The 70,526-nt window shown below is 39.7% G+C and overlaps 5 protein-coding genes across 8 annotated transcripts; all 5 read left to right on the top strand.

The window, feature by feature from the left end:
* The first annotated feature begins 1,196 nt into the window (after positions 1 to 1,196).
* LOC113164496 (ADP-ribosyl cyclase/cyclic ADP-ribose hydrolase 1-like) lies at positions 1,197 to 5,115 on the top strand. The gene is made up of 8 exons (XM_026363819.1): positions 1,197 to 1,425; positions 1,530 to 1,656; positions 1,739 to 1,874; positions 3,153 to 3,235; positions 4,275 to 4,348; positions 4,559 to 4,645; positions 4,831 to 4,914; positions 5,008 to 5,115. The coding sequence occupies exons 1-8, from the start codon at positions 1,208 to 1,210 to the stop codon at positions 5,063 to 5,065; spliced, it is 867 nt and encodes a 288-aa protein (XP_026219604.1). The 5' UTR covers positions 1,197 to 1,207; the 3' UTR covers positions 5,066 to 5,115.
* A 27,686-nt stretch (positions 5,116 to 32,801) lies between these two features.
* On the top strand, positions 32,802 to 35,642 carry LOC113164542 (ADP-ribosyl cyclase/cyclic ADP-ribose hydrolase 1-like). Its single transcript, XM_026363883.1, has 8 exons — positions 32,802 to 32,870; positions 33,020 to 33,107; positions 33,906 to 34,032; positions 34,152 to 34,284; positions 34,498 to 34,571; positions 34,664 to 34,756; positions 35,346 to 35,432; positions 35,549 to 35,642. The coding sequence occupies exons 4-8, from the start codon at positions 34,192 to 34,194 to the stop codon at positions 35,640 to 35,642; spliced, it is 441 nt and encodes a 146-aa protein (XP_026219668.1). The 5' UTR covers positions 32,802 to 32,870; positions 33,020 to 33,107; positions 33,906 to 34,032; positions 34,152 to 34,191.
* A 1,804-nt stretch (positions 35,643 to 37,446) lies between these two features.
* LOC113164495 (ADP-ribosyl cyclase/cyclic ADP-ribose hydrolase 1-like) lies at positions 37,447 to 62,516 on the top strand. Of its 2 annotated transcripts, none has more exons than XM_026363817.1 (8): positions 37,447 to 37,664; positions 37,768 to 37,894; positions 37,976 to 38,108; positions 39,309 to 39,391; positions 39,706 to 39,779; positions 39,952 to 40,038; positions 40,224 to 40,304; positions 62,080 to 62,516. In XM_026363817.1, the coding sequence occupies exons 1-8, from the start codon at positions 37,447 to 37,449 to the stop codon at positions 62,135 to 62,137; spliced, it is 861 nt and encodes a 286-aa protein (XP_026219602.1). In that variant the 3' UTR covers positions 62,138 to 62,516. The 2 variants fall into 2 exon arrangements, with proteins under 2 accessions (XP_026219602.1, XP_026219603.1); XM_026363818.1 differs by lacking the exons at positions 37,447 to 37,664; positions 37,768 to 37,894; positions 37,976 to 38,108; ... (2 more) ...; positions 39,952 to 40,038; positions 40,224 to 40,304 and adding exons at positions 58,759 to 59,030; positions 59,135 to 59,261; positions 59,344 to 59,479; ... (2 more) ...; positions 61,653 to 61,739; positions 61,925 to 62,005.
* LOC113164493 (ADP-ribosyl cyclase/cyclic ADP-ribose hydrolase 1) lies at positions 52,851 to 58,384 on the top strand. 3 transcript variants are annotated; one of them, XM_026363816.1, is made up of 12 exons: positions 52,851 to 52,995; positions 53,094 to 53,323; positions 53,475 to 53,559; positions 53,646 to 53,772; positions 53,866 to 53,989; positions 54,490 to 54,616; positions 54,736 to 54,868; positions 54,967 to 55,049; positions 55,151 to 55,224; positions 55,319 to 55,411; positions 56,548 to 56,634; positions 56,751 to 58,384. In XM_026363816.1, exons 4-12 carry the CDS (start codon positions 53,664 to 53,666, stop codon positions 56,842 to 56,844), a joined length of 924 nt encoding a protein of 307 aa, XP_026219601.1. In that variant the 5' UTR covers positions 52,851 to 52,995; positions 53,094 to 53,323; positions 53,475 to 53,559; positions 53,646 to 53,663; the 3' UTR covers positions 56,845 to 58,384. The 3 variants fall into 3 exon arrangements, with proteins under 3 accessions (XP_026219601.1, XP_026219600.1, XP_026219599.1); XM_026363815.1 differs by having other exon boundaries at positions 53,472 to 53,559; XM_026363814.1 differs by having other exon boundaries at positions 53,445 to 53,559.
* A 3,615-nt stretch (positions 62,517 to 66,131) lies between the features above and the next one.
* On the top strand, positions 66,132 to 70,182 carry LOC113162799 (TNFAIP3-interacting protein 1-like). Its single transcript, XM_026361005.1, has 10 exons — positions 66,132 to 66,286; positions 67,195 to 67,292; positions 67,374 to 67,464; positions 67,739 to 67,813; positions 67,909 to 67,974; positions 68,091 to 68,219; positions 68,325 to 68,453; positions 68,550 to 68,624; positions 69,064 to 69,189; positions 69,293 to 70,182. Exons 1-10 carry the CDS (start codon positions 66,257 to 66,259, stop codon positions 69,413 to 69,415), a joined length of 942 nt encoding a protein of 313 aa, XP_026216790.1. The 5' UTR covers positions 66,132 to 66,256; the 3' UTR covers positions 69,416 to 70,182.
* Positions 70,183 to 70,526: the final 344 nt, after the last annotated feature.

The raw sequence follows: 70,526 nt of genomic DNA, 5'->3' as shown, positions 1-70,526 counted from the left end.
AAAACTGAGCTGGATGAACAGGTTTAATCATGAGTTTACCTGGTCCAGACGTGGTCACAAAAAGAAATACTGCAGGTCTTTAACATCTTCCAAGAGTTGCTGTTAACTGAATATTGTGTCATACAGAAACTTAAATAAAGTTCAGTTTTGGTTTTATTTCATTTCTTGTATTATTTTTGCTTTGCTTCATAGCAGACGTCGTCCTTACCCCTCCAGATGTGCAACATGCAATTTCCTGGTTAAATCAAAACCACAGTTAGGTTTTTGATTTGATTTTCGGCTCATGACAGGTTCATACTGGCACGTGTAATTTATTTCTGACACAGCAAGAAACATCCACCAGATTTCATGCCCGCATTAAAATGGTTACATATCCTGCAACGACCTGTTGTTCCTCATGCTCCGATTGTCTTGCATGACTTCAACGTTCTGTGTCTTGGCAGAACATGTTCATTATTGATGGCTGCTCCGTGACTTTAGAAAAATAGATCACAACAATCAGTTAAATAAGCAATTAACAGCTTGTAAGAATTTATGGAATAATAATAATGATAATAATAATAATAATAATAATAATATGTAGTTTGATATCAGAAATTGAAAGTGAGTAAAAATGTCAAATGCATTAAACACACTCTTTAACAGCGGCCTTTGTCAGTGTTATTAATGCTAAATATTGTACTTCAAGTTCCTGATATGATTTGTCCAGATTTATTTAATCTGTATTGATGACTGACTCACTCTTTAATAAATAACAGCTTCACTCCTTTATTGTCATTGTCTACTTGTGAGTTTCATTTTATTTATACTTCTGTACTTCAACCTTTTACTGCATGTACAAACCTAATTAGGCTACTATAATACTTTAAAGAAGTATTTCAACCAGTGCACCTCCACAGCATGGTGGGGACACAGTGTGTTACAGTCCAGCTCAGTAGTTCACTAATGTGAATGAATCATTTACTGATACTGTACCGATCAGTGATCAGAGCTGAAATAAAGTCAGCACAGTATTAACCGTTGTGATAATACGACTTTTATTCCCTCTCCATTATTCGGGGCTCTCTCTAAAACCAAAACAAAGTTTGTGATTGGCTCAGTGTGGCCACGAATGAGCGCACGTACGCACGATGACTGAGCAACTCTATAAATAAGCAGCTCGTAGAGACTCTGTCCTGTTTGATTTAGGACTTTTTCTTTTTTTCTAATGGAGCATGAAGCGAGTGGCCCAGTGGAGAAGACACGGAAGAGACGCGGCGTCCCTATTTGTGTCGCCGTTTGTCTTGTAGTCGTGGTCGTCGTCTTGGCGGTTGCGCTGGCGCTGGTGCGCCGTAAGGCATCGTCGCCCCGTCAAGCACCGTTGGCCCGTAAGCCATCAGACAACCTAAAGGCAACTTTTATTGCGAGGTGTAAGACATTCAAAGGGTAGGATGTTTTCTGTTTGTTATAAAATGTTTATCTGGTTTGCAGAGCGACATCATAAAAGTAAGTGTGGGGTCTCTAAGTGCAGTTATCATTTGTTTTTACAGTTATGACTGTGAAAAAATCTGGAATGCATTTACACTGGCCTATGTTGGACGGGACCCTTGTAAAGTGCCATTGGAAGCCTACGACCCCCTCATTGCTGCAGCCCCCTTCAAACCTGCATGCAACAGAGTAAACGTCAATCATCGCATCATGTCTGCATATGTCTGCAATCACGAAGAATGATTATCAGTGAGTTTTGTTTTTGTGTTAGATGATTTTCTGGAGCAAAACAGAGGACGTGGTCCATGACTTCACAAGCAAGAGAGATTGTTTTATCACCCTGGAGGACACACTGTTGGGATCTGTACTGAAAGGCTGGACCTGGTGTGGAAAGAAGGGCAGCAAAGGTGAGTTTAGTTCACATCAGTTGTTGTTGTTTTGTTTCAAAATAGATCAAAGTGAAATAACACAGGACACAGGGAGAAAAGCATCCGCAGTTACTGAACCATAAATCTAAATGTGTAATCTGTTAAATGGAAATGCAACACCTGCCAGACGGCAAGGCCCAAGAAGGTTGCTGTGCATCATTCAATAGTCTAGACCAGCTGTCGGTAACCTGCGGCTCTTTCATCCTTATAAAAATAAATTCTTAGTATTTAATTGAAACACAATCACAAATAGAGTGATAATGAGAACTGAAGAAAAATGAAGAAATACGCATTTAGAGTCCTGTCGATCTTCGGATCTACGTATGTGAGCAGCTATTCTCCATCATGAACTACGTTAGAAACAAACACAGACGACAGCTTACAGTCCTGCGTAAAGATGACAGGAACTTCGTACATCCACAATTTGCAGACGCTGTGCGCAGAGGTTCAGGAGCAGGTAAAATACATGTGTATATTTATTTTTCAGTGTTTGGTTATGTAGTGCTTTCTAACTTATTTTTAAATTCACGTTAAAGCTCCGCTACACGCTCCGACAGCCCAAAGACGATATAAGGATGTCTCAGGGCATTTTTTGTTTGCTATGTGGATAATTCGTTTGTTTGTTTGTTTGTTTGTTTTTTCTTGTTTATTACATAAATTAAAGAGATTTTTTTCTGTATCACTAAAATAAATGTCATAAGAAACATACTAACGTTCTGTGCACAGAGGTTCAGTATTTTGCAAATATTTATTTTTCATTATTTAGTGACAGTGCATTATAAGGATGAAAGCTCAGGGCATTTTCTGTTTGCTACGTGGATAAGTTAAGTTCTGCCTTTTAATTAATTTGAGAAAGATCTATTATTAATATGTATTGTCATTATGTTTTTGTTCAAAGTTCAAAATGTTCATAATGTGTTCGTTACATAAATGAAATTTAATTTTCTCTGTAGCACTTCATAAATGTCATAAGTAACACACTTTAGTTGTTTATACAAAGCGTAAAGGTAAAACAAAAACAATATTATCTTAATTTTAGATGTTAAAAAGTATTTGTGGCTCCCAGTGTTTCCTTTTCTGTAGAAATCCAAATGGCTCTTTAGGTGTTAAAGGTTGCTGACACCTGGTCTAGCCCAAGATATAGTTATATGCTTTACTTATATTTTACTTGTTACTCTTCTTTTTTTGTACTACATATTTTATAGGAATGTTGTGTCCATCAAAACAAGCTCCCATTTAATCTGTGTGTTATTGTAGAAACATTCACTACCAACTGCCCGGGATGGACAGGGTGTGAAAACAACCCTTTTCGCTCATTTTGGAAACGAGCCTGGGCAGCTGTAAGTTGTCAACAAGAATTCATTCATTCATTTTAGCCACAGAACATAAGGGTCCCTGGGTGAGATGGTGGTAACACATGTGGAACTTAAGGTGCAGCAAATCCTTCCTGTGTCTAAGTGAGTACAATGAAGTGGAGAAAAGTAAAAAAGGTCGCTCTGCCTGGTTCTTCCTCAATGAGGCTTTGTGCTGGTCTCCATGGAGCCACATTGTGCAGCCCTCTCCTGAGTGAGCAGCAGCAACCCCCACATTCACACATTCAGAGGAGCCCTCAGAGGGCACATGCAGGCAAATCTGACCTCACGTCACTGTAGAAAATTGAAAACACAGGTAGTGAGGACAGTGTGTGTGTTTCTTCTCAGAGGAATCCTGCAGGTTCTTAATGAGTTAATGTAAGAACAAACAGGATGTAAAATAAATCCATATAGTTTCCTCCAAAGAGACAAAGAATTCTTAAAATAATTTCCTATGGTTAAATAAAACCTAATGTTCTGTTCAAAGATATATTCACAAAGTTTGTCTGAAGTCCATATGAACTTTCATCGGCACTAGTTAGACAAATTAGTTACGTGCAACCACACAAGTTTCACATAAGCATCATAGCAAACAACAAGGACTTTGGAGTTCATCACTTATAGTGGAAGTAAACGGAACCTCTTTCAGTGTTTATAGGCAATTGTTTTTAAAACATATATGAAAAAATGTGGAATAGTTCTTTAAAAGTATGTGTCTTATCACGATTATCACTCTGGTTGGCTAAAATGATATTTCCCAAAATGACTTCATGCTGTGGTGACTTGTACTTTAACTTGCAGTCTACTCCACAATCCAGGGAAGTATGTAGGCAGTGGGCCTCTGTTATGTTTGGAATGTGTTGTTGTTAACCTACATCTGTCTCTGTGACATATGACCCATGTGAGAACTTCCTACAAACACCTGTTTGCGCTACTTCAATTATTTCTAAAACTTTAGTTGCTGCAGTGCCAAAAATAAATAAATAAAAACTAAGCTTTTCTTTAATGTTGTACTTCATGTCTGTAGTTTTCAGATGTTGCCTGTGGTGATGTCACAGTAATGCTGAACGGCTCCATCAGCACACCTTTCAGCTCTGCGAGGTATGTTGATCTGCACTTCTGGTGCTGACAGTTTTATAATCTCAGTGAGAAAAAGAAGCAGAACAGAAATATTTTTACCTTTCAGAAATGGAAAGGCTTAATCCACTTTAACTATGGAGCTTTTTGTTTTTCATTTACAGCTCAGTCATCTGTTAAGTGGATTTCATATAATTCCTCTAAACTGTGATTTTGTCTCAATTTTGCCGTCAGTATTTTGGCAAGGATCCAGGTGAAGAGGTTCAATCCCCAAACAATGAGGAGCCTGAATGTTATTCTGGTCACACAGAAGAACCCTGTGTAAGGTTTCCTCCTTTCACATGAGAGTCTTGCAACACACTGAGACTTTAATGAAGCATATTCTTCCACGGTGGTTTAGTTTTGGGGTGCAACACACAAATCTGCACAAAATCGCATCACTAGATGAGTAAAACCTGAACTGACGACGTGTTGTATGTAAACTCTCCTCTTTCTCTCCTCTTCAGAGCAAACTGTGAGAATGCATCTTTAAAAAAATTAAAGAAAGAGCTGGGTAATAGAATTAAATACACCTGCAAGGAAGTGGCTGAGTGAGTACAACGTGTTTGTGTGTAAGAAAGAGGAGATTCTCACGTGTATTCATCTTTTTTAGCTTAATCTTTTTATTCTGCTGCTCACTGCAGATCTCAGATCAAGAAGTGCAGCTCCAATCCAGAGAAATCATGCAGAGCCTGTTGGTGAAGATATCAGATTATACTCCAGTCCAGACAAGACACAACATTAACCAGCTGCAAAAAAATAAAAAATACATACATTTGCTAGGTTTAAAAAAAAAAAAACTGTTATACATGGGTACATAGTTTTAATTCATGTTATAATCGTAGACCAGTTTGATTTGAAGTAAAATAAGACTTTTTACAGAAATATCATCACTACTGTTTCATTTTCTTTTGTATTTTTAAGGAGTTATTTGTGTTTTTTTATTACATTCAACTGACAACTTTACCTTTTTGATATAAATAAAACTTAAAAAATATGTGTTTATGAAAGAGGTTTGGATTCTAATGTGTGATATTTTGTCGCTTTTGATAATTATTTTACACAAATAATTCTACATTTCAAAAAATGCATGAAGCCTAAAGAAAAAGAAACATTATAGGCTATTATCTGTAGCTATAACAGCATGTTTTCATATGAGAACATAACACCTAGGTCATCAGCGTTCCCATAATGGCTTTGCAGTGCATGTGTACACTTCAGAATACCTGTTCGGTTGATTATCTTATACAGTGAGGAACAGAAGTATTGCAATTTTGCAAGTTCTACAACTTAGAAATCATGGAGGGGTCTGAAATTCACATTGCAGGTGCCGAGAGAAAGATTGAAAAGAAAAATTCCAGGAAATCACATTGTATGATTTTTAAAGAATTTATTTGTCTCGCACTGCTGAACATAATTATTTCAACACCTGAGAAAATCAGTGTTAATATTTAGTACAGAAACCTTTGTTTGCAATTACAGAGGTCAAACGTTTCCTGTAGTTCTTGACCAGGTTTTCACACACTGCATGCACTCCCATGCCTCATTGTGGTCTTTGGCAAACTTGAGACAGTCCTGGACATGTGTGATGATTCTACCAACAGTGACCTTTGAAACTGTCGTCCCAGCTTTCTTCGTGTCATTGACCAGCTCCTGGTCCTAGTTCTGGGCTGATTCCTCACCTTTCATCACCTTATTCAAGGCACAGTAACAGGTCTTTGAGAGACAGAATTCTTGCTGTTTCTCAGGTGTTGAAATACTTATGTTCAGCAGTGCAAGACCCCTCCATGATTCCTAAGTGGGAGAACATGCAGGGTGTTCAAATACTTCTGTTCCTCCTGTATATACTTATGCAAAACACTTAATTTTCAGTTTCTTTTTTGCTTCAGGTGAAACTGGGCCCTATTGCCTGTGTTTATAGAAAGGTGTAAGCAAATATGTAAAACCACTAAACCACTGAACAAAATAGAAAGTGCATGTAAAAAATCTAACCTGCTTCTGGTTTTATGTTTGTGGGTGTAGACCACAAAATGTCTTACCAGTTATATGCGAACCAAAGGCGTGTAAATGGTGACACAGGCCGGAAGCTAAAGAGCTGAACTACATGTGAGTGTAAATCTTTTAGAGTGAGATTATTGTGGCAGGAAAAAGGAGACTCATCGAGCACAGTTCAACCTTCTTTTTCCCTTCTAGCGATTTGCTGCTGCTGTGTCACACGTACCGTAAACAGGCTGAGTGCTGTAGGTGCTGGGAAGAAGTGTCCGGGGTTCTCACTGCACAGGTGTTACATGAAGAAGGCCCCTTCTGTCAAAACCACAGCACGGGGCTCTGTGAGAAGTACTGTAATGTCGGTAAACACCATCACAGTATGAGTCACAGTCGCTGGCACTAAATCTACACTGCTAATGATCATCTAAAGAATTTCAAGACCAGAAAGAGCAGATCAGAGGAGCTGTAGAAAAATATAGCTGTGGATTGATTATCATTATTGTTTCCCTAGCTTGAGATTTGCAGATTCTGAACACCACTTCTGGCGTGTCTGGAGACAAGGTAAGTAGAATCAGATGAAGCCCCTTCAGAAATAACTGCCAATACTTGGCTGTGACGCCACCGTCGTCTGTTGAGGATCTCCGACTCTGGATATAGCACCTGAGGTAATGATGCATTCTGCCGCCCCACAAGCAGGATGTTGGGTGTACTCTGAAGCATCACAGAAGATGTGTATTTCTCTGTGGTTAGCGTCAGAGTCCATTTTCTCACTGGTAGCATCTTGGCAAGAAAATGTTCTTCTGGGAGGAAAGCTTGCTCTCCCGCTCTTGCCACATGTGAAGAAGATCTTCTGGGAGTGAGGGGTCATCCCAGTCCTCTGGAAGCAGTCTAACTTGGTGAAACATACTGCGAATGTCACTGCTGACAGTGCCCCCGGAATCTCAGCAGTACAGCAAGGAGCTTGTTAAGATTCCCACCTCGAAACTCAAATTAACAATTTAAGACCAGTCTGTTCTTTCCATTCAGTGCCTCATATGATGAGGAATACACCAACTGGTGGGCGTGTCTTCGTCACCGGGTTCCAACTTCTGGACATAGCCAGCGGTGACCAGCTTATGTATTTCAACTCTGTATGCTGCTGCTTTATCTGGGTCCTTGAACAACCTCTTCTCTGTAGCTCTCAGCTGGGGAAGAACTGCATCCTTTGGGGCTTAGGGTGAGGGCATATGCTAAACTCGTAAGAGTGGTGTAGTATATTCATCGTTGCTATGGCAGTCTCAGCAGCTCTGTCCTTTTGTGTTCTTTTCTTTGCGTTTTTTAATGTTTTCTTCCACCTTATTTGTGTTTTTTGTTTTTTATAAAAATCCATATGGAGTCCTGCGACAAAAAGCACAAACTTTTTTCAACTTTTCGAGCCGGCTTCGGGGTACCTTTAGGATGTGGTTCCATTGTTTACAATCGAGATCCGGAGAAAACGACGATCCTACAGAGCTGGAGTTAAACGCCGGGAGAGAAGACGGAGGTACAAGCAATATGTACCATCTGTTATTATGGGAAACGTTCGCTCTCTCTCTAACAAGCGGGACGAGCTAATGCCTCTGCGTGTGTACCGGGAGAGCAGCCTATGGCAAGCCTTAAGTGCCATAAAACGCCCCTTTATAGGACGCCTTCCCTCCTAGAACGCCGTTGGCAGTATACGTTTATTGTGGCGTATACTGCCGTCAAAGCGGCGAAAAATCAATTATAAAAAGGAAATGCCGTCCAAAACGCTGCTTTAATGAGGCTGGAGCAGCGCATTCGACATCACTTCCGGTCACGTCTGACGCCGTCGCAAACGCCGCTCTACTATGGTATAATGATCTCCGCCCTCTGGTTTTCACAGCCTATAATTTCAAAGTTGAGTGGCCCAATCACGGCTGAACCAGAACAGTCTCGACCAAGTGAACACTGATATGCAAAGACTGAAAATGATGCCAAGGCTGTGTCTCATCCTGTAAGCTGTCCATTACATATTATTAGATCTGTGTGAAGTCTGTTAGCAATTCACTCGCATGGTATTTGTCTTTCAGAAAGACAAACTATATTTTTGCAATGAATTAAATGGCTAACAATATACATCAAAAAAATAAACAACCATTATTCACCCGGGGCATCTGCGTATGCCTGTGCTGGACTCTACATGATAAAAGCTTAAAATTCCCTGATCCCGATTCCTCCTGCCTCTACAGCTCACCGGGAAGGGCTTTTCGTCGTTCCTTTTCAAATATTGTTAATCACCATTTTGCTTTTTTTGTATAGGAATTGTGACGAAACATTTAAATACTTGTTTTTATCTAGCCATTTATACCTAGACTTTAACAAGTCGTTCATACGGATCATTACGGATTCGTTCATTTGTCACTTGACAGCTGTAGCTCCGCTACGGAGCTGTGGATTGAGAAACAAGGAAATGAATGATGTCTGATATCTGACGGTCATTTATTTGTCAACTGACGCCCGACAGACATTATTTATTCATGGAATCATAATTAATTAGTGGTCTTTGATTCTTATAGATGTGTGTAGTGGTTTTGTGTAAATAATGTAAATAATTATGTTTGTACATAAATACTTTCAAAAATTATAAACATGATAATTGTGCTATTCTCTTCCATAAAATACTAAAATGTAACATTATTAATAACAATGACAAAAAAATCAATAATAATAATAATAATAATAATAATGTCGCGTTTTAGACACAATAAATGCACCATGTAAATATTTTTCGGGAACTTGTTACTTGTTGCTTTAAAAGTCTCACTCATTATCCAAATAAGTTTAACTTTCACTCGTCCTCTACCAGCTGTCACAGTTCAGGCTGCAGCAGCAGTACACTCGCTCTCGTTCACCGTTCCTCGTTCTTCGTTCATCGTTCATTGTTCTCGTTCATCGCTCTCGTTCTTCATTCATCGTTCTCGTTCATCGTTCACCATTCATCGTTCACAGCTTAGGCTGCAGCAGCAGTACACTCGTTCGCGGATCGGTCTCTCGTTCATTTGTCACGTGACAGCTACAAAGTCACTGCTGCGCTGTTAACAACATATCGGGGGGATGCAGGAACACAAGTAATTTTATTGTGGTGTGTATTTGCTTTCCTAGGTTTTGACATGGTTTGAATTGCTTGTGGCATTTTGTGTATTATAAGTTGTCAGCTGAAGCAAACCATGTTGTCTTCAGTATATAGTGTCTGAGAACCGCGGCCATTTTTATATCGCCCACTAGAAGGTTACACCGCAACCCGCTGTAAAATGAACGAAATTAATCAAAATGATTCGTTCACTTTACAGTTCGAGACTCACGGATCTGAGTCAGTTCAAAGACTCGTTTTTCACACCTCTAGTCGTTGGTGACTGCGCGATTCAACGGGTGTCGGTCATCACAGGACCATAAATTCTATTTTCCAATTAACTGCTGATAGGGCTTTTACACATGACACTGGGTTTTTACACTCTTCTCCTACATAAGAAGACATGTATCACATGTGTATACTTACAACTTCATTGTACAGTCTCATACGTATTTAAGTGACATACTATGTTAGACCCGGTATGCCAAAATAAAACATGTACCATACGGTCTCAACAAATTCACTCAGCTGTACAGCACTCTACAGACAAGTAAGAGTAATCATTATGAAGTAAAAGCATTAAAGATGTTTATTGAATTGCTTGTAAAGAATAAAACATTTCAAAACATATTACCGTATTTTCCGCACTATAAGGCGCAGCTAAAGGCCTTCAATTTTCACAAAAGCCGACAGTGCGCCTTATAATCCGGTGCGCCTTATGTATGGATCAATATTGAGTCAGTCACGCAGTAGAACACGGGAATAGACGTTTAACATTAACGAATCAATGGTGCTGAAGTGGAGGCAGCAACAAGATGGCTAAGTAAAGAAGGCTAAACAGAGTTTCCGAGGGAACAAAGCGAGATGGCTACAGTTGGAGGACAAACTCCTATCTTTTCTTTATGTAACTGAAATAAACTAAATTAACAAATAATACACATCATTACGCATTTGGTATGTTACACTCGCACACGCTAGCTTGACTTGAATGAAGCTAATTACAATAACACGCACACGTAATTTATCACATGTAACAGGTAACAACTAACATACTTCTAATGACAATAAACATGTTAGTACTTACAAAGACAAATGCTTTCCAAGGCACAAACATATAAAGCACACTCAGCATAGACATGAACCAGTTTTTTACTGTGGAAACTAACTTAATTTACCGACGGAGAAAATACGTCAAAGCTGTACTATTGAACAGAGAGTGGAAAGAGCGCTCACTCTGCAACTAATTATCTTAACAAAGATCAACTAAAATACACAACTCTCACTCTGATAAATTTTATATATATTATTATTATTATTATTATTATTATACATTTTAGCTGCTTTGTCACAACTTATTGTTATTCATTTAGCACTTGAACTGAAAGGCATGATGGCAATCTATTGATAAAGTTTGACCGACCTCTCTGTGTGAGGATCCGCCGACTACCTTTCAGGCTGACCTCTTATTTTGAAGGTCCCGTTTCCGGGCCGGAATGGTGTTCATGCAACAGCTTGACATTCGTTAAGCCGATTGATTGCACCTGTTGTGCACCAGACAAACTCATGACAAACTAGTGTGGAGGATTTAAAGTACTCGATGGCTGAGGGTCCTGCTACATGGATTAAGTGGTCAGCCAGACAGACAGGTCAATGTAAGTAAGTATTATAAAAATTAGTGAGTCCAAATTAGTTTGTGAGGTGTGGAGGGCTTTGAGATGCTAGATAAACAAAAGGGAACATATGGGAGAAAGCTAGATGAGGCACTTGGGCAGGTAAACTGTTGTTCATAGAGGTGTACACTTGCATTGAGACAAAGTGCATGGTTTGTTTAAACACTATTCCTAGCTGCCCAGAAATTCCAAATTACCGCTACAATGAAAACATGATGGTACACAACAATTGTTTATTTATGAATATAAATTATAACAGGAACATAATCTCATAAGTGGGATTGGGAGCAATTGTTGAGTGTAATACACACACCTATCCAACATCAAACGGAGAAACTATTCTTTACTTACACAAGAACAGTAGAATGAGAAGCAGCAGGGGCGAACAATATAAACTGTTCCGGTGTAACAATCCCACTTCAGAATTTCAGGTTTGAGATGTACTGCAAGTGCCTCTGTAATGTGTTCATGGTGTTATGAGTTTATAATATGGTGCAGATTGTTTACCTTTGTTTCAAATTGGTAAACGATAATAGTTATATTGACATGTAAATATTACAATATGTAATTTGCTGTAATGTAATACTTATGTACACCAAAGTGTTGCTCTGACGTGATTAAGGGACATTAGCATATAAGGTGATGTGTCTCGCGAGACTTTAGAGATTCAAAAGGGAGCAAGCTAATGAAGATCGCACCACATGGACTGCAGGTAAGCAGATGGCTCCTTCGAGACTCGATGCTCGAGCTATATTTTACTTGAAGTTTAAGTTGTCTACGTGTGAAGCCAAAGCCAGGCATTCAAAGAGACTCATAGACTTGCCTTGTATTTGTTTATGTACTTTATTTAATGTGTTTAGAGTGTATTTATTTGTCTTTCATACATGCTAGGTGCCTTGTTAATTGCTAATTGCTAATGTAGTGTGTACTGTACACAATGCAGTGGTACTGAAGAAGGAAAGCAATAAACGCCCGTTTCACAGAACCGTGTTGTCGTGGAGAGAGCTACACAAGATGTCTGTGAGAACTTTGATGCCCCGATGTAGGCATATTGTCCAGGACTGCACTCGGCGTCTTCTGGAGGACGATGTTACACCTGCCGTTCTACAATCGACATTAAGAAGGTATGTGAGCTGTGAAACGAGAGTGTCAATATGGTATTGACGTTAGCAAACAATAACAGGATGAGTTCGATTCAGGAGGTCCAAACGTCATGTAGACCGCTTCAAGGTAAGAACATATCACTGCTGTGGTGACACACATTTGGGTCTTTCTTCACTCTGACTGCTCGGGTGTTGATTGAGCTTCGTTCAAAATAATGACACTGTCGGCCGTGTCCATTTCATTCTTCACCAGCATATGAGATTTTACACAACAATGCCCACAACAGTTTCAATGTTACATGCTAACAATGTTTTTTGATGCAACCTCAATGTCATGTTCTACACCGTCATGAAAAATTATGGCACTGGTTAACTTTGAGCATGTATTGTGACAGGCACCACTGGTTACCAGGGAAGGCAGAGGTTGACCTCATTACTCCATCACCCTTGAGCAGCTGTCATTCCTCAGGTCATTGGGCTTCACTGCGCCTGTGATTGCAGATATTCTTCAAGTGTCTCTGACTAGTGAAAAGACGTTTAAGGTGAGTGGCGTAATTGCGCTTCAGAGCATAGCGATTATCCGAAGCATGAGCATGCTCATGAAAGTACATCTTACTCATATTGGACATGGGTATCACATGGGTATCACATAATGGTTGTTTTGAAATGCTATAGTTATTTATTTATTTATTTTTTTAATTTGTTTTTTGTTTATTTTTATCTATTACAGAAGGTACAACTTGACACGCTCCTCACTTTATGCCCAGATACAAGACTCTAAACTGGATGAAATTATCCAAGAAATTGTGGCAGGCAATGACCTGATTGGTCCAGAAGCTGAAGCAGTTACTTTGCAAATAATGTCACACCATTATTACGGCTTTGCCATGTGGTATGTACGTAAACGTATTTAAAACTGTCTTTATTGATTAGGTGGAGGATAGTCATTCACGGAGCTATTGATGGATATAGCCGTCTTGTGGTCTTCCTTTGTGCCTCAGACAACAACCGCAGCAGCACTGTGCTGCAAAATTTCCCTTGACGCTGTGGTCCGCTATGGAGTACCTTCCAGGGTTAGGACTGACAGAGGGGAGACCAACGCTGTGGCCTTAACGATGAACATTTTCAGAGGTTGTCAACGAGGCAGTGCTCTCCAAGGAAGGAGTGTTCACAATCAAAGGATTGAGAGACTCTGGGGTGATCTTTGGCGTGGTTTAACAAATGTTTATTATTGGTTGTTCCACCATCTTGAAAATGAAGACATCATTGACCTTGACAATGAAGTGCACCTCTGGGCTCTTCACTACGTGTACATACCGAGGATAAACAGAGATCTGTCGGACTTCATGAAGCAGTGGAACAACCATGGTTTGAGGACAGAGCGACACATGACCCCACTACAACTGTTTGTCAGAGGTTGTCTCGAACAGCAAGGCAGACAATCCACTGCCATGCAAGACATCTTTGGGGCTCCTGGTGCTGGTCCAGTCACAGCTTCAGCCGACCCAGTCTTGGTGGCTCCGCCCGGCACTACTCCAGCTACTCCAGCTTTGGTGGCTGCTACTGCTACAGATGCTGGACTTGCCTCTACTGATGCTGCTTCTTCTTCTGCTACTGGAGAATCAGCAATGTCGCTAAACTGGCCAGAGAGGGTTACTGTGCCTGCTATCCAGCATAACTTGGAGAATGCCACAATGGAGCAAATTCGAGCACAGTTTGACCCCCTTAGCGGTAACAGAGGACAACATGGCGTTTCAACCCTATGTGACCTCATATCCTTTTTGGAGTCTAGGACACAGTGAGTTACAGTGAGATAATTTCATTTGAAATGCATCAAAGCAGGTGTTTGTAAAGGTAGTTTCTCAATTGACAGGCTTGGAACTATATTAATATCTTTTAAAATGTTTTATTCTTTACAAGCAATTCAATAAACATCTTTAATGCTTTTACTTCATACCAATTACCGTATTTTCCCCACTATAAGGCGCACCACATTATAAGGCGCATAGAATACGTTACGTTATGCAACATTAGATGGAGCTGCGCTAAAGGGAATGTCAACAAAACAGTCAACCAATAATGTGGCCGAAGCAATCTACTCAGTTCAGTGTGTTAATTGCAGCACACAAACAAAACTGCAGCGCAAGCATCAGCTGAGCAGTCTTTTCTTTAGAAAAACACAAAAGGAGTCAATATTAATACCTGGTGAAATCAAAGTCCTTAAAACCTAGATAATCCAAACCTGTAACTCTAATAGGAAATCCAAAATAATCCAACAGATGATTCATGAATAACAATAAGTTGTGACAAAGGCAGCTAAAATGTATTAGTATAGTTCTTAAAAATTTATCAGAGTGAGAGTTGTGTATTTTAGTTGATCTTTGTTAAGATAATTAGTTGCAGAGTGAGCGCTCTTTCCACTCTCTGTTCAATAGAACAGCTTTGACGTATTTTCTCCGTCTGTAAAATGAGCTAGTTTCCACAGTAAAACCAACTGGTTCATGTATATGCTGAGTGTGCTTTATACGTTTGTGCCTTGGAAAGCATTTGTCTTTGTAAGTACTAACATGTTTATTGTCATTAGAAGTTTGTTAGTTGTTACCTGTTACATGTGATAAATTACGTGTGCGTGTTATTGTAATTAGCCATCTTGTTGCTGCCTCCACTTCCGCACCATTGATTCGTTAATGTTAAACGTCCCGTGTTCTACTGCGTGATGATCAATATTGATCCATACATAAGGCGCACCGGATTATAAGGCGCACTGTCGGCTTTTGAGAAAATTGAAGGCTTTTAGTTGTGCCTTTTATAGTGCGGAAAATACGGTAATTTTAACAACACCTTGGAGGAGCTTAGCCAAGTATGGGATCCACTAATATAATGCAATCCTGATGAGTGAAACAACACTAGTATCCCTCCAACCTCCCACAGAAACACAGATAGAAATGAGAAAGATTTATATTTATTTTACACAAACAAGAGTATTAAACATGACATCAAAATTTATATAAAAACTCAACAGTTGAGTAACAATATATTAAAAGCAATGAAAAGTGCTGAGCTAAACTAAACTGCGCAGCTAAACTTTACCAAATCCAAGGGACTCTTTAAAGACGGTGTCCATTAAGCTTGCAAATTCAGTCTCATCCTCCACACCTCTTGGGAGGGAAAGGGTAAGGGCACACGTAGAAGCATACGGTAGTCTTTTCAGACCTGGCTCCTTGTCAATAAACTGAATAGTACATGGATGGGGGAACCCTAAAGGTGGAACGGCGTTGGCTCCAGTGACAAAAGCCAGGACGTCTTCGTAGGTTATGTCCGTTCCTCCTCCTGTCAACATTTACACAACATAAATAGAAACATCAAACCTACTTAATTACTTAACTTTTCTAATGTTCAATGCTATGTCCCCATTGTCAGCCAAATAACTTTGTTTTTTCTTTGTTTTTGTGTCTCTTTGTAATGCTTTCTTGTATTGAGATCATTCTTAATCTGCCTGTACATAGTTCAACTAATATATTATGTAATGAACAGACATTGACATAGGTATATTCACCTTGGATTTCAATCAGCCACCATTCCCAGCTATATATTGTTTTCTCCTCTTCCTCCCTCTGGTTGCTGCCACGCACACTCCACTCTACCTGGAAGAGCTGCTGCACACTGTTCCTGGTGAGTTTGGTGTTGCTGCTGCAGGCTGTGAACAGTGGTTTGAACTGCTTCCTGTACAGCCTCACCATGTCCCAGAAACATCCACATGAGTTCATCCCCTCTGTGAACTGTTGAACCATGCTGGCAACCCTGTTGAATAGAATTAATGTTATGTCTTGCACATTTTATTGCTCCCCTTCATCAGTGTTGTAGAAATGTGCTAGCCTGACTGTGACCTGTATAGAACGATTTGTTTATTAGATCGTTCATAACATTTGGATCCGATATTGGACAGTTCTGTAGCCATTGTGGTTGTGTCGTGGATTTTGTTATTTCGATTCCCACCAAATGGTGATCGATCCTCCTTCACTCACTCACGTTACTCCAAGAACCTTGAAACCCAACTACTACTGAAGCTTTACCATCACTTTAATGAGTGAACATGCAGACACAGTTTATTATAACGTGAGCCCTCTGCTGTTTGCTGCCATTTGGAGGGCAACTCATTATATACTGGAAAAGTTTATTTGTTCAACAATATATTTTTTATGTCGTGATATGTTTTTACTAATTTATTTGTACTTATTTCATTCATGTCATTTTATTATTTGGAATGTCTGCACTTTTTGACTGGCTGCACTGTTTATATAGTTTCTAAGAAAATAACTAAATAAATCACACATTACAATGAAACAGTTACTCAGTACTTCAGTGGTCTTTTCACCAAATACTATTTGCATCTACTTGATTAATATTATTTACAGCACAGCTACTCTCACTTGAGTACTATTTTTGGCTACTCTACCCACATCTGCCGGTGACATCCAGGGAAAACACGTAAGAGAGCGATGCCATTGGGGAAATACCATATTTGGACAGTAGCCCATACTACTGGAGGGACAGGAAGAAGTCTTTATTAATTGTTGTTGTTTTTTTTGTTTTTTTTTTGTATTAAAGATTTGCATGTCGCACTAAATAGGAAAAAATCAATTTTGAAGCGTTTTTGATTATTATAAATTACTTGCCATTTACTCTCAATTCAATCTGTAGTGATGCACGGGACTGGCAGGTGAATGGCTTAATGGTTTGCGCCAATAATATAAAAGGTCAATGTTCCACGCTCACATCCAGAACCACCAGGGAACATGGCTGGTAACTACCGGAGACGACTGACCGACATCATGGATAGAGTGAATGCCGCATTCAGTAGGGCTGTCAATCAGGCAGCCTCAGAGGAAGACAACTCTATACCGCAAAGGTAAGAAATAAGTGTACGGAATACATTACTGTATGCAGTAGCAGGATAAATTTGTACAGGAGCTCATCGTCAAATTAACGTTAGAGGACCTTGTTTAATTACATGGACTGCTTGTTGCCTGTTGACCTGCTGGCTAACCTGTTGATGATTTTCGTTATCAAACGGTCTCACTCATGTAATAACATTTTCCAAGAATTGTTAACAGCAAAAGATATTCCTATTTTTACTGTTATTCTGCCACAGACTTCAGATGTTCCCCCAGGAGAGAGGTGGAGGGCCTATCCGGCGGAGAGCACCTGGAACACAGAGGCCACGCATGGTGACTTTCAAAGTCTCTTCTCTTCCCAGCAGCTCGGTGGTTCGCTACAGATCTACCAGGTTTAATTGCATTAAGTTTGCTATTCATATAATATTTTAATTATTTATAATTATTATTATTATTCAGTGGATAATTATTATATATATAATTATTATTATTATCCACTGGGTCCTATTTTTTCATAATCTCTGTGACATTTATCGTTTCAAACATTTATCAAATTGTTCACAGGAACTGTGTTAATAAATAATGTTGCTATATTTCCATAGTTTCATAGTTTTGAACTTACTTTATTTTCATGTCTTCAATTAAATGGTTATGTACGTTGCCCACTTTGAGTGCTTTAGGAGGGCTTGTTTTGTACTGAAGTAGTAATTACCAAAGAATTAAATACTAGCCTGGGTCACAAATACACTAATAACTCATCAATATCTGCTACATTTGATTTATCATATAATAATAAACTTTGTATTTCTTCTTGTGTTTGGGCACTTTTGTTCATAGATGCCACTCCTTTCCAGCGAGTGGTAGTCCCACTGGATTTGGATTCTGAGGGATTCATCCGACTGCTACGTGAGAATTTAGCTGGCCTGCCTGAGGATTTTGATCTGTGCAGGGTCAATGGACAAAGGCATGTTTTACCCCTGGATGTAACACCAGGGGAAATTCATTCAAAAAATGCCTTGGGCCGCTCAGCATTGTACCTTCAGCCAAAGGTAAATGTAAAATACGTGCTCTTTGACTACACATATAGCAGGACTCCATATTCAGAAAAACTTGGTCAATCAAAAAGGGAAATTGCTTGAGTTATGCAGTTTTCCAAGTTAATGTCATGGTCATAGCTGATCTCCTCTCACTTCTACACATCTCATTCTACACATGCTAACGTACATCCCTAAAGTCACTCACAGTGTCTGCCACTGTTGATCTGTATTCTGTTTTCATGAATGACACATCTAATTCACCCTCACTGATTCTGAATTGTTATGTCAGGTTTTTTTTTTTTCAACAAAGCTCTGAGCCTCTGGCAGAGGTCAACACTGGTTTATTTGTTTGATCTCCCTTGTTTTTCCCTGTGCATTCTGTGCGTGTTCTGTTCTTTTTACATAGTGTCCCTCTTGTTTTCCACTAAACTGATTTTCATATGCCTGTTTTGTTGTACCTTTGCTGGTAGTTGTTAACTTAGCCTTAGAAGATTGTATGAATCAAAGTATTTCAGTAGTTACAAACGTGTCTTCTAATTAGGCCGAGAGACGGACTACAGCTGAGGAACCGTCCACTTCTACAGCAACCTCAGCAGAGGATGTGGAAGTGCCGCCACCCGCTGTCAGACAGTAAGTTTATTTTGTTTTGGCTGCGTCCCCGTTGTAATTGACATTTCACTGCATGTGTTTGATTATCCACTACAAGTAACAGGCACTGAAACCTAGTTTATTTTGTCAGGACTGCCACAGCAAGCCACACAGTCACACCTGGTTCGGAACAGCCACCCGCTGTCAGACAGTAAGTGTTTATTTTGTGAAGGCCGTGTCCCCCGTGTAAACAGCAATGACCTCCTGAGACCCCTCATGCATTTTGGGAATCAATGTTTCATGATTTTAAATCAGCTACTGAACAGGATGTTTTCAGATAAACTGCACCTTAATGACTATGACTTGTTAGATATCAGTTTTTGTTTTGTTGCTTGCATTTTATATTTTATTGTTAAATTTTTGTTGCAATTTAATTGCAGCACAGTTACATGCTGTGTTTTAGAGACAGTTTTACAACTGCAATTACACCTCCATTTGTGGAATGGTAACTGACGGCTTGTGAATATGTCGTGGATTCTAGAGAGGACTTCTGTGTCATCTCTGACATGTCAGATGTCGAAGAGGTCCCCCTGTCAGCGCCAAATGATGACAGTGAAGATGTATGTATATCAAAGAGCATGCATCATTGTTCCTTATGTCATTTACCCTTTGTTATTGCAGTGTTCAACATTTAGTGATCAATGTCCAACCCTTGTCATTACAGGAGGCAAAAAGTCTGGCAGACATTCTATTAGATTTTCAGAAGCACAATATGGATTTGACCCAGACCATTGATATCATAGTCCGCCGTCGGACGGTTCTCCAGAGTGCCATGATGGCTTTATCTACTTCGCTTGGTAGAAAGTACCACAAATCAAGTTTGTAGCTGAAATGGCAGAGGACTATGGTGGTCCCCTGAGAGAGTTTTTTAGGTATTCAGAGTTTATTTCAAATGATTGGATTGTTTTGATGTTTTTTTCTTTAGTACCTACACAGTATCTATGTCTTAACATAGAGCAATATTCACCTTTGCTTATGTTTGTCGGGTCCAAAATTACCACAACACTTTTCATACACTAAGAGATGGAGACAATAAAGCACAACAAGGACACTCGGCCTTTTTACTTGCAAGGGGAGCCGGCCTGAGGTCTTAGCATCATAAATGCTTCACCCAGGAATTCCCATCTCCGACTCCGTCCGTCTCCCCATTGTGCAAGCTTTTCATTACAAATGAGACACACCCTGAAGTCACAGATGTGGGCTGGTATGGTTAAAGGATGATCATTTTACAAGGAAAAAGAACTCCAAATAAGGATAAAACACTGCTCATAGGTGTATAGCAACAAGAACTGGTCAACTCTGGGAATGCTGACCTTTACTGTTTAATGTCTGTGTGCAGAGTGCAGCATCAGCAGAGTACAACATGTTCCTGTTGCTAACAGGATTAAACATCAAACAAATATATACTTAATAATGACAATAAGTAAGAAAAAAGACATTAACCTTATATGTAATGTAACATTGCAATAAGAAAATTAGAAATCAGTGAGTAAATCATTTTTACTCAAACAATGTTTACTTGCAGACTGCTAATGGTGGAAATCCAATCTTCGATGGGGGTCTTCGAAGGGAAACCAGGAGATCTCCTGTTCACCTATGATCAGCAGGCACTGACTCAAAAAAAATATTATGATGCAGGGAGGCTGACCGCATGGGTCATTAGCCATAATGGGCCAGGCCTACGCTGCCTTAATGTTGAGCTCTTTGACATGATGTGTGGAAAGAGACCAGACCTGAGGAATTTTGAAGTAGAGAGGTTCCTCGATGAAGATCTCAGCAAAAACCTTGAAAAGGTAACATTTTTATGATGAAACATAATTATTATTAGCTGAATTATATTACAGTTGCATTAAATCACAAAATGTTTGGGCATTTTGTATAGTGGTTTGATAAAGTCTACTTTATCTACAAAGGTTGGAAGTTGCTCCACTGGTGAGCAGATGTCAGAACCCAAGGCCACAATTGGGGACTGGATTTCGAGCTGTGGTGTCCCAAACATATACACAGCAACCGTGGAAAACATACCACAAATCCAAAGCCAGATAGTGGCTCACTTTTTGTACCATCGGTGATGATTGCTTATGTTTCTTGATTAATTTATTTTTTCTAGGTTCTCTCATTGTTTTCAGTCCTGACATGTGTCAGCTGTCAGACATCAATAGCAAAGTTTCATTAATATGTTGTTAATATGTTTTGGGGGATTAGGAAAAATTATTTGTGTGATATTTGAATCTTTGTGCAATATCTTGTACAACTTCAAAGGGCTCCCAATTATCTTTCACACCAAGCTGGGTAATTGAAATGAAATGATAGCACTTTAGAACACTCATTGTTTAATGGAATGTTTAAAGTTAACTCTAAAATGAAAGATTTCTAGTAAATGAATAATTTTCAACATTGACGAAGGTGAACAATAAAATGTGCAAGACATAACATTAATTCTATTCAACAGGGTTGCCAGCATGGTTCAACAGTTCACAGAGGGGATGAACTCATGTGGATGTTTCTGGGACATGGTGAGGCTGTACAGGAAGCAGTTCAAACCACTGTTCACAGCCTGCAGCAGCAACACCAAACTCACCAGGAACAGTGTGCAGCAGCTCTTCCAGGTAGAGTGGAGTGTGCGTGGCAGCAACCAGAGGGAGGAAGAGGAGAAAACAATATATAGCTGGGAATGGTGGCTGATTGAAATCCAAGGTGAATATACCTATGTCAATGTCTGTTCATTACATAATATATTAGTTGAACTATGTACAGGCAGATTAAGAATGATCTCAATACAAGAAAGCATTACAAATAGACACAAAAACAAAGAAAAAGCAAAGTTATTTGGCTGACAATGGGGACATAGCATTGAACATTAGAAAAGTTAAGTAATTAAGTAGGTTTGATGTTTCTATTTATGTTGTGTAAATGTTGACAGGAGGAGGAACGGACATAACCTACGAAGACGTCCTGGCTTTTGTCACTGGAGCCAACGCCGTTCCACCTTTAGGGTTCCCCCATCCATGTACTATTCAGTTTTTTGACAAGGAGCCAGGTCTGAAAAGACTACCGTATGCTTCTACGTGTGCCCTTACCCTTTCCCTCTCAAGAGGTGTGGAGGATGAGACTGAATTTGCAAGCTTAATGGACACCGTCTTTAAAGAGTCCCTTGGATTTGGTAAAGTTTAGCTGTGCAGTTTAGTTTAGCTCAGCACTTTTCATTGCTTTTAATATATTGTTGTTACTCAACTGTTGAGTTTTTATATAAATTTTGATGTCACGTTTAATACTCTTGTTTGTGTAAAATAAATATAAATCTTTCTCATTTCTATCTGTGTTTCTGTGGGAGGTTGGAGGGATACTAGTGTTGTTTCAGTCATCAGGATTGCTATATATTAGTGGATCCCATACTTGGCTAAGCTCCTCCAAGGTGTTGTTCATATTACCATATTTTCCGCACTATAAGGCACAACTAAAAGCCTTCAATTTTCTCAAAAGCTGACAGTGCGCCTTATAATCCGGTGCGCCTTATGTATGGATCAATATTGAGTCAGTCACGCAGTAGAACACGGGAATAGACGTTTAACATTAACGAATCAATGGTGCGGAAGTGGAGGCAGCAACAAGATGGCTAAGTAAAGAAGACTGAACAGAGTTTCCGAGGGAACAAAGCGAGATGGCTACAGTTGGAGGACAAACTCCTATCTTTTCTTTATGTAACTGAAAGAAACTAAATTAACAAATAATACACATCGTTACGCATTTGGTATGTTACACTCGCACACGCTAGCTTGACTTGAATGAAGCTAATTATAATAACACGCACACGTAATTTATCACATGTAACAGGTAACAAATAACAAACTTCTAATGACAATAAACATGTTAGTACTTACAAAGACAAATGCTTTCCAAGGCACAAACGTATAAAGCACACTCAGCATATACATGAACCAGTTGGTTTTACTGTGGAAACTAGCTTAATTTACCGACGGAGAAAATACGTCAAAGCTGTAGTATTGAACAGAAAGTGGAAAGAGCGCTCACTCTGCAACTAATTAGTAACTAAAAATCGTTAGCCATTTAATTCATTGCAAAAAATTGTTTGTCTTTCTGAAAGACAAATACCATACGAGTGAATTGCTAACAGGCTTCACACAGATCTAATAATATGTAATGGACAGCTTACAGGATGAGACACAGCCTTGGCATCATTTTCAATCTTTGCATATCAGTGTTCACTTAGTCGAGACTGTTCTGGTTCAGCCGTGATTGGGCCACTCTGAAATCATAGGCTGTGAAAACCAGAGGGCGGAGATCATTATACCATAGTAGAGCGGCGTTTTCGACGGCGTCCGACGTGACCGGAAGTGATGTCGAATGCGCCGCTCCAGCCTCATTAAAGCAGCGTTTTGGACGGCATTTCCTTTACGCTGTAAAACGCGCCGTTTTTACAATTGATTTTTCACCGCTTTTGACGGCGGTACATTTTACAACGCCGCAATAAACGGCGTCATGACGGGTTAGATGCCGGAAAAAGCGGCGTCCTAGGAGGGAAGGTGTACTATAAAGTGGCGTTTTATGGCACTTAGGGTTTGCCATACGGGTGGACCGGAGCGTGGCGCAGAGCAAAAAGAAGAAAGGCGGCGGACTGGCGGTGTTCGTGAACGACAGGTGGTGTAACCCGGACCACATCACTGTTAAAGACCAACACTGTAGCAGGGACATTGAACTGGTGGCAGTCAGCATTCGGCCGTACTACCTTCCATATGAGTTCTCCCATTTACTGGTAGTCACCGTTTACATCCCTCCATCGGCCGACGCCGCTGTCGCGTGTGAGCGCATGCACAGCACTGTGTCCCAGCTGCAGACACAACACCCGTAGGCCCCGATTCTCATCTCCTTCTCTGCCACCCTGTCCAACTTCACCCAGTATGTAAACTGCCACACAAGGGACAATAAAACTCTGGACCTTCTATACAAATGTCAAGAACGCATATACTTCTCCCCCCCTCCCCCCTCCCCCCTTTAGGACTCTCTGACCACAACCTGGTTCATCTCTCCCCTGCTTACACTCCAGTGGTGAAACAGCAGACACCACAGGTTAAAACGGTGAAGATCTGGACTGAGGAGGCAACAGAGCGACTAAAGGGCAGTTTTAACACCACAGACTGGGACGTTCTCTGCAGTCCACATGGGAAGGACACTGACAATATCACACACTGCATCACGGACTACATACTTTTTTGTGTGGAAAACACTGTGCCAACAAAGACAGTACGGTGTTTCTCCAACAATAAGCCCTGGGTCTCTCCTGAGCTGAAGGCCCTATTAATTGAGAAGAAGAGGGCCTTTCCCTTGGGGGACTAGGAGGAAATGCGCAGAGTACAGAGGGATTTAAAATACAAAATCAGAAGGTCCAAAGACAGCTACAGGAAGAAGTTGGAGCATCGCGTGGAACAGAACAACGTCCATGATGTGTGGAGAGGTCTAAAACACATGAAGCCACGGTGAGGCTGGAAAAGGTCGCCAGGTCACAGGTGACCAAGCCTGGGAAAATGAACTGAACCTGTTCTTTAACAGATTTGATTCTGCCCAGCCCCCAGTCTCCATCCACACGGCCCCTTCTCCACACCTTTCCAGTCCAGGCGTCTCTTCCCAGCCTGAGCTGTTTACACCTCAGCACCAAGCAGTCTACTCTGCCCATCCTCCGAAAGTACCAGTACTCTGGAGGACTTCCTGCTTGGAAGCTACTATGAAGAGGATCGTCCTCAGCCACCTCCGCACCCAGGTGAGCTCAGCACTGGACCTGCTGCAGTTTGCATATCGACCAGGCAACGGGGTGGATGACGCAATCATCTACCTGCAGCATCGGGCCCCATCTCACCTGGAGTGCCCTGGGAGCACTGTAGGAGTCATGTTTTTTGATTTCTCCAGTGCTTTTAACACCATCCAGCCATCACTGCTGAGGAGGAAGCTGGGGGTTTCAGGAGTACAGAGGGGTCATCTCTGACTTTGTGGGCTTAACAAGCTGGTTAAGAAAGCTGGCTCTGTCCTGGGCTGCACACTGGAGTCTATCAAGGAGGTGGCGGACATGAGGATGTTGGCTAAACTAACATCCATCATGGATAACCCCTCCCACCCCACGCACCAAACTGTAGAGCAGGGGTGTCAAACGTACAGCCCAAACCGGCCCGCCAAGGGGTTCAGTCTGGCCCGCGGGATAAATCTGAAAGTGAAAAAATGCAATGAGACATGAAGTAGGATTTCTGAAAAATAAACTATTCCTAAATTGTTTGCTAGGGGCGCTAGGGTGTTTTAGACATGGAGTTACTGAAAGAAGAAGAAGAAAAGATGAAACAATTCTGAGATAGACACAGCTAATGTTCAGTGATTACTACGATACATCTACTTACTTTTGTACTCGCCTTCGCACACTCATTAGCCAAAATGTCTTTCTCAAAAAGGAGAAAACTTCACTACAAAAGAGTTTGGTCATAAAGTTTATGTATGTATTTTTTATGTGTGTTTCATGTATAAATCTTATATTTACAGGCCAGGTGATTACTTTCTATCTTATACATTTGAAATGGCCACCACTTAACACTAGAACTACGACAGACGGGTCAAATGACAATAATATATGGACAGCTGCTTTTATTATGTAAATACAGTCGTTACGTCGGGCTGGAGGCAGATGGGGGGAGGGTTGTCACTGACTCACCACAAGAGGAACGGAGGCCCGCTGAAGCTCTGCCTCACCAAGACATCTTATGGAGACATCCACACACATGTTGTTTTTTTTTTCCAAAGCGGGATGACAAGTCGTCTTTGGTGCTTTATCCGTTCGTCACATAACATAGAATAGAAGCATAGCATAGAAGCCCCCGCTCCCACTTTCATTCAACAGCTGGCGTGGAAGTAATGGACCAAATGGTGCGTGACTACAGTGCGCAGAGGAACACGGCGCTGGCCAGTCTCCGTGTCCTATAACCTGATAGACATGGCAGCGCTTAGGCAAAAAGTCAATGAATGAGCAAGAACTTCGAAATCAACCCACCACGCCTAGTCCTGGAAAAAGAGCCGTTTGCCAGGTGAAGCATTGCTGAACTTCGAACCGCACGACCAAGCGATGTGCTGGTTGCTGTAGGTTCACATGAGGACAGTGGATGAAGCAGAATTCATTGTCATGAATAAATCTGTCGTATAAAGTGTGGATGTCTCCATAAGATGTCTTGGTGAGGCAGAGCTTCAGCCGGCCTCCGTTCCCCTTGTAGTGTGTCAGCGACAACCCTCCCCCCAGCTGCCCCCACCCCGACATGTGCCGCTAACGACCGTCTTTACATATAAAGGCAGCTGTCCACAGGGGGCCAGGTACAGCGAGCGGGTCATTTGACCACACTGCCGGGCTCCTAGGTATGATCAGAAAAGTCAGTAGTCCTAGAGTTAAGTTTGTAAGATGTGGGGGGTCAATTTAAGTTTTGAGAATTATTACACATGTAGAGTAAAAATAATTCCTATATGTTAAGTTAATTTAATGTTGAAGTGCAATAGGCTACCATATTTTTCAAATCTAAATATCTGTGACTTTTGTGTTTTGTGCCTTTTGTGCAATCACTGTGATCAGTTGTAATGCACACATGTAAATGATAAACTGAAGCAAACTGCACGTTTTTCTTGGGAAATCATAATGTGTTTTGTAATAGGATAGTTCATTAAATAAAAAAAATATCCTAATGTAATTGTACTTCTTTCCACTAAAACAAAGGGGAAAACATGAATTTATTGTTATTTATAGCTATGATGAGCTTTACCTCGATTTTAATGGTCCGGCCCACTTGACATCAAATGATACTGTATGTGGCCCTGAACTAAAATGAGTTTGACACCCCTGCTGTAGAGGGTCTGACCAGCTCCTTCAGCACGAGACTGTTACACCCACTCTGTCATTCTGCTGTCTTAGCTACTTTAATTCTTTATGTAAAGCATCTTTTACCACATCTACATCCTGCTTGTCACTGTCTTCAAACACCCTTGGGGGGGCCACAGTTCTTTTATGACCCACTGTGATGAGAGAAAATTGTCCTGGACTGATACTGAACGTTCACCACCCACTGCACCCTCATCATCCACAGTATCCTCGTCATTCTGGTGAACAGGAGTAAGATGCACCTGTGAACGATGGCTCCTCTCATGAAATCCAGAGAGATCATAGTATTTAAAGTGTGCGGGAAGGTATGACTGCCTCCTGAAACGCACACTATGTTGTTCTTCTAATAACTTAGACATCCTTATCAGTGGTGAACAAGCAATCCGGCTCGAAGGACCATGAAAAAATGGAGATGGCCGACAATGGCTTCTCCCATGTACTTGGGTTCGGATGCTTTACAGCCCACCACTGAAGTGACTGTTAGATCACTCAAAAACTTGGAGTTCCTTTAGAAAAGCTTGATTCCAGTATTCCTAATTACAATCATACTCACGTGTGTGTGTGTGTATGTGTGGTTTCTGAAAGAAATACAAAATCAATGATAAGCTGAACAATTACAACTTGTTATCAAGACGTTTTCCCATAACATTGGGCATGACTGAATTTACCGTTCACATGTTATTCATATCGCTGCCATAAGATGGAGACCTTACATCACAACAATTCTTTCTATTAAATTTTCTTAGCTAAAGCAAATGCAAGTCTGCTGAACTAGTAAATCAAACATATTAATAACAAATGGTACTTGGCATTAGCACAAATGACAACTCGATCAATTAAGCCAGGGGTCTCAAACTCGCGACGATCATTTGTGGCCCCTGTCTTCATATGATAGTTTGTTACATGTTTGACACTTCACAGTGTTGGTGCGGAGCTGAACGAACCAACCAATCACGGTGGGGTATATGGGTGTCGGGGGCGGGACATCGGCCGGGCTTAATCCAATCAGAGAAACATTTCTCAATGAGTGACAGCAGCGTTGCCATGGAGAGTTTTCAGCCTGGCTAGCGGCCTCGTTTCTATGAAGCTCACGGGGACATTCTCCCAGTGCTGCGTTCACAACACTTCAAAAAAAAAAGTTTTTTTAAGTTGCTGCCCAGCGGGACATTATAAATCAAAGTGATGCGTTCGGCGGGTTAAAAAAAAAGTAAGGAATTCAATGCAGCCTAATGTAGCCTGCACTCACATCTGCCCATCGACAGTCCCCGGTAACCCGGACCAATTAGGGTCGCACCGCTATTTGTGGGACATTGTTTTTTATTTGCATCGCGCTATTTGTATTGTATTTTCATAGCTCTTCTCCTACTTCAATAAGTTCAAGTACAGGTCCAGATTTACTGATGATCATCTTTAACCATACTGAGGGTCTCAGCTGCTTCCTCCCTCAGGACAAATGTGGCTCCACTATAAGAGAGGAAGAGCTGCCAGGTCTGTAGCAGCAAAGAGTAGATGAGACAAGAAGAACAGTTCATGTTCTTCAGTGTTCAATTCATGTTCAGAAGAAGGTTGAAGAACTGTTAATACAGACATTTGAATCTGAATACAAATATACAGATATAGAAGACTGAAGAAACCACATATAGTCGCCGACTAGAGGAATCTAATTATTATTATTATTATTATTATTTTCATTGTTATTATTATTTTATCTATTTATTACTGATTTATTTTCTTATTACTTTTTAATGTGTTTATTTATTTTTTCATATTATTTTGTATTAAAAAATAAAAATAAATAGATTTGAGAAGATAGGATTTTTTTTTTTTACTTTTCTTGTGGAAAACCTGATGCGGCCCAGCTTCACCCACACTCTGAGTCCTGCGGCCCCCAGGTAAATTGAGTTTGAGACCCCTGAATTAAGCTAATTGGTCCTATGTAGCAGAAAGAGCGAGCCATAATATCAGGGACAGAAACTTAAATATACATAACAAACTATAATGACTGACTTACAGTTCGATGGACACACACACACTGTGTCAACAATAACAGTTAAAATGAACTTAATTAACTTGCTGGAACTCAGGGAAACCTGTCCTCCATGACCTCCTCATGCACAGACCTGGTTTGATCGGAACATACCATTTCTGCGGGGAGGGCAGAATAGTCTGGCCTTTTTTTTCCAGATCAAAGAATTAAAATGTTTATTTTATTTTATTTTATTTTTTTATATAGCTGTGACAGTTAGGCTATATGTACACTGAAATGCAAACAACCACTTTTTGCATACAACTAACAAAAGATAAAAAATGTATACAGAGGTGTAGGTCAGAACTTTTTTTTTGCCAGTGCATTAGATTATTTCACTTTTGTCCCTCAGGATGGAACAGACTGATGTAGAGATGGGAAGTTCGATTCTTTTAACTGACTCAGATCTTTAACTCTCGAACAGTAAATTGAACGAATCATTTTGAGACATTTTGTTCATTTCGTTCATTTTACAAGTGGCGCTGTAGCCCTCTAGTGGGCATTGTAAAAATAGCTGCGGTTCTCAAACACTATATACTGAAGACAAAATGGTTTGCTTCAGCTGACAAATTATAATACCCAAAATGCCACAAGCAAGTAGCTGACACGTGACTGTTTGCTGTTTTTTTTCCATGTTAGGCTGGTAATATTTAAAGAAAATAATTTAAAAAGTCATAACTGGCAGTGGGAGACATTAAATATAACAGTGTTTTAATTATTATATAACAAAAAGGTTTGTGTTTTATTTATTTTAAAGTTGCCATTGTTTTAGGAACAGTTAATGTTCCTATACCAACCTTATACAAAAAGTCATAGGAACCAAAATATGTAAAATGTTTCAACATTTGTTCAGCAATGTTTTTAAACATAATGTTTTTAAACCTACTAAAAGAATATTTTAGGAATGTTCTAAAAACCTTAAAAGACATTATGTTAACAATGGGTCAAAAACATTCTGATAATGTTTTTGTTGTAGTGTTTTGGAAACATTTTGTTGTTCATGCTCTAAGAACATAAACCTAGAGTAAAAACATTTTAGAAACCTTAAAAAAAAACTCTAAGAACATGATGTGAACATTCAAGATTAACGTTTTGCTAACCAAAGTGAAATGTTATGGGAACACTGTTGTAACATAAAATTCCTAGCTGGTTTGCAGCTGAGGATGAAAGACTACAGTTACATGGAATCCGATAACAACGGATGGGAGAGCAGCAGTTGGACTAATGACAGATGATGGTGAAGGTCAAGGATCCAGATAATGCTACAATGGATGAGAAAGTTGAGGGAGTCAGATCTGCCGACCAACCAGGATGAAGGTTGTACAAATGTCTATGTAAACACATGTTTTGTAGAAAAGGACTGGGTCAGGGACAGATAGTCAGTCAGACTTCATGAACTGACACACCTTGTTGTTTGTCAGGGATAGAAGGATCTAGACCCAGAGCTCTGTATGCTTTATTCATTTTGCTCCTAATATTAATTTACTATATTAATTCATTGGTAAATAAACAGATAACTTAAGACTGAAACATTTCCTCCTATTCCTTCATAAACGAGCACGCAGGACTTGGCTGTCACATAGAAGAGAGTTTTGCTTGTAGATTGAGCCACGGTCCAACAACAGTATGAATGAGCTAATGCTAACTCACAGCTAACCCCAGGCAGGCTGATTCCTCAGTGTTGACTTTCAGAAGCGGGTGGGTGGGACTAAAGGTAACTCTCACTCTCATTGGCCAAAATGTACCTCTGAATGGGACGTCGCCTCTCTGATTGGCTAGAAAAGTGCCGTTTATCGTTCCAGGAAATTCATAAGTATGAAGTGAAGTTAAGCAACTTTCATCTGTTGTCAGATTCAGTAAAGTAATGTACTGAAGTGTAAATACAAGTAAATGACCTCGATTCAAATTAGTAACCTAACACTAGATTAGTATTAACAGAAAATCCAGCTATAGTAATTGAATATATTAGTGTTGGCTTGCAAAGCCCTTCATCTGTAATGTAACTTAACTAGTAACTACAGCCTTCTACTGCTTACTGATAATTATATATATATTATTTTATATTATTTTGAATGCTAATCATTCTCTTAAATATCAGTACATTAAAGCTTGAAATAGTGCTTTTAAGGTGCAGTTTTAGAGGGCTGTATTAGTATAAATGCGATATAGTATTCATAAAAGTGTTGTCCTCAGTGCGTAATCACCTAAAAATACCAACTGTTGTATTTTCAATGTTATTGTTGTAACTGTTATGCTTAAAGATCAGAAACATTTTAGTGTCAGATAAACACAAAAAGAGAAGAACAGAAGAAATTATTACAGGACTGCATGACCAGCCCTGAAGGTGGCAGCAGCAACATGATTTGCACAAACTGTATGTAAGCTGCATCTCATGGAGGCTCAGCTTAAACTAGAAGTTTAATGTTTAGAGGTAGTTTAGTGCAGAGATTGTACTTGTTGTTTTAACGTTGCATTGACATTTAGGGATAAAGACAGTGTCTAAACCTGTTACCAAAGACCTAATGCAGAATGCACAATTACAGCATGCAAGACTTTGCATGTCATTTTAGAAGGACCAAAGTGTTGTTGCTCATTAAAGTGAAGTAAAATCAAAAAATCAAAACAAATATAACAAATAGCTTGTTTATCATGCATTAAATGAATTAGCTTCTTTTTGTTAGCTGATGACTTAAAACACTTCTTTATCATTTTTGTTTGATGGGATTGGTGATAAACACTCACTCTAAGATGTCAATGTTGTCATTATTGAGGGCAGATATTTCAAAAAGCATAGTGACTGAAGTGTCATGTTCGGTGGCACTTCATCTCAACACAAGTCAACACTTTCATCCTTCCTTATTTAGGTTTCCTGACAGAAGCTACCAATACTGCATGGTCTCTATAGCAAAGCTAATTTGTTCTAGACTCCTGGTTTTAAATGACAAATTAAGGCCCCTGAAATCAAGAGAAGTAATATTATGTTATTATCACAGGACATCTCGGGATAGCATACAGTATTTACCATAATTGAGCTTAAAAAAGCATGATCCCCGTGTGTGGGAAAGAAGTGCTTCAGAATCTGCACACAATCTTATTTGGATTATGCTTCAAGACAAGACAGTAATAAGAGTCACATTCAGGCCGTCGCCAGAAAGTCATTTGAGAACAATTAGCCCGTCTATTTGGTGACGTGAAACACAACATGTTGCAGAATATAACAGAGCACAGATCATTGAGACCTCTCAAGACTGTTCATTTGGGATCGAAATCAGTCCGCCTCAAATTAAAGATTTTGTTCACACGCTTTGATAGAAACAATGACATAGAAATCTGTGTTTGTCATTGGTTATAGGGGACCACAGTATCAAACACACTTCCCTCCTAACTATCACTTACTCTAAGGCACCGTTTGAGACACGCCCCAGTGGCAAACCAGTGATTTTGAAAACACTAGATGTTAGTGGTGAAATGTATCTGTTCCTCATTTTTGGTCCCAATCTGATTGATTCTATAGTTGTAGGCAAAAATTTGAGCCAGGTCAACTAAGACACACAAGATAAAATACTTGCTGTGTGTTGGTATTTAGAGTGTTACCGTGCTACCATTTGCAAATTAGCAGTAAACACCTTAAGCCGTTCGGAATAATTGTTTTGCAAAGACTGGACATGTGGAAAAACTTTAAATACTGTATATGCTTCAGATTTTCTTTGCAGTTCATCCAAAAGATGTCGAGATTTTACATTTCACACAGACAAGTTGCTTCTCTTCAGTCAGAATAAAGGTGAGCAGCACCTCATGGACAGTGGATGGATTACAATGATCCTGAACCAAACTGAAGACCCACACACTGACACACAAACAACTTATACCAGCCCACTGCACCATGTTACAGAGAACAACTCGTGCACTGTGAGGGGAGATTCTTAACGGCACAGCAATTGGAGTCATGTGGATCTGCTCTCTGCAGCAGGAGGCTGGAGTAAACATCCAATTTGTCCTGTAAGAATGTATGTGTCTCCATAAGGAGCTGTTTCGTTGAGGACATCCCACCACAACAGTTTGGGCAGAGACCACTGGAGCCGTTAGTTGCAACCAAATTTTCCATGTAGAAAATGGTGAGCGTGTATTTCTGTGTTTTTTTTAGAGAATGACACGTTAATTACACTGAAAGTCAGAATTTCATGTCAGCACACGCTGCAAGGAGAGTAAACTTTTAATTGTTAGGTGTTGTTTAAAGGTCATTGATTGTTAAAACGTCCTGCAGCACATTTCAGAACCTGCTATGGAGAACGTGGGAGGACGTTCCCACACAGACACCAGATTCCACTGAGTCTCACCCTGTGAGTTCCCAGGTAAGTACCTGTTAAACATGGAATCTAAAACTGATAAAATGATGCTGATGTTGTTGGTTTTTTTTTGTTTGTTTTTTTCTTTTAGCTAGTAGCAGATTGAATTATGCACAAACACACATTTTTAATGAGAAACAATGAGGCAGAGCGGGGTCTCATCATCGTGCCCGCCCCTAAAACACCTGTGTCTAAGGTTTTATTTTGCTTCTGTTCTGCCCGAGTCAGCTGAAAGCTCAGTTCGGGACGACCCCCAACATGAAACACATTGTGGATGGAAGGTGTTACAACTACGTCACTCTAGTGAACCCTGGTTTAAGCTGATGTCTTGGCCCCGGACTCAGTTCAAATGTTTGATCTGATTCCAAAGATCAGTCTGAATTTCAGGCCAGTGCCACACATGAGGGGCAGTGTGATTTGTTGATGGCTGATAATGAATGAGGTAATTTTGAGTTTCAATAGAAAGAAGGAGGAGATACTAAAGAACACGGGCATGTGCTGATCTGTTCAGTGGCATTTGTTCAGTTTTCTTTTGAAAACTGTGTCTGCGCTGGTTTTGTTCACTGTACATACTCAAAGTATACAAAATGTCTTAAAATGTCATGATCATTTTGGAAAAGTAGACTCATGTATAAAGGCTTCATTGTTCTTATTCCTTTAGTAGATTTTGAAAGAAGCTAAGTTTAGTGAAGAATGTCACGACGATGTTTAGTTCACTCACAAGTTGAATGTCAACAACCTTACCAGTGCCTTGTCGCAACATTTACAGTTTCCATCTTATGTGCATTCCACTTTTAAACGCAGGCACGACTGTGAGGAGATCTGGAGACAGTTTGAGGGGGCGGTCGTGTGTCAGTCTTCTTGTAATGTGACGGTGGAGGATTATCATCCTATGTTTTATGCAATGCCACAAACTTGGCCTTGTGATAAGGTGAGCAGGGACAAAACAGCAAAACCTCCAAAACTTTCCTTCATGTTTTGTTTTTTTTTTACTGATGGAAAAGTTCAGATTTAATGAGTTTGCTGTATATTTGACCTTGTTCTGTTTAGTTCCTCTTCTGGAGTAAAACCAGGACGCTGATGCACAGCTATGCCGCTGTTATGCGTCACTTCTGGACACTGGAGGACACACTGGTTGGCTACATGTTCAATGATCTCATCTGGTGTGGACAAGAAGACACTGGTAGATGTTTCCTAGTGTAAAATGTAATGTTCTTAATACTTTTATTACAGTGCATACAGTATTAACAAAGTAATGACCTATGTGAATTTGACGCACAGGTTTTGATTTCGACTCTTGTCCTGAGTGGTTGCAGAAAGTGTTTATCATTCAGCTTCCTGTTCCAAAACAGCAGTAAATAATTTATGTTGTACTTTTTCCTCACCCATTTATTAGTTTGCAGAAATGGCATGTGGGAACATCACTGTATTACTGAATGGATCTATTGTTAACGCCTTCAACAGACTGAGGTAAAAACTGTGAGAGAAACAAATGTGTAGTTTCGGTTATTGTAGAATAATTATTCAAATGTTTTTGTTTTGTTTTTTTTGTCATGTTACAGCATGTTTGGAAGTGTCGAACTGGACAGCCTCAATCCACAAAAAGTGAATTATATTAACATTGAAGTGGTGACCAATCTAGAGGGACCCCACCTGTGAGCTTTGTGTGTGTGTGTCTTCATGGTCACACTCAGACTAGAGAAGCTTGTTACAGTCAACAATGCAGGATTTATCCATCCTGTTGAAGTTTTCTTCTTAAATAGCCCTGTTTGGGACTTTGTCACCTGTAGCAGGGCAGAGAATTACTTCTTTCTATTGAGAGCAATAAAACACTTCAACTGAGCTTCACACTACTGGTAAATTAAAGTATCAGGCTTCAAGGAGCCGTCACAAAGTCTGAAGACACCACAATAGAAAGTTATATAACTAAAGAGGTGAGGTTACGCTTCAACTGAAATTTATTTAAACTGGATTTGGTATTTCCTATATGAGAACATAGCTCAGGGATTAGTTTATTTTTGCTTAGCTAAGGGATGCCTGGTTAACCAATATTTAACTAATCTTTAAATACAGACACCAACATGTCCCCCAGCTGCTGAAAGACAAAGGAACATTTATTTCCCTAAATAATCAGTTTCTTCCTCTAAATAATATAAAATTATCAAGAAAATTAAACTTCCACAGGGAACAGAAAGTACTCATCGTAGCCACACGTCAAACGCTTACATATGTTGTTTTCTACAGAGAATCGTGTAGTCGAGGATCGATTGTAGAGCTGCTCCAAATCCTCCAGTCCAGAGGTTTCTGCTGGACCTGCACAGACAATGACCAGTAAGTGACATCCTCCTGAGTAAAATGTGAGACTTGACAAAAGTGTTTTTATGACTTTGTAATAAACATCCCAACTTAAGCCTCTTGCAATTAACAGCAATCATATTTGACAACAGGACCCTGATGATTCTTCAGTGTATCCAGGATCCCAAACATCCCTCATGCCGAACGTGTGCAAACAGCCTGGTAGAAAGTTTTACAGTCAAATAAATCAGCTGGAGGTTTTTCTGCTATTGTATTAAACCTGTATTTATTGTAAACCCAGTGCATCCATTGAAGTGTGATTGTAGTGTAAATCCATCAAAAACTGTGTTAAATTCATTTAACTGAAAATTAAATCACCACTGAAGCAACAGTTAGCGTCCACCTGATGAGGCCAGTTCATTTGTTTTACATGTTCACTGAAGATGTTTTGCATAAATTCAAAACATGAAGATGAAGATGAAAGTTCAGAATTTAAGCTTTAATCTGATGTTAATAACTCCTGAATACAACATAGAACATAAGAACTTTTGTATCACATGACTCAGCTTTTCTTGAGAAAACATACGATCGACAACCAAGTATTGTTTAAAGTGTCTTAAGGAGAATTACTTGGTAATTCAGGAAAACTCCTGAGCTGGATGAACAGGTTTAATCATGAGTTTACCTGGTCCAGATGCTTTGCCTTGAGTCTCAAAGACATGCGATCATGCCTTAAACTCCAGTCTGTCCTGTATTTGTTATGTGACCAAGGGTCACAAAAGAAAGACTCCATGTCTTTAACATCTTGCATCATCCAGAAGACTTAACAGTTGCAGTTAACTTAATATTGTGTCATACAGAAACTTAAATAAAGTTCAGTTTTGGTTTTATTTCATTTCTTGTATTATTTTTGCTTTGCTTCATAGCAGACGTCGTCCTTACCCCTCCAGATGTGCAACATGCAATTTCCTGGTTAAATCAAAACCACAGTTAGGTTTTTGATTTGATTGTCGGCTCATGACAGGTTTATGCTGGCACGTGTAATTTATTTCTGACACAGCAAGAAACATCCACCAGATTTCATGCCCGCATTAAAATAATTACATATCCTACAACAACCTGTTGTTTAACCTCACGCTCTGATCGTCTTGCACGACTTCAACGTTCTGTGTCTTGGCACAACATGTTCATTATTGATGGCTGCTTCGTGACTTTTGAAACATAGATCACAACAATCAGTTAAATAAGCAATTAACAGCTTTTAAGAATTTATGGAATACTACTACTACTACTACTACTACTACTACTACTACTACTAATAATAATAATAATAATAATAATAATAATAATAATAATAATAATAATATGTAGTTTGATATCAGAAAATGAAAGTGAGTAAAAATGTCAAATGCATTAAACACACTCTTTAACAGCGGCCTTTGTCAGTGTTATTAAAGCTGCATGTAGTACTTCAAGTTCCTGATATGATTTGTCCAGTTTTATTTAATCTGTATTGATGACTGACTCACTCTTTAATAAATAACAGCTGAGAGTTGGCAAATATGAGATACTGAAGGAACTTACACACCCTCTGTCCTTAAGACTTCACTCCTTTATTGTCATTGTCTACTTGTGAGTTTCATTGTATTTATACTTCTGTACTTCAACCTTTTACTGCATGTACAAACCTAATTAGGCTACTATAATACTTTAAAGAAGTATTTCAACCAGTGCACCTCCACAGCATGGTGGGGACACAGTGTGTTACAGTCCAGCTCAGTAGTTCACTAATGTGAATGAATCATTTACTGATACTGTACCGATCAGTGATCAGAGCTGAAATAAAGTCAGCACAGTATTAACAGTTGTGATAATACGACTTTTATTCCCTCTCCATTATTCGGGGCTCTCTCTAAAACCAAAACAGTTTGTGATTGGATCAGTGTGGCCACGAATGAGCGCACGTACGCGCGATGACTGAGCATCTCTATAAATAAGCAGCTCGTAGAGACTCTGTCCTGTTTGATTTAGGACTTTTTCTTTTTTTCAAATGGAGGACGGAGCGAGTCGCCCTGTGCAGAAGACACGCAGGAGACGCTGCGTCTTTATTTGTGTCGCCGTTTGTCTTGTAGTCCTGGTCGTCGTCTTGGCGGTTGCGCTGGCGCTGGTGCGCCGTAAGGCATCGTCGCCCCGTCAAGCACCGTTGGCCCGTAAGCCATCAGACAACCTAAAGGCAACTTTCACTGAGAGGTGTGAGGCGTTCAAAGGGTAGGATGTTTTCTGTTTATTATAAAATGCTATCCGCTTTGCAGAGCGACATCATAAATGTAAGTGTGAGATCTCTAAGTGCAGCTATGATTTGTTTTTACAGTTATAATTGTGGAAAAATCTGGGATGCCTTTACACAGGCCTATGTTGGACGGGACCCTTGTGATGTTCCAATGGAAGCCTACGACCCCCTCATTGCTGCAGCCCCCTTCAAACCTGAACGGGACAAAGTAAACGTCAATCATCGCATCATGTCTGCATATGTCTGCAATCATGAAGAATATTTATCAGTGAGTTTTTTTGTGTGTTAGATGATGTTCTGGAGCAAAACAGAGGACGTGGTCCTTGACTTAGGCAAGAGAGATTGTTGTATCACCATGAAGGACACACTGTTGGGATCTGTGCTGGATGGTCTGACCTGGTGTGGAAAGAAGGGCAGCAAAGGTGAGTTTAGTTCACATCAGTTGTTGCTGTTTTGTTTCAAAATAGATCAAAGTGAAATAACACAGGACACAGAGAGAAGAGCATCCGCAGTTACTGAACCATAAATCTAAATGTGTACTGTGTTAAATGGAACTTGCTGTGCCTTAATCAATAGTCTAGACCAGGGGTCTAAATGTACACCCAAGAAACAACACAGTCTGTAATGTCAGTAATTACAGTTATGACTAATTACAAGTTATTAAGCACAGTTATAAGCAACATATCTAACACTGTTAGACGGTGATGAAGAAACATTTTATTAATATATCTTCAGAAGGTTCTCAGGATGTTGCAGTCAGAATATTTAGTTAAATATACAACATTGCTGGAATGTTTCAAAAAATACATTGATTTTACAATGTTTTATGAACATTAATAGAATGTTTCAGTTAGAAAGTTATAAATTGGTTTAAAGCTCCTCTTTCATCCTTGAAAATGAATTCTAAGTATTTAATTGAATACAGAATCACAAATAGAGTGATACTGAGAACCTTCCAAGACAAACTTGCACAAACTCGTGTTTGAAACGTGGAATTAATCCCCGACACCTACATAAACATGAAGAAATATGCATTTGGAGTCCTGTTGTAGCACTAACGTTCTGTGCGCAGAGGTTCAGTATTTTGCAAATATTTCTTTTTCATTGTTTAGTGACATAGTGCTTTATAAGGATGAAAGCTTGCGGCATTTTCTGTTTGCTACGTGGATAAGTTAAGTTCTGCTTTTTAATTCATTTGAAACAGACCTTAAACTCGGCGTGTTATTATTATTAATATGTATTGTCATTCTTTTTTTTTGAGAGTTCAAAATGTTCATAATGTGTTCGTTACATAAATTAAATTAAATTTTCTCTGTAGCACTTCATAAATGTCATAAGTAACACACTTTAGTTGTTTATACAAAGCATAAAGGTAAAACAAAAACAATATTATCTTCATTTTAGATGTCAAAAAGTATTTGTGGCTCCCAGTGTTTCCTTTTCCGTAGAAACCGGGTCCAAATGGCTCTTTGGGTGTTAAAGGTTGCTGACACCTGGTCTAGCCCAAGATATAGTTATATGCTTTAATTATATTTTACTAGTTACTCTCCTTTTTTTTGTACTACATATTTTACAGGAATGTTAGAATAACAAGCTCCCATTTAATCTGTGTGTTATTGTAGAAACATTCACTACCGACTGCCCAGGATGGACAGGGTGTGAAAAAAACCCTGTTCGCTCATTTTGGAACCGAGCCTCGGCTGCTGTAAGTTGTCAACAAGAGTTCATTCATTTTAACCACAGAACATAAGGGTCCAGCAAATCCTTCCTGTGTTAGACAAATTAGTTACGTGCAATCACACAAGTTTCACATAAGCATCATAGCAAACAACCATGACTTTGGAGTTCATCACTTATAGTGGAAGTAAACGGAACCTCTTTCAGTCTTTATAGGCAATTTTTTTTTAAAACAGATATGAAAAAATGTGGAATAGTTCTTTAAAAGTATGTGTCTTATCACAATTAAAAAAAATAAAAAAATACTAAGCTTTTCTTTAATGTCGTACTTCATGTCTGTAGTTTGCAGATGTTGCCTGTGGTGATGTCACAGTAATGCTGAACGGAGACATCAACACACCTTTCAGCTCTGATAGGTATGTTAATCTGCACTTCTGGCTGGACAGTTTTATAATCTCAGTCAAAAGAAGAAGAAGAAGAACAGAAATATTGTTACCATTCAGAAATGGAAAGGCATAATTCACTTTAACTATGGAGCTCCTTTTTTTCTTCCTCTAAACTTTGATTTTGTTTCAATTTTGCTCTCAGTATTTTTGCGAGCATCGAGGTGAAGAAGTTCAGCGCCACAGGAGTGAAGAGCCTGAATGTTATTCTGGTCACACAGAAGAACCCTGTGTAAGGTTTCCTCCTTTTACACGAGAGTCTTGCAAGACACTGGGGCTTTCATGAAGCATATTGTTCCACAGTGGTTTAGTTTTGGGGTGCAACACACAAATCTGCACAAAATCACATCACTAGATGAGTAAAACCTGAACTGACGACGTGTTGTATGTAAACTCTCCTCTTTCTCTCCTCTTCAGAGCAAACTGTGAGAATGCATCTTTAAAAGATTTACAGAAAGAGCTGGATGGAATTAAATACACCTGCAAGGAAGTGGCTGAGTGAGTACAACGTGTTTGTGTGTAAGAAAGAGGAGATTCTCACGTTTATTCATCTTCTTTAGCTTAATCTTGTTATTCTGCTGCTCACTGTAGATCTCAGATCAAGAAGTGCAGCTCCAAATCACCATGTAAAGACAGTTGGTGAAGATATCGGATTATACTCCAGTCCAGACAAGACACAACATTAACCAGCTGCAAAAAAACAAACTAATAAACAAGCAATGCTATTGCCAGGTTAAAAAAAAAAATCTATTATACATGGGTACATAGTTTTAATTCATGTCATAATCGTAGACCAGTAAAGTAAAATAAGACTTTTTACAGCAATATCATTACTATTGTTTCATACGACAGAATGCTTTTGTATTTTTCTAAGAAAGTTTTTTAATAAGTTCTTTGTGATGAGGAAGAGGAGAAGTTGTTTTAAATTCTCATGTGCTGTACTGTCAAAACCTAGTGCTGGTACTTTATTACATTCAACTGACAGCTTTACCTTTTTTATATAAATAAAACTTAAAAAATATGTGTTTATGAAAGAGGTTTGGATTCTGATGTGTGAAATTATGTTTTGATAATTATTTTACACAAATAATTCTACATTTCAAAAAAATGCATGAAGCCTAAAGAAAAAGAAACATTATTGTCTATTATCTGTAGCTATTACAGCATTTTTTCATATGAGAACGTAATACCTGGGTCATCAGCATTCCCCTAATGGCTTTGCGGTGCATGTGTACACTTCAGAATACCTGTTCGGTTTGATTATCTTAAATGTACTTATGCAAAACACTTAATTTTTGGTTTCTTTTTTGCTTCAGGTGAAACTGGGCCCTTTTGCCTGTGTTTATAGAAAGATGTAAGCAAATATGTAAAACCACTAAACCACTGAACAAAATAGAAAGTGCATGTAAAAAATCTAACCTGCTTGGTTTTATGTTTGTGGGTGTAGACCACAAAATGTCTTATCAGTTATATGCGAACCAAAGGCGTGTAAATGGTGACACAGGCCGGAAGCTAAAGAGCTGAACTACATGTGAGTGTAAATCTTTTAGAGTGAGATTATTGTGGCAGGAAAAAGGAGACTCATCGAGCACAGTTCAACCTTCTTTTTCCCTTCTAGCGATTTGCTGCTGCTGTGTCACACTGAGTGTGACAGGCTGAGTGCTGTAGGTGCTGGGAAGAAGTGTCCGGGGTTCTCACTGCACAGGTGTTACATGAAGAAGGCCCCTTCTGTCAAAACCACAGCACGGGGCTCTGTGAGAAGTACTGTAATGTCGGTAAACACCATCACAGTATGAGTCACAGTCGCTGGCACTAAATCTACACTGCTAATGATCATCTAAAGAATTTCAAGACCAGAAAGAGCAGATCAGAGGAGCTGTAGAAAAATATAACTGGCATGATCTGTTCATTATTTGAGAGTTTAAGCCTGAATATAAGTTTAACGGCTCCATTCTCAAATGGTGGACAACTCAAACTCCAGCCTCAGTGTCCAAATGTATTTTAGAAAAAGCAACACTGAAGTGAGGTGTCTTCTTGACATCGTCAGATTCTTTAAGATGACTTTCTATAGTTAACTAATCTCAAAAACCTGATTCGAAGGGGATTTCTGTGTCAAAATCTAGCCTAAAGTTTCAGTTTCGGGCTAACTCCTTGCATATGTTCAATTCAAATGACAACTCAATGAAAACTGACTGTAAAATACAGTGTCAACAATGTTCAGGCTACCAGTGATCAATTACCCTAAATTGGTCCTATGAAGCAGAAACAGCGAGCGAACAACGAAAAGCCATAATATCAGGAACAGAAACATAAATATACATAAACTATAATGACTGACTTACAGTTCGATGGACACACAAACTGTATCAACAATAACAGTTACAAAGAACTTAATTCGCTTTCTGGAACTCAGGGAAAACTGTCCTCCATGACCTCCTTATGCACAGAGGTGGTCTGATCAGAACATACCAATCCTAGAAGGGAGGCAGAATAGTCCAAGTGGCACTGGCCTTTTTTAACAGCCACCCCCGGATTTCTTTAAGGAATCTGTACAACAACAAGAAAAGGCCTATTGCCACTGATGAAAAATTTAACACTCTGGCAGCTTTGGAAGATGGATACTGGACAGGTGTAAGAGTGATCTCCTACTTTGACTTCCACAGTCCTCACTCTGCCATCATATGCAGGAAATGTCTGGGTAATTAGTCCAATGGGCAATGAAGCCCGAGGCAGCTGTGGAACACTTATGATTGATGTTTCCCTAGCTTGGAGATTTGCAGATTCTGAACACCACTTCTGGCGTGTCTGGAGAAAAGGTAGGTAGAATTGGATAAAGCCCCTTCAGAAATGAACTTCCAATACTTGGCTGTGACACCACCCTCATCTTTTGAGGATCTCGGATAATGGTAATGGTAATGATGCATCCTGCCGCCTCATAAGCAGGATGTTGGGTGTAAGAGGATCAGGGTCTGCCACGTCTGATGAGGTGTAGCCCAATGGCTTAGAATTAAGGATACCCTCAATCTCCACAAGCACAGTCTGAAGGACCTCTTCAGTGAGAGTGTGCCAATGGTGAGCCAGGGTTATTTGCAGAATCCACATACCTCCATTCCTCTCTGTCGGTCAGATCCTGAATCTCTGCAACACGGGTTCCTACAAACACTTTGAATCTACAGGATTCTGAGGACAGCCAGGTGAGGAAAGTGGTTGAATCTGTCCATAATATTATCTGGTGAATGAGGAGTGTAAGTTCTTTCTTTAGCACATTTGCCAGCTGTGCCCCTGTTAATGAGATCTTCTGGGAGTGAGGGGTCATCCCAGTCCCTTTTTTTATCCCACAATCTCTGCACTGTCACCTTAGCTCTTGTGGTATAAGGCACAATGGGGTCATACTGACCCTGTATCTGAGGAACAATGCCAGTGAATACAAAGAGCTGGTTCAGAGGCATCTTCTTGACTTTTGTTGCTCAAAAGCTCTGCACTGTCTGATATGATCTCAGGTGGAACGTGGGAAATGACAGTAATTTTGTTACTTGCCCACTGTCTCAGCTCAAACCCACGACTGTCTAATATGTCCTGCAATTTGTCCACAAGTAATTTCACCTCATTCTCTGATGTTAGACTACGCAAACAATTGTCAACATAGAATGACTGCAGTACTGCTTCTCTGATGTCCTCACCCTCACAGCTGTGTTCGATAATGTGTTTCTGGAGGGCAAATGTGGCACAGTAGGGAGAACACGTGGTGCCAAAGGGAAGCACTCTCCATTCATATATGCTGGGTGGTTCCTCTTGTTTCAGATCTCTCCACAAGAATCTGAGGAGAGGCTGGTCCTCTGGAAGCAGTCTAACTTGGTGAAACATACTGCGAATGTCACTGCAGACAGCCACAGCATGCCCCCAGAATCTCAGCAGTACAGCGAGCATGGAAGGGCCTAGGGTTGGTCCAGGCAGCAGAAGCTTGTTAAGATACTCACCTCGAAACTCAAATAAACAATTTAAGACCAGTCTGTTCTTTCCATTGAGTGTCACCATATGATGATGAATACACCAACTGGTGGGCGTGACTTCGTCACCGGGTTCCAACTTCTGGACATAGCCAGCGGTGACCAGCTTATGTATTTCAACTCTGTTTGCTGCTGCTTTATCTGGGTCCTTTAACAACCTCTTCCCTGTAGCTCTCAGCTGGTGAAGAACTGCATCCTTTGGGGCTTAGGGTGAGGGCATATGCTAAACTTGTAAGAGTTGTGTAGCATATCTCTGAGTGCCTTCTATCTCTTTTTTACTTTTTTTTACTCCGCCAGGGCAGAATGTCCATTTGCCACAGCTTCTCAACATGGTAGTATATGTCTGCTGAAGGTAACAGAGTGGAGGTGAACAGACGCTGCTGCTCTGATAGGCGGTATCTTAGTCCTTGTGCTGGGCCTTGGAGAGTCCAGCCAAGGCAGGTCTTCACAGTTGCGGGTCTCCAGGAGGTCTGAGCCGTACTGGTTCAATCGGGGTGATCAGATGAGGATGATCAGACCCAATCAGCAACAAAGTGCAAGGATCTCAGGTGAATCGAGTAAATGCTCGGTTGATTTTAAACACACGGTTAGGATAGGCTGCTGAGGAAATGGTGAAAGAAACCATGGCACGTGAAGTATCTGCAGCTCTTGTCTGACAGTTCATAGGGGTAATCCTCCGGTTCCCTTTCAGGCCTAGTTTCTCAGCTGCAGGGTGGAGAAGGATGGTTCGTTCCGACCCATCATTCAGAATAGCGTATCCATCTATGGTTCAGTCTCCATTTCTCAACACCACTTTGCTGACTTTTAGCAGCACCTTTCTCTGCTCTAGTGGTCTGTCAATTTACAACACCTCCTCTGTAATGCTGTTCGATTGGACTTCAGTGTGCTCTGGCTTTGTTCTTAATTGGTCTGCAGCATTACCAGCTCTGTCATTAATGTCATGCAGTGCAAGGAGGTGACAGCTGCTACATGTCTTGCACCGCATCTTCAAGTAACATTCAGCTGCACGATGACATTGGATAGCTTTAGACCAAATATGCACAAATATGCTTCTATGTGGTGCTAAGCATCTTAAAATTATCACAGTTATTCAATGAGTGTTTACTGTTGTCACAATAAGGGCAGTATCTCTTACCAGTCTCTTCTTATATTAGAGGTGGAGCCAACTCCTTCTGGGGTGCTCATCAACACTGCAGAGGGCCCCCTTGTGGCACTGAAGGTTTTGATTGGTCTTTTGGGCTGGTGGGGCTGTCCATATGGTTGGTAAAGAGCTGTATAAGATGTCTCAGACGATTCCCTCGTTGTTTGGTGACCTACATGACTGCTATGTGAGAGACTAGGATCCTTTAGTGGATAAGAGTGCTTTGGCTGAACTGATAACCGAAGCTCTGTCATGGCTGATGTAGGCTGTACAGGTGGATTAGTCACTTGAAATTGCTGGACTACAACTCCCAGATGCTCTACCTGTTTGTGAAGCTGGTGAGTATCCATGGAGCTCTGATGGGTGAGTTGCTCCAACTTCAATTGACTGTGCTTATTCTGATAGCGTAATCTGTCATTCTGCTATCTTAGCTACTTTAATTCTTTATGTAAAGCATCTTTTACCACATCTACATCCTGCTTGTCACTGTCTTCAAACTCTCCCTTGGGGGGCCACAGTTCTTTTATGACCCACTGTGATGAGAGAAAATTGTCCTGGACTGATACTGAACGTTCACCACCCACTGCACCCTCATCATCCACAGTATCCTCGTCATTCTGGTGAACAGGAGTAAGATGCACCTGTGAACGATGGCTCCTCTCATGAAATCCAGAGAGATCATAGTATTTAAAGTGTGCGGGAAGGTATGACTGCCTCCTGAAACGCACACTATGTTGTTCTTCTAATAACTTAGACATCCTTATCAGTGGTGAACAAGCAATCCGGCTCGAAGGACCATGAAAAAGTGGAGATGGCTGACAATGGCTTCTCCCATGTACTTGGGTTCGGATACTTTCCAGCCCACCACTGAAGTGTTATCAAGTCGTTTTCCCAAAACATTGAGCATGACTGAATTAACCGTTCACATGTTATCCATATCGCTGCCACAAGATGGAGCCCTTACATCACAACAATTCTTTCTATTAAATGATCTGAGCTAATGCAAGTCTACTAAACTAGTAAATCAAACATATTAATAACAAATGGTACTTGGCCTTAGCACAAATGACAACTTAATGATAAGCGGCGAGCTACTGGTTTACTGGTTTTGACTAAATAGTCAATTAGGAAGCAACTAAATCAGTAGCTAATTAGCTAAATTACCTCCCTATGCTAACGAGCTAATACATGCAGGAAGCACGATTAAACAAGCACTAGATTTAATGCTAACCACAGCTACAAACAGACACTAAACTGTTTTAATTAACACCAATGTAACGACCCGTGATTCACAGAGAGCTAGTTAGACAGTGTAAATATATGATATGTTTAAACAAAGTTTTAACTTGTACTCATTTAGCAGTAGTAGTTGATTAATACTTTAAACCAGGTGTCAGCAACCTTCAACACCCAAAGAGCCATTTGGTTTCCACGGAAAAGAAAACACTGGGAGCCACAAATACTTTTTGACATCTAAAATGAAGATAATATTGTTTTTTTTTTTTTTTTACTTTTACGCTTTGTATAAACAACTTTAGTGTTTTTCATATTTATTTTAGTGCTACAGAGAAAATTAAGTGAGTGAGTCTGTCTGGTCTTGGATGGTTCTCAGTATCACTCTATTTGTGATTCTGTATTCAATTAAATACATATAATTTATTTTCCCAAGCCACGTGGAGCCGCAGTAAGGATGAAACAGCTGCAGGTTGCTGACCCCTGCTTTAAACCAATTTATAACTTTCCAACTGAAACAATCTATAAATGTTCTTAAAACATTGTAAAATCAATGTATTTTTTGAAACATTCCAGCAATGTTGTATATTTAACTAAATATTCTGACTGCGACATCCTGAGAACCTTCGTAAAACATCTTCAATTGTAATGTTTCTTAAATAACAATCAATAAATTTATATATTAAACAAAGGTAGAACTTTCTGACTGCAACATCCTGAGAATCTTATGTAAGATGTATTAATAAAACTTTTCATCACAGTCTGACAATGTTAGATATGTTGCTTATAACTGTACTTAATAACTTGTAATTAGTAATAATTGTAATTACTGACATTACAGACTGTATGGTTTGTTTCTCGGGTGTACATTTGTTTCACCTGATGCAGTAATAACCTTTTGTTGTGTAATTAGGTCTACCTCGGCCCATGTTTATGAGTTAACATTAATCACCTCTTTCCTTTCCTTGGTTGGTTTTGTTTTTGTTTCCCTTTTGTGTTTCACCTGCTCTCCTGTCACACCCATATGTGGACTTTCACTTCCTCCGCTCAGAGGACTCATAATGTAGAAGATTGTATTGTCAATAACGCAGTTTAATAGTTGAAGCTACAAAATGCATCGACTGTATGTCACCAGACAGACTTTTTTTTCTGTGTGAGTGTGAGGCACTGATGGACACAAAGAATAGGAGAAAAAAAAGAGAATTCTAACTTTTGTCTCTGTCTTCACCAGACTTGATAAGACTGACATGTAGCACTGTACTAAATGACAAAAAACTGACCAAAACACCCAGATGTTGTCACTTCAGCAAAAATGTTAACAAAATTGCTGTTTTTTTCCAGATCAAAGAATTCAAATGTTAAAATATTTTTATTGCTGTGACAGTAACAGTTATATGTACACTGAAATGCAAACAACCACTTTTTGTATACAACTAACACAAGATAAAAAATGTAGGATTGATTGACCCTTGATGTGTCAGTTAGAGATGGGAAGTTTAATTCTTTTAACTGACTCAGATCTTTAATGCTTGAACAGTAAATTGAACGAATCATTTTGGTGTCATTTTGTTTATCAGGCTCAGCAGAGGCTATACTTCTTGCGGCAGCTGAAGAAGCACAAGCTCCCTAAGCAGGTGTTGACCAACTTCTACACTGCCATCATCAAATCCATTCTCACCTCCTCCATCACAGTCTGGTTTGCTGCAGCCACTGCCAGGGACAAGGCCAGGCTGCAGAGAATCATACGCTCTACTGAGAAGGTGATTGGCTGCAGCCTCCCATCACTCCGGGACCTGTACGTCTCCAGGACCCAGAGACGTGCATCCAGCATTGTAGCTGACCCCTCTCACCTTGGCCATGCACTATTTCAGCCTCTCCCCTCTGGCAAGAGACTCTGGTCCATCAGGACCAGGACCTCACGCCACAAGAACAGTTTCTTCCCTGCTGCTGAACAGTTCCCCAATTCCCCCCAGATAACTTCTGCACAAACCCACCCCTTCCAGCCGACTGCGATTATGCATATTTATGTCCATATACATATCTACGTTAATATTTATACTCATACTCATGTTCACAGCCACAATAATCATAATTTCTCATAATTACTATTGTGCCTTCTGACTCTGTATGTCCCTCTTTTCTTTTTTTTTGTTTTGTTTTTCTTCTATTCTACTCTATTCTCTTATGTCTGCACCTAACATCTGGACAAATTCCTAGTGCCCTTTATCGCACCTGGCAATAAAATGTTTCTGATTCTGATTCTGATTCTGAGATTTCATTCATTTTACAACAAGTGGCGCTGTAGCCCTCTAGTGGGCATTGTAAAAATGGCCACGGTTCTAAAACACTACATACTGAAGACAACATGGTTTGCTTCAGCTGACAAATTATAATACATAAAATGCCACAAGCAAGTAGCTGACATGTGACTGTTTGATTGTTTTTTTCCATGTTAGGCTGGTAATATAAAAAAAAAAAAAAATAACAGTAATTAAATTAATTTATTACAAAAAAGTTTGTGTTTTAAGTTTCCATTGTTTTAAGAACAGTTAATGTTCCCATACCAACCTTATAAAAACTTTTCACAAAAGGTTATAGGAACCAAAATATGTAAAATGTTTCAACATTTGTTTAGCAATGTTTTTAAACATAATGTTTTTAAACCTACTAAAAGAATATTTTAGGAATGTTTTAAAATCTTTCAGCTTAAAAGACATTATGTCAACAATGGGGCAAAAACATTCTGATAATGTTTTTGTTGTAGTATTCTTTGAATATTTCATTTGAAATGTTTTGACAACATTTTGTTGTTCATGTTCTAAGAACATAAACCTAGAGTAAAAACATTTTAGAAACCTTAAAAAAAAACTCCACTAAGAACATGATGTGAACATTCAAGATTAACGTTTTGCTAACCAAAGTGAAATGTTATTTACATTTTACATTTAGTCATTTAGCAGACGCTTTTATCCAAAGCGACTTACAAGTGAGGAACAAGGCAAGCAAACAAAATCTAAGTCAAGAAGAAACAACATCAAAGCAAAGTGCTATTGAAAAAGTGTTTCTGTTTCAAGAGATGTTAGAAAGAAAGGGTAGAATTTTTTTTTTTTTTAAGTGCAAAGGAAGATGCAGAAGAGTTCTGTTTTCAGCAGTTTTTTAAAGATTGCAAGTGAGGTGGCTGAGCGTGCAGAGATAGGCAGCTCATTCCACCATCGTGGGATCACTGAGCTGAACAGTTTTCCTTGGTGTCGACTGTGTGGTGCAGGTACCACCAGACGACGTTCCCTGGTTGAGCGCAGTGGACGGGAGGAGATGTAGACCTGAATGATTGAATTGAGATAAGATGGAGCTGTGGAGTTGACCACTCTGTAGGCAAGAGACAGAGCTTTGAACCTGATCCTTGCAGCCACAGGAAGCCAGTGCAAAGATCTGAAGAGCGGTGTGACATGAGACCTTTTTGGTTGATTAAAAATGAGGCGTGCTACCGCATTTTGGATCATCTGGAGGGGTTTGGTCGTGGATGCCGGTAAACCCATCAGTAGTGCATTGCAGTAATCCAGGCGAGATAAGATCAACGCCTGTACAATGAGTTGGGTTGTGTACTCCGTCAGATAGGGTCTGATCTTTCTGATATTGTGGAGGGCATATCTACACGACCTAGCGACTGTGGCGATGTGATCTGTGAAGGTCAGCTGGTCGTCAATGATGACCCCCAGGTTTCTGGCTGACTTAGTAGGGGATATCACCGCAGATCCAATGTTAATGCTGATGTTGTGTTGAGTTGAAGGTCTGGCAGGGAAGACTAGAAGTTCAGTTTTGGGTATGTTGAGTTGAAGGTGTCTTTGTCTGATCCAGGCAGAGATGTCAGAGAGACAGGCAGAGATGCGAGATGAGACAGTTGAGTCATCCGGCGGAAAAGACAGGAAGAGTGTGTGTCATCTGCATAGCAGTGATAAGAAAAGCCATGAGAATGGATGATAGAGCCTAGAGAAGAAGTATAGATTGAAAAAAGAAGAGGACCAAGGACTGAGCCCTGCGGTACACCGGTGGAGAGGTTATGAGAGTCAGAGACACGGCCCTGCCAGGATACCTTAAAGGTTCGTTCGGACAAGTATGACCGAAGCCAGACTAGAGCTGATCCAGAGATGCCCAGGTCTGAGAGTGCAGTCATGAGAATCTGATGGTTCACAGTGTCAAAGGCTGCAGATAGATCTAATAGAATAAGGACAGAAGAGTTACCTGCAGCTTTTGCCACCCGTAGGGAATCCACAACAGTCAGAAGTGCCGTCTCTGTGGAGTGACCACTGTTGATGTTATGGGAACATTGTTGTAACATAAAATTCCTAGCTGGTTTGCAGCTGAGGATAAAAGACTACAGTTACATGGAATCCGATAACAACGGATGGGAGAGCAGCAGTTGGACTAATGACAGATGATGGTGAAGGTCAAGGATCCAGATAATGCTACAATGGATGAGAAAGTCGAGGGAGTCAGATCTGACCAACCAGGATGAAGGTTGCGCAAATGTCTATGTAAACACATGTTTTGTAGAAAACGACGGGTCAGGGACAGATAGTCAGTCAGACTTCATGAACTGACACACCTTGTTGTTTGTCAGGGATAGAAGGATCTAGACCCAGAGCTCTGTATGCTTTATTCATTTTGCTCCTAATATTAATTTACTATATTAATTCATTGTTAAATAAACAGATAACTTAAGACTGAAACATCTCCTCCTATTCCTTCATAAACGAGCATGCAGGACTTGGCTGTCACGTAGAAGAGAGTTTTGCTTGTAGATTGAGCCACGGTCCAACAACAGTATGAATGAGCTAATGCTAACTCACAGCTAACCCCAGGCAGGCTGATTCCTCAGTGTTGACTTTCTCGCTCTCATTGGCCAATATGTACCTCTGAATGGGACGTCGCCTCTCTGATTGGCTAGAAAAGTGCCGTTTATCGTTCCAAAAAATTCGTAACTATGAAGTAAAGTTAAGCAACTTTCATCTGTTGTCAGATTCAGTAAAGTAATGTACTGAATTGTAAATACAAGTAAATGTCCTCAATTCAAATTAGTAACCTAACACTAAATTAGTATTAACAGAAAATTCCCCATAGTAATTGAATATATTAGTGTTGGCTTGCAAAGCCCTTTATCTGTAATGTAACTTAACTAGTAACTACAGCCTTCTACTACATACTGATAATTATATATATATTATTTTATATTATTTTGAATGCTAATCATTCTCTTAAATATCAGTACATAAAGCTTGAAATAGTGCTTTTAAGGTGCAGTTTTAGAGGGCTGTATTAGTATAAATGCGATATAGTATTCATTCATATTCAAGTGTTGTCCTCAGTGCGTAATCACCTAAAAATACCAACTGTTGTATTTTCAATGTTATTGTTGTAACTGTTATCCTTAAAGATCAGAAACATTTTAGTGTCAGATAAACACAAAAAGAGAAGAACAGAAGAAATTATTTCAGGACTGCATGACCAGCCCTGAAGGTGGCAGCAGCAACATGATTTGCACAAACTGTATGTAAGCTGCATCTCATGGAGGCTCAGCTTAAACTAGAAGTTTAATGTTTAGAGGTAGTTTAGTGCAGAGATTGTGCTTGTGGTTTTAACGTTGCATTGACAATTAGGGATAAAGACAGTGTCTAAACCTGTTACCAAAGACCTAATGCAGAATGCACAATTACAGCAGGCAAGACTTTGAATGTAATTTTAGAAGGACCAAAGTGCTATTAATCATTAAATTAAAGTAAAATCAAAACGTCAAAACAAATATAACATATATCTTGTTTATCTTGCATTAAATGAATTTGCTTCTTTTTGTTAGCTGGTGACTTAAAACACTTCTTTATCATTTTTGTTTGATGGGATTGGTGATAAACACTCACTCTAAGATGTCAATGTTGTCATTATTGAGGGCAGATATTTCAAAAAGCATAGTGACTGAAGTGTCATGTTCGGTGGCACTTCATCTCAACACAAGTCAACACTTTCATCCTTCCTTACTTAGGTTTCCTGACAGAAGCTACCAATACTGCATGGTCTCTATAGCAAAGCTAATTTGTTCTAAATTAATAATAATAAATTCCTGCCGTGAAATGACAAATAAAGGCCCCTGAAATATAGTATATAGCTTTAAAGTAAAGTAAAGTAACTGAGTTTGAAAAAGCATGATCCCTGTGTGTGGGAAATAAGTGCTTCAAAATCTGCACACAATCTTATTTGGATTATGTTTCAAGACAGTAATGAGAGTCACGTTCAGGCCGTTGCCAGAAAGTCATTTGAGAACAATTAGTCTGTCTATTTGGTGACGTGATCATTGAGATCTCTCAAGACTGTTCATGTGGGATTGAAATCTGGCTGCCTTAAAGATTTTGTTCACACGCTTTGATAGAAACAATGACATGGAAATCTGTAGTTGTCATGGTTATAGGGGACCACAGTATCAAACACTTCCCTCTTAACTATCACTTACTGTAAGGCGCCGTTTGAGACACGCCCCAGTGGCCACTAGATGTTAGTGGTGAAATGTATCTGTTCCTCATTTTTGGTCCCAATCTGATTGATTCTATAGTTGTAGGCAAATATTTGAGCCAGGTCAACTAAGTCACACAAGATAAAATACTTGCTGCATGTTGGTATTTAGAGTGTTACTGTGCTACCATTTGCAAATTAGCAGTAAACTCCTTAAGCTGTTCCGAATAATAGTTTTGCAAAGGGGGCAGAGGGGCATCCACCATGTGGGAGCACAGAGACAGGTTGCTTCTCTACAGTGAGAATAAAGGTGAGCAGCACCTCACAGACACTGACGGGATTACAGTGATACTCAACCACACATAGACACACAAACAACTTATACCAGCCCACTGCACCATGCTACAGAGAACAACTCGTGCACTGTGAGGGGAGATTCTTAACGGCACAGCAATTGGAGTCATGTGGATCTGCTCTCTGCAGCAGGAGGCTGGAGTAAACATCCAATTTGTCCTGTAAGAATGTGTCTGTCTTCATAAGGAGCTGTTTCGTCGACCAGCAAGGACATCACACCACAACAGTTTGGGCAGAGACCACTAGAGCTGTTAGTTGCAACCGAATTTTCCATCTGGAAAATGGTGAGCGTGTATTTCTGTGTTTTTTTTAGAGAATGACGTGTTAAATACACTGAAAGTCAGAATTTCATGTCAGCACAGTAGAAGTTTTATTGTTTGGTGTTGTTTTGTTTGTTTTTTAAAGGTCATTGATTGTTAAAACCTCCTGCAGCAGATTTCAGAACCTGCTATGGAGAACGTGGGAGGACGTTCCCACACAGACACCAGATTCCACTGAGTCTCACCCTGTGAGTTCCCAGGTAAGTACCTGTTAAACTTGGAATCTAAAACTGATAAACTGATGCTGATGTTGTTGTTTTTTTGTTTGTTTTTTTTTTTCTTTTAGCTATTAGCAGATTGAATTATGCACAAACACACATTTTTAATGAGAAACAATGAGGCAGAGCGTGGTCTCATCATCGTGCCTGCCCCTAAAACACCTGTGTCCTCTGTAATGTCCATCATAATAATATGTAAGTAATTCATCAGGACATTCTTTCTTTATTTCCTTTGATCTGAGCCTCTTAAATGTGATTTCTTGTCTTTCTTCTGTCTTTGTGTCTAAGGTTTTATTTTGCTTCTGTTCTGCCCGAGCCAGCTGAAAGCTCAGCTCGGGACGACCCCCAACATTAAACACATTGTGGTTGGAAGGTGTTACAACTACGTCACTCTAGTGAACCCTGGTTTAAGGTGATGTCATAACGCTGACAGTGACTTGGCCCTCGACTCAGTTCAAATGTTTGATCTGATTCCAAAGATCAGTCTGAATTTAAGGCCAGTGCCACACATGAGGGGCAGTGTGATTTGTTGATGGCTGATAATGAATGAGATAATTTTGAGTTTCTATAGAAAGAAGGAGGAGATACTAAAGAACACGGGCATGTGCTGATCTGTCCAGTGGCATTTGTTCAGTTTTCTTTTGAAAATGTCTGCGCTGGTTTTGTTCACTGTACATACTCAAAGTATACAAAATGTCTTAAAATGTCACGATCATTTTGGAAAAGTAGACTCATGTATAAAGGCTTCATTGTTCTTATTCCTTTAGTCGATTTTGAAAGAAGCTAAGTTTAGTGAAGAATGTCACGTGACGATGTTTAGTTCACTCACAAGTTGAATGTCAACAACCTTACCAGTGCCTTGTTTCAACATTTACAGTTTCCATCTTATGTGCATTCCACTTTTAAACGCAGGCACGACTGTGAGGAGATCTGGAGACAGTTTGAGGGGGCGGTCGTGTGTCAGTCTTCTTGTAATGTGACGGTGGAGGATTATCATCCTATGTTTTATGCAATGCCACAAACTTGGCCTTGTGATAAGGTGAGCAGGGACAAAACAGCAAAACCTCCAAAACTTTCCTTCATGTTTTGTTTTTTTTTTACTGATGGAAAAGTTCTGATTTAATGAGTTTGCTGTATATTTGACCTTGTTCTGTTTAGTTCCTCTTCTGGAGTAAAACCAGGACGCTGATGCACAGCTATGCCGCTGTTATGCGTCACTTCTGGACACTGGAGGACACACTGGTTGGCTACATGTTCAATGATCTCATCTGGTGTGGACAAGAAGACACTGGTAGATGTTTCCTAGTGTAAAATGTAATGTTCTTAATACTTTTATTACAGTGCATACAGTATTAACAAAGTAATGACCTATGTGAATTTGACGCACAGGTTTTGATTTCGACTCTTGTCCTGAGTGGTTAGCATGTAGAAATCATCCAGTGTATTCCCTGTGGAGGCAAGCGTCACAAAATGTGAGTGTTGTCCAAACTGCGTTAAGTGTTTATCATTCAGCTTCCTGTTCCAAAACAGCAGTAAATAATTGATGTTGTACTTTTTCTTCACCATTTATTAGTTTGCAGAAATGGCATGTGGGAACATCACTGTATTACTGAATGGATCTATTGTTAACGCCTTCAACAGACTCAGGTAAAAACTGTGAGAGAAACAAATGTGTCGTTTCAGTTTTTGTAGAATAATTATTCAAATGTTTTTGTTTTGTTTTTTTTTTGTCATGTTACAGCATGTTTGGAAGTGTCGAACTGGACAGCCTCAATCCACTAAAAGTGAATTATGTCAACATTAAAGTGGTGACCAATCTAGAGGGACCCCACCTGTGAGCTTTGTGTGTGTGTATGTGTGTGTGTGTGTGTGTGTGTGTCTTCATGGTCACACTCAGACCAGAGAAGCTTGCTACAGTACACAATGCAGGATTTCAAGATTCAAAAAACTTTATTAATCCCAGAGGGAAATTGTTTTGCCTCGATACCATTGTTGTCAAAACAGACAGAAAGAAAAGGAACCACAACCAGGAAAGATCCAACACCAACATAAATAAACATAATCAATAATAACATCAATACAGAAAAACTCAATATATATGTGGATTCACAGCAAGTATATGACACTATCACTTCCCCCACCCCTTACAGAGGGGGGAGGAATTGTACAGATTAGTGGCCACAGGTAGAAAGGACAGCTCTCTTCTCACCTGCTCAGCTGAGATTGTTAGGGTGGTGGCTGAGTCGTGTGGGGAAGGGACTGAGGCGCGAATAGTGAACTGCAGGGGGCTCTGTGGCTCAGCCTGGAATCGATTGAAGAAATTATTCAATTTGTTGGCTCGGTCCACTGTCCCCACAGTCTCCTGGCTACTGGACTTGTAGCCAGTGATGGTCCTCATGCCCCTCCAAACCTCCCTGGTGTAGTTATGTTGAAGACTTTGTTCCAGGGCTTATTGTTTATCCATCCTTTTGAAGTCTTCTTCTTAAATAGCCCATTTGGGACTTTGTCATCTATTGTAGGGCAGAGAATTCTTTCTTTCTATTGACGGCAATAAAACACTTCAACTGAGCTTCACACTACTGGTAAATTATAACAGCAGGCTTCAAGGAGCCGTCACAAAGTCTGAAGACACCACAATAGAAAGTTATATAACTAAAGAGGTGAGGTTACGCTTCAACTGAAATTTATTCAAACTGGATTTGGTATTTCCTATATGAGAACATAGCTCAGGGATGAATTTATTTTTGCTTAGCTAAGGGATGCCTGGTTAACTAATCTTTAACTAATCTCTAAATACAGACACCAACATGTCCCCCAGCTGCTGAAAGAAAAAGGAACATTTATTTCCCTAAATACCCCGTTTCTTCCTCTTAATAATATAAAATTATCAAGAAAATTAAACTTCCACAGGGAACAGAAAGTACTCATCGTAGCCACATGTCAAACGCTTACATATGTTGTTTTCTACAGAGAATCGTGTAGTCGAGGATCGATTGTGGAGCTGCTCCAAATCCTCCAGTCCAGAGGTTTCCGCTGGACCTGCACAGACAATGACCAGTAAGTGACATCCTCCTGAGCAAAATGTGAGACTTGATAAAAGTGTTTTTATGACTTTGTAATAAACATCCCAACTTAAGCCTCTTGTAATTAACAGCAATCATATTTGACAACAGGACCCTGATGATTCTTCAGTGTATCCAGGATTCCAAACATCCCTCATGCCGAACATGTGCAAACAGCCTGGTAGAAAGTTTTACAGTCAAATAAATCAGCTGGAGTTTTTTCTGCTATTGTATTAAACCTGTATTTATTGTGTCACTAAGTGTGATTGTAGTGTAAATCCATCCAGTACTGTCTACTGGGTTAGATTCATTTAACTGAAAATGAAACGCACCACTGAAGCAACCACAGCAGCAACAGTTAGCGTCCACCTGATGAGGCCAGTTCACTTGTTTTACATGTCCACTGAAGATGTTTGTGCATAAAATCAAAACATGAAGATGACGATGAACGTTCAGAATTTAAGCTTTTATCTGATGTTAATAACTCCTGAATACAACATAGAACATAAGAACTTTTGTATCACATGACTCAGCTTTTTGTGAGAAAACATATACCGACAACCAAGTATTGTTTAAAGTGTCTTAAGGAGAATTACTTGGTAATTCAGGAAAACTGAGCTCGATGAACAGGTTTAGTCATACCTCTTGAGTTTACCTGGTCCAAAGGCTAATGCTGTCATGCCTGAAACTCCAGTCTGTCCTGTATTTGTTATGTGACCAAAGGTCACAAAAGAAATACTCCAGGTCTTTAACATCTTGCATCCTCCAGAAGACTTAAGAGTTGCAGTTAACTGAATATTGTGTCATATTTTGATTAGACAAACTTCAATAAAATTCAGTTTTTGTTTCATTTCATTTCATGTATTATTATTTTTATTATTTTTTGCAACTTCCTGGTTAAATCAACACCACAGTTTGGTTTGTTTGATTTGAATGTGGGCTCATGACAGGTTTATGCTGGCACGTGTAATTTATTTCTGACACAGCAAGAAACATCCACCAGATTTCATGTCTGCATCATAATGGCTACATATCCTGCAACAATCTGTTTACTGTGTTGCTTAACCTCACGCTCTGATCGTCTTGCATGACTTCAACGTTCTTGGCACAACATGTTCATTATTGATGGCTGCTCTGTGACCTTTGAAATATAGATCACAACAATCAGTTAAATAAGCAATTAATTGCTTGTAACAATTTATTGTTTAAAAACCTATTTATAATAATAAGTGAAAGTCATAAAATCAGGAGAACAGTATTGGCCAAAAGCAAGATTTCCAAACAATATAAATATTTAGGATCCTAACCAACTCTCGTTGGTGAAAGGTGAGACGTTGCTGCATTGATTCATGTGGAGTGAACTATACAGTAGCAGTGATGCATACTGGTATATATTGTTCACATTGTTCACAGTTACAGTCCTGTTCATATCAAAGTTACAGCAAGTTTCCTCAGAGTGAATTTTAATTAAAAAAATGAATTGATATACTTTCTTCAGTACTGCAGTGAAAGTATTCTGGTCTTGTAAAATGTCAAATGCATTAAACACACTATTTTAACAGTGGCCTTTGTCAGTGTTATTAAAGCTGCATGTAGTACTTCAAGTTCCTGATATGATTTGTCCAGTTTTATTTAATCTGTATTGATGACTGACTCACTCTTTAATAAATAACAGCTGAGAGTTGGCAAATATGAGATACTGAAGGAACTTACACACCCTCTGTCCTTAAGACTTCACTCCTTTATTGTCATTGTCTACTTGTGAGTTTCATTTTATTTATACTTCTGTACTTCAACCTTTTACTGCATGTACAAACCTAATTAGGCTACTATAATACTTTAAAGAAGTATTTCAACCAGTGCACCTCCACAGCATGGTGGGGACACAGTGTGTTACAGTCCAGCTCAGTAGTTCACTAATGTGAATGAATCATTTACTGATACTGTACCGATCAGTGATCAGAGCTCAAATAAAGTCAGCACAGTATTAACAGTTGTGATAATACGACTTTTATTCCCTCTCCATTATTCGGGGCTCTCTCTAAAACCAAAACAAAGTTTGTGATTGGATCAGTGTGGCCACGAATGAGCGCACGTACGCGCACGATGACTAAGCAACTCTATAAATAAGCAGACGTCCGACCGGCATCGAGGTACCAGCTCGTAGAGACTCTGTCCTGTTTGATTTAGGACTTTTTCTTTTTTTTTAAAAATGGAGCACGAAGCGAGTCGCCCTGTGGAGAAGACACGCAGGAGACGCTGCGTCCTTATTAGTGTCGCCGTTTGCCTCCTTGTTGTCGTGGTCTTGGCGGTTGCGCTCCCTCTGGCGCACCGTCAGACGCCGGACAAACTTAAGGCAACTTTCACTGAGAGGTGTGAGGCGTTCAAGGGGTAGGAGGATTTCTTTTTATTATAAAATGTTAATCTGGTTTGCAGAGCAACAGCAGAAAAGTAAGTGCGGGGTGTCCAAGTGCAGCTATGATTTGTTTTTACAGTTATGATTGTGGAAAAATCTGGGATGCATTTACACAGGCCTATGTTGGACGGGACCCTTGTAAAGTGCCAATGGAAGCCTACGACCCCCTCATTGCTGCAGCCCCCTTCAAACCTGCATGCAACAGAGTAAACGTCAATCATCGCATCATGTCTGCATATGTCTGCCATCATGAAGAATATTTATCAGTGAGTTTTGTTTTTGTGTTAGATGATGTTCTGGAGCAAAACAAAGGACGTGGTCCATGACTTCACAAGCAAGAGAGATTGTTTTATCACCCTGGAGGACACACTGTTGGGATCTGTGCTGGATGGTCTGACCTGGTGTGGAAAGGAGGGCAGCAAAGGTGAGTTTAGTTCAAATTACACAGAGAGAAGAGCTTCTGCAGTTACTGAACCATAAATCTAAATGTGCACTGTGTTAAATGGAAAAACATGTATTCATTGACCTGTTGATAACGTCAGATGTGTATTTTTACTTTGATGCATTACATGACCTTTGCTGTTTCAGCAACACGATAGCACTGGAATAAACACCGATAACAGTCGCAACTGCTTATGTAATATGTAAGCTATCATTTATGTTTACAGCAGCACTTTTACATGTACACATCCAGTCATGTCACTTTTCTAAAGCCCGACATTATAATGTTACCGGTCGGGTCTGAGCTGTCTGACTGAATACAAGGTAAGAAATGTTTGGAAGTGGGGAAACCTGAACAGTTAGTGGTTTACAGTGTAACAGTATTGAGTGCATTCTTACACTCACAGCGATGTATGGAAACACTTTAGTTTGTGAGAGGTCAAAGGCCACATTCCTGGAACTCACTTGCAGAGTTTAAGTGTGTCTCCACTGGTTGCCTGACGACATGGCTCAAGAAGGTTGCTGTGCCCCAGTCAATAGTCTAGCCCAAGAGAGTTACTTATATTTTACTAGTTACTCTTCTTTTTTTGTACTACATATTTTCTAGGAATGTTGTGTCCATCAAAACAAGCTCCCATTTAATTTGTGTATTATTGTAGAAACATTCACCACCGACTGCCCGGGATGGACAGAGTGTGAAAACAACCCTGTTCGCTCATTTTGGAACCGAGCCTCGGCTGCTGTAAGTTGTCAACAAGAATTCATTCATTCATTTTAGCCACAGAACATTAGGGTCCCTGGGTGAGATGGTGGTAACACATGTGGAACTTAAGGTGCAGCAAATCCTTCCTGTGTCTAAGTGAGTACAATGAAGTGGAGAAAAGTAAAAAAGGTCGCTCTGCCTGGTTCTTCCTCAATGAGGCTTTGTGCTGGTCTCCATGGAGCCACATTGTGCAGCCCTCTCCTGAGTGAGCAACATCAACCCCCACATTCACACATTCAGAGGAGCCCTCAGAGGGCACATGCAGGCAAATCTGACCTCACGTCATCTGTAGAAAATTGAAAACACAGGTAGTGAGGACAGTGTGTGTGTTTCCCATCAGAGGAATCCTGCAGACTCTTAATGAGAGTTAATGCAAGAACAAACAGGATGTAAAATAAAGCCATATAGTTTCCTCCAAAGAGACAAAGAATTCTTAAAATAATTTCCTATGGTTAAATAAAACCTAATGTTCTGTTCAAAGATATATCCACAAAGTTTATCTGAAGTTCATATGAACTTTCATCGGCACTAGTTAGACAAATTAGGATGTGCAACCACACAAGTTTCACATAAGCATCATAGCAAACAACAAGGACTTTGGAGTTCATCACTTATAGTGGAAGTAAACGGAACCTCTTTCAGTGTTTATAGGCAATTGTTTTAAAACAGATAACGAAAAAATGTGAACTAGTTCTTTAAAAGTATGTGTCTTATCACGATTATCACTGTTTTCAAGGTTTTACTGTTGAAAAGTGATAACTTTTAATTCAGAATACAGTAATATAACAAATCACTTTTACAACTATTAAAAATAAATCTTTACTGGCTAAAATGATATTTCCCAAAACTACTTCATGCTGTGGTGACTTGTACTTTAACTTGCGGTCTACTCCACAATCCAGGGAAGTATGTAGGCAGTGGGCCTCTGTTATGTTTGGAATGTGTTGTTGTTAACCTACATCTGTCTCTGTGACATATGACCCATGTGAGAACTTCCTACAAACACCTGTTTGTGCTTCTTCAATTATTTCTAAAGCTTTAGTTGCTGCAGTGTCAAAAAAAAAAAGAAGTAATGTGACTTGACCTTAGCTTTTCTTTAATGTTGTACTTCATGTCTGTAGTTTGCAGATGTTGCCTGTGGTGATGTCACAGCAATGCTGAATGGCTCCATCAGCACACCTTTCAGCTCTGCGAGGTATGTTGATCTGCACTTCTGGTGCTGACAGTTTTATAATCTCAGTGAGAAAAAGAAGCAGAAGAAAAGCAGAAATATTGTTACCTTTCAACAATGGAAAGGCATTAATCACTTTAACTATGGAGCTCGTCTGTTTTTCATTTACAGCTCTGTCATATAATTCCTCTAAACTGCGATTTGTTTAAATTTTGCCGTCAGTATTTTTGGGAGCATCGAGGTGAAGAGGTTCAACGCCACAATGATGAGGAGCCTGAATGTTGTTCTGGTCACACAGAAGAACCCTGTGTAAGGTTTCCTCCTTTCACACGACAGTTTTGCAACACACTGGGGCTTTCATGAAGCCTATTCTTCAACAGTGGTTTAGTTTTGGGGTGCAACACACAAATCTGCACAAAATCACATCACTAGATGAGTAAAACCTGAACTGACGTTGTGTCGTATGTAAACTCTCCTCTTTCTCTCCTCTTCAGAGCAAACTGTGAGAATGCATCTTTAAAAGATTTACAGAAAGAGCTGGATGGAATTAAATACACCTGCAAGGAAGTAGCTGAGTGAGTACAAGAGGAGATTCTCACGTTTATTCATCTTCTTTAACTTAATCTTGTTATTCTGCTGCTCACTGTAGATCTCAGATCCAGGAGTGCAGCTCCAAACCAGAGAAACCATGTGGAGCCTGTTGGTGAAGATATCGGATTATACTCCAGTCCAGACAAGACACAACATTAACCAGCTGCAAAAAAATAAAAAATAAAAATATTGCCAGGTTTAAAAAAAAAATTTGATTATACATAGGTACATAGTTTTAATTCATGTCATAATCGTAGACCAGTTTGATTTGAAGTAAAATAAGACTTTTTACAGAAATATCATTATTGTTTCATACGACAGAATGCTTTTGTATTTTTCTAAGAAAGTTTTTTAAGGAGTTCTTTGTAATTAGGAAGAGGAGAAGTTGTGTCTAATTCTCATGTACTGTACTGTCGAAACCTAGTGCTGCTACTTTATTACATTCAACTGACAACTTTACCTTTTTTATATAAATAAAACTTGTTTGTTTGTGTATGTGTTTATGAAAGTGGTTTGGATTCTACTGTGTGATATTATGTTGTTATAATTCTACGTTTCAATCCATGAAGCCTGAAGAAAAAGAAACATTATAGACTATTATCTGCAGCTATAACAGCATGTTTTCATATGAGAACGCAATACCTGGGACATCAGCATTCCCCTAATGGCTTTGCGGTGCATGTGTACACTTCAGCAAGCCTGTTCAGTTGATTGTCTTAAATGTACTTATGCTTAACACTTAATATTCAGTTTCTTTTTTGCTTCAGGTGAAACTGGGCCCTATTGCCTGTGTTTATAGAAAGGTGTAAGCAAATATGTAAAACCACTAAACCACTGAACAAAATAGAAAGTGCATGTAAAAAATCTAACCTTCTTCTGGTTTTATGTTTGTGGGTGTAGACCACAAAATGTCTTATCAGTTATATGCGAACCAAAGGCGTGTAAATGGTGACACAGGCCGGAAGCTAAAGAGCTGAACTACATGTGAGTGTAAATCTTTTAGAGTGAGATTATTGTGGCAGGAAAAAGGAGACTCATCGAGCACAGTTCAACCTTCTTTTTCCCTTCTAGCGATTTGCTGCTGCTGTGTCACACGTACCGTAAACAGGCTGAGTGCTGTAGGTGCTGGGAAGAAGTGTCCGGGGTTCTCACTGCACAGGTGTTACATGAAGAAGGCCCCTTCTGTCAAAACCACAGCACGGGGCTCTGTGAGAAGTACTGTAATGTCGGTAAACACCATCACAGTATGAGTCACAGTCGCTGGCACTAAATCTACACTGCTAATGATCATCTAAAGAATTTCAAGACCAGAAAGAGCAGATCAGAGGAGCTGTAGAAAAATATAGCTGTGGCGTGATCTGTTCATTTCATGAGGGTTTGTTAAGCCTGGATATGAGTTGAACTGCTCCATTCCAAAATGGTGGACAACTAAAACTCCAGCCTCAGTGTCCAAATGTATTTTAGAATATGCTCCCTTGAAGTGCCGTGCCTTCTTGACATCGTCAGATTCTTTAAGATGACTTTCTATAGTTAACTAATCTCAAAAACCTGACTCGAAGGGGATTTCTGTGTCAAAATCTAGCCTAAAGTTTCAGTTTCGGGCTGACTTGTTGCATATTTCTGAACAAGTTTGCGTTTGATCAGATCACCACAGAGCAGACTTGAAAGCAAATATCACAGCAAGAAAACTTTGGGGTTTAGGGGCCTTGCAGGTCAATTTGCTTCTCCCTACGGTAATTCTTGCATGTTTATCTGGCCGTGGAGTTTACTCTAAATACAGTAGATCCAGTAAATGCACATGTATTAGCTAAACCTATCTGAATGTAAAGTAGGATGAACATCACCTAAGCTTCTAGGCACACTGGCCCTGCACAACATATGAGTGAATGCGTTGGACTGTAATATGTTTAATGTAACTGTGGTAATTAAAAGTGACTTACTTTGGTTCAAAGACACGCTAGACAGGACGACCTGTTTTGTAAATTGAACTAAAGGAAGTCACTTTTATGATGTAACACCAGGGTCAGTGGTTCGATTCCCAGTTCCTCCTGACTTCATGACGAGGTGTCCTTGGACAAGACACCAAAATTTGCCTGTCTATGTGAAGTTTTCATGTTGGGTTTTCTCCAGGTACTCCAACTTCCTCCCAATGTTCAAACACGTGCATGTTGGGATGAATTGGTGACTGTGAATTTCCCACAGGTGTGAGTATTTGTCTGCCCTGTGATAGACTGGCCACCTGTCTAGGGTGTACCCTGCCTCTCTCCAAATTGGGACAGGCTCCATGCAGCACCCCTGCAACCCTTGAGAAGACAAGCAGTTATGACAATTGACTCTTCTTGGGATTACAAAGAGACAGAAAACAGCTACACGACTACACACGGGACAACTAGAAACAGATGCGAAAGCACTGCAAAGACTCAAAGTCACCACAAGGTGACTACAAAACACTCAAACAGCTACAACTACAAATGGACACAGAACAACTACAGAACGTTACAACTGCAAAGAGACAGAAGGAACTACAAACAGATGCAAAACAATCACAGTGCCCAGCGCAAAACAACCAAAACAGAACAACTGCCAGGAGTCACACACTGACTACAAAGAGACACAAATAGAAATGCAAAATCACCACAAGTCAAGTCATTTTGTGTCTCTTTCAGTATGTGGCTAGCTCTTCTGTAGGTGGAGTGGGGGCCTTTAGGTTCCCAAACTGTCCATAACTGTACTTTTGTTCTTAGAAAATCCTTTTTTCGATGACATCATGATAGTGAGCTGTTACGGTTGCTTTCGGGCCTATTAAAAGAACACTTTTAAGGGAGAACTTCAGAAATAGTTCTCTCGGTGAAGTGGGATCTCCAAGAATAAAGAATGGAAGTGGGAGCGCCCACTTCAAAACTATAAAAAGTCCATGCACACAATTACAGAATAAAATGCAACAAAATGTAAATTCATTATGTGAATAATGTCACTAGGTATGAATCACACTCATGTCTAATCATTCAGGCAGTGGTGGTTTAATTATCTAGGTCTTTTTTTTTTTTTTTCTAATAAATGGATGATGATCCTGCACCAAACCTGGAAAGAGAAGAAACTAATATTCTGACAGCTTTATGTGGAAATATTGATCAGAAGCTGCAGGTTTGTGCGAGAGAGAAAACATGAGTGGCTCTGGGCTGAATCCCCTGCGCTGAGTGCCGGTTACTGGAGGAGGATTTCCCCCGTGTTTCTTCCCTGAAACAAGTCTGAGTCAACAGCTTTGAGAAGCCACTAAGAAGACTGTGTGAGATAATGAGGCTGCGTGATGTGTGATTTTCCCACAGCCCCGCAGGCTGCAGCCTTCTTCAGCTCTTCTGGACAGTTTCTTTTTAGATATTGGCGGTTTTAGCACGTTTTCCGGCTCCCAGACGTGCGCACTCACCAGGAAGTTAAAGAGCGCACTGCAGCTGCAGCGTGACGGCACAGACTGCACACTGTAAAAAAAAAAAAATTACAATTAAAATTAAAAAGAAATCGTTAAAGACCTAGAAAACATGTTGCACATGCAACTAGAGCTCACTCATCTGAAGTTGTTCACCATCAAAAATCAACAGTGCTTGTATATAAAGATACAGCTGCATTATAATAAACGGATTTTATTTGTCATAGACAATTTGATAATGTGTACTTCCTGTCAAATCAAATCTAAACATACAAACAGACCTGTAGGTCCATACTAATACTAATACTACAATAAACGTCCATTTAATAATGTTGTCAGAAATGTAAGTGGATAATGATGTTATTTAAAGTACTTCTGTCTTAAGTTATTTATTATATCATTTCATCTATCATCGTTTTAATTATTTTTTATGATCTGCTCTATTTGTATATTTCGTATTCGTTATTTTATTATAACTGTATTTACTGGAGCGATGACATAAAGTGTCCTGTCCAAAATAGAAGACTATTCTTACACCACCCTGGCATTTTTAAAAAAAAAATTTTTTTACAGTGCAGGGACAGCTTTTTCTCGTAGTCATCGCTTCGTACCATAAACACATCATTACTTACCGCTCGGGGTGTTGATCAACTGCTTGTACTTTCCTTTCCTTCGATACACTCGCTCAGTGGTTGCATCGCTGCTGCCCGGTGAGGGAATCCCGGCTGCTGATTGGACAGCGCTGGTTTTATCACGTCACAGGGACCCTGAGTAAAACTCGGTCAGAGCGCGAGTCCCGGCATCAGTGCACATGTGGACGACGACTCAGACTGACAACATGGTGAGTGCGTTTGTTTTGTAGTCTTCTCAGATGCAGCAGCCTGTATCCTAGAGGTGCACATGTTGCCTTCAGTTTTCAATTTTTACAATAAAATCTGTGTTTGTCATGGTTTGATTTTTAGGTCTTATTAATTAGCTGTAATAAAATGATGCAAAGAGCCTGTTTTCCATTCATTTCATTCCCACTAATTGTTGATTAATCACATTTTCTCCATAGCTGAATGAATTTAAATCAGATTTTACCCTGAGGTGCAGCATCATATAGTCCAGTGCCTCATTAACAGACAGTTAGTCTGTGACACACTCATTGTGATAAGAGTTAGTGCCTTTTTATTTGTTATATTCCACTTTTATGAATCATAGAGTTAAATGTGTAGCTGGTTTAATCTGGGTTGATCATGTGACTGTGAGGAGTTGAGTCAGCTGAGCTGTGATGTTCTGTCACGTACAAAACCGTGAGCTCTTTGCATCTTTGGTACAGCGTGTCCAAAGAGGAGCGTAAAAGATCTGACAAGTATTGGGATAATGAAGTACCAGTGCTACACCATCCAATTTCCTGCATTCATAATACCTTAACATGCTGCAAGTACTAGATGTACAAATAACTATTTAAAAGTTACCCCCTTATATGCTAACAACTTCTAGTGTGTTCATTTAAATATTCTATTTGATTCCAGATATGGTGTCAAGAAATGAAAAAAAGTAAGATGCTTGATAAAAAGGCTGGATGGTCAGAATTGTTCTTATCTGCTGAATGACTATTAGCTAAATGACAAATAACTGTCCTTATATACTGCCATTCATATAGAACTAATTCTACATGTTGCTATATATAAGATGTCATAGATTAAAGATGATATGATTCTGTTTTCTCAAAGCATGTGTCGTCCTCTCTGTGTTTCAAAACAGAACGAAAACATGACGGACAGACCACAAGCCACTGCAACAGTTCCCGCAGACAGCATAAAAAAATACAGACTCTACCCGTCACTGCCAAACGTAGACAGGTGAGGCATGCAATGTTGTTTTCATATTTATGCAGCACACACTCTATTTGTTAGGATTTACTGATGTGTTGTTGTTTTTAGATACGATGCCTATATTCCAAAATGTGAGGTTGAACAAAAGCTTCAAACAGCAGTGGAGTTTCGCCCTGATGCCCTGCTGGAAAACGCACAGGTAATATTACTGAATCAGATGCAACACTGGAAGATACGTCTGAGTAAAGAATATTAATTCCCACGGTGCTATTGTCTGATTCCCTGACCACAAAGACATGGCCGTATTTTTTACGTTACTGGAAACAGCACAAAGCAAAACTTCCAAAAATGTGTAAACGGAAGTCAGTGGATAAAGTCATATTTCATAACAGCCGCAGGCACTGGGCTTCTGATGGATGTGCCGCATGCCACATTTGAATAGTTCCCCTTTCTTCCTCTTTTATGTGCTACAGTCAGAAGTGACGGCTGCCAGCTGTGACGTCAAAATGAAAGCACAGATGCTTATCTTAGAGGAGCAAAGGCAAGAGGTGAGCACATTTCAGAACTGAGATTTATATTCATGCTAAAACACATGCATGTACTTTAGCACTCATTAGATTTGTGTGCTTCCTGTCTTACTCAGCTTCTTTCTATTAATGAGAAATGGGCAAGAGAGTACCGAACCATGGTGCAGTACTACAAAGAGAAGGTAAGAATGGGACAAATGTGCATTCAGCTCTTGTTTGTCTTGTTTGGTTTACTACTTCCTAATATGTTGTTTCACTGCAGTCTGCTTTATGGTATTTGTCTTTTTCTACCAACCAGGTCCGGGAGTTAAAATCTTTAATCCAACACAACCACAGTGACTTTGAAGACGAGATACTTGAGGAAGGAGACATACACGTGGCCTTTCATAAAAAACTACAATTCAACAAAGATGAAGAGAGACGAAGGGTAAATACAACACGCCGTCACAGTTTCAGGTTTCACCCTGAATGCACGCTAAATCCTTTCATTTGCAATGTAATCATTTGGGTCCTCACTGAAACTCTTTATCAGACCAGAGACGGTGATAACAGCTCTCAGTTGCTGAAGGCAAAAGAGGAGGCAAAGGAGCTGCGAGTGCAGAACAACACTCTGACCCGAAGAGGGCAGTATCAGCACGAAGAGATAAAGAGACTGAACAAGGTGAGACAAGAAAATAACTTTTAGAGACAGCGCACTTTGACTGCTTACACCGCATAACAATAGTGTTGTAATAGTTGCTTCAATATTTTGGTACAGGCCTTAGAAGACGCTCTTCGGACCCCTCAACCTCTTGACTGCAGCGAAACACTACAAGATCTATGGAAACATCAGGTGAGCACTTTTCACCATCATGTCTCGTGTCTCTTGTTTCTGTCCAGAAATGACGTTCCCCTCCTACCAGCACCATGTTAGGTCTGATTTACTTGATTAGTACAGAAACCACAATAAAATGTACACGTTGTAGGTTTTCAAGAGGTCGTGTGCCTTCACAAAGCCAGCTGGAAAATGACTTCTGTTGTATTTGTTAATTAACTTTTAGAGGTGCTGGTAGGTGTATTGCTACCTTCAAAGACAGAGGCAGCAGTTTCAGCCTCTTTCTAGTATTTCTGCTAGGCTAAGCTTACCAGATTTTGGTTGTGGTTTCATATTAAACATGAAAGTAGTATCAATCATCTTATCTAAGTCTCAGCGATGCAGTGAATAGAGGTATTTTCCAAAATGTCCAGTTACTGTAATTCACATGTATGTCCTTATGTATCATCCACTGTAGGCTGAAGTTTATAAGGAAGACTTTTTGAAGGAGCGGAAGGACAGGGAAAAGCTGAAGGAGAAATATCTGGACTTAAAGAAGAAGTTCATAAAAGTTCACAATGAGTGTTGCGCCTTCAAATCACAGGTAAGTCACGCAAATTTGGAGTATAAGTGCTTGTTTATACCTTGTTGCTCTAAGTGTAGAATTAAGACAAAAAGACTTGAATATAGCGTCTCTGTCTTCGCAGGCGCAACCTGTGCACGAATGTTCCTGCACAAATCGAGCCAAATGTTCCAACTGGGAGGTCCGCCCAGTTAACCAGCACCACACCCAGTTACACAGGCATTGCGCTGTCGATAACAAGCCGTGAGAGTCAATCGCCTCGTCTGTTTTTGTATGATAATCTCCTGATGCACTTCATGAAGTCTCTCCTGGAGCGGATGGTTGTATCAGAGGTCGTCGTTAGCATTTTGTTAGTTACTTTATTAGTTTATCTGCAAGGTTCATCCTTGGGTAGGTTTTATCGTGTTTCTAACAATGTCAGTTATTGCACAGCCCAAACACTATTGACATGAATATTTATCAAAGGCACAAAATGAACGGAGGATTCAGAAGCAAAATGAAGCACAGAGGAGGAATAAAATGCCATCATGGAGGTTAACTGTGACAAAACTGGGATTTTGTCTTATTGTGCAATAAAAAATCAGGCCTGCATCTTGAAAGCAGAAATATGTGGAAGTGCAACTTCAGGAACTTTTTTTCTGACTTTTTAATGCAGTATTTATACCTCAGTGGTGTGCAGCCACTTTCAGGACTCTGGAGAGTCGGTCTGTTGCAGATATTCATTCAGTATTAGTTCATTTGCACACTAGGCCTGTCGTAGACGTATGTAGGAGAAGATGAATAAGTATTTAGGAGCACATATATTGACAGTACATGTATGTTTGAAGGTATTTGTTAGCACATATTTAACCTGTTTGTTGTTATGTTAATTTATAATGAGAGTAAACTGTCACACACTGAGTATGTGTCTGTCATTTAAAGGTAAAAAATGTTCAACGCATGTTGCTTCATTTATTGTTTCCATCCTGAAGTACCTAGAGGGTATGTGTAAATAAATAATAATTATTATAATAATTATTATTATTCTTTGATTGAACACCGTGTTCTTCTGCATTTCTTTTTGGATCATACCATCAATAGTCTGACCTGCAAATGCCTAAAAATAAAACATAAATAACAAGACACGTTCAGGTGCACAGTCACCACCAGTGCATTGAACAGTATGTCCTGCTGGTGGTAACATTAAAGGTACTGATCAATATGAGAACTCTGGTGGCCTCTACTGGTAACTTGAAGGCATTACATGCAATTAAATGACCTCAGGTCAGACAGAACCATTTAGAAAAAAAACATATATTATCATAAGTCTTTTCTACTTTGAAATGTACTTTGTATCATCAATGTAATCTTTAATGTTT

Source organism: Anabas testudineus, chromosome 2 (assembly GCF_900324465.2).
Source record: "Anabas testudineus chromosome 2, fAnaTes1.2, whole genome shotgun sequence".
In the NCBI taxonomy this organism is placed as follows: Eukaryota; Metazoa; Chordata; class Actinopteri; order Anabantiformes; family Anabantidae; genus Anabas; species Anabas testudineus.
The sequence above is the reverse complement of the archived record's forward strand: the minus strand, read 5'-3'. Positions and strand labels throughout refer to the sequence as shown.

Excerpts from the sequence above, each read along its gene's own strand:
- LOC113164542 (XM_026363883.1), top strand. The coding sequence starts at position 34,192 with ATGCCGCTGTTATGCGTCACTTCTGGACACTGGAGGACACACTGGTTG. Across the intron at positions 34,285-34,497 it reads GTGTGGACAAGAAGACACTG|TTTGCAGAAATGGCATGTGG; the intron begins GTAGATGTTTCC and ends CCCATTTATTAG. Across the intron at positions 34,572-34,663 it reads AACGCCTTCAACAGACTGAG|CATGTTTGGAAGTGTCGAAC; the intron begins GTAAAAACTGTG and ends GTCATGTTACAG.
- LOC113164493 (XM_026363816.1), top strand. The coding sequence starts at position 53,664 with ATGCACAAACACACATTTTTAATGAGAAACAATGAGGCAGAGCGTGGT. Across the intron at positions 54,617-54,735 it reads AAACTTGGCCTTGTGATAAG|TTCCTCTTCTGGAGTAAAAC; the intron begins GTGAGCAGGGAC and ends TGTTCTGTTTAG. Across the intron at positions 55,412-56,547 it reads AATCTAGAGGGACCCCACCT|AGAATCGTGTAGTCGAGGAT; the intron begins GTGAGCTTTGTG and ends TGTTTTCTACAG.
- LOC113164496 (XM_026363819.1), top strand. The coding sequence starts at position 1,208 with ATGGAGCATGAAGCGAGTGGCCCAGTGGAGAAGACACGGAAGAGACGC. Across the intron at positions 1,875-3,152 it reads TGGAAAGAAGGGCAGCAAAG|AAACATTCACTACCAACTGC; the intron begins GTGAGTTTAGTT and ends GTGTTATTGTAG. Across the intron at positions 4,915-5,007 it reads ACCTGCAAGGAAGTGGCTGA|ATCTCAGATCAAGAAGTGCA; the intron begins GTGAGTACAACG and ends TGCTCACTGCAG.
- LOC113162799 (XM_026361005.1), top strand. The coding sequence starts at position 66,257 with ATGTGGACGACGACTCAGACTGACAACATG. Across the intron at positions 68,625-69,063 it reads AAGATCTATGGAAACATCAG|GCTGAAGTTTATAAGGAAGA; the intron begins GTGAGCACTTTT and ends CATCCACTGTAG. Across the intron at positions 69,190-69,292 it reads GTTGCGCCTTCAAATCACAG|GCGCAACCTGTGCACGAATG; the intron begins GTAAGTCACGCA and ends CTGTCTTCGCAG.
- LOC113164495 (XM_026363817.1), top strand. The coding sequence starts at position 37,447 with ATGGAGGACGGAGCGAGTCGCCCTGTGCAGAAGACACGCAGGAGACGC. Across the intron at positions 39,780-39,951 it reads ACACCTTTCAGCTCTGATAG|TATTTTTGCGAGCATCGAGG; the intron begins GTATGTTAATCT and ends TTTTGCTCTCAG. Across the intron at positions 40,039-40,223 it reads GTCACACAGAAGAACCCTGT|AGCAAACTGTGAGAATGCAT; the intron begins GTAAGGTTTCCT and ends TCTCCTCTTCAG.